General features: G+C 38.7%; 4 protein-coding genes across 11 annotated transcripts; 1 reads left to right on the top strand and 3 right to left on the bottom strand.

Annotated features, from left to right (window-relative positions):
- Positions 1-22,278: 22,278 nt before the first annotated feature.
- On the bottom strand, positions 22,279-44,248 carry LOC148913764 (neurotrimin-like). 8 transcript variants are annotated; one of them, XM_089035448.1, is made up of 10 exons: positions 44,077-44,242; positions 43,589-43,963; positions 43,159-43,172; positions 26,815-27,079; positions 25,184-25,255; positions 24,543-24,620; positions 23,967-24,115; positions 23,720-23,747; positions 23,514-23,628; positions 22,279-23,001 (listed from the first exon to the last, which is right to left on the bottom strand). In XM_089035448.1, the coding sequence occupies exons 2-7, from the start codon at positions 43,638-43,640 to the stop codon at positions 24,036-24,038; spliced, it is 561 nt and encodes a 186-aa protein (XP_088891574.1). In that variant the 5' UTR covers positions 43,641-43,963; positions 44,077-44,242; the 3' UTR covers positions 22,279-23,001; positions 23,514-23,628; positions 23,720-23,747; positions 23,967-24,035. The 8 variants fall into 8 exon arrangements, with proteins under 8 accessions (XP_088891574.1, XP_088891569.1, XP_088891565.1 ...); XM_089035443.1 differs by having other exon boundaries at positions 23,482-23,628; positions 23,720-23,750; positions 44,077-44,240; XM_089035439.1 differs by having other exon boundaries at positions 23,720-23,750; positions 44,077-44,240.
- Positions 44,249-50,836: 6,588 nt separating this feature from the next.
- On the bottom strand, positions 50,837-54,873 carry LOC116292735 (uncharacterized). Its single transcript, XM_089039477.1, has 6 exons — positions 54,863-54,873; positions 53,758-54,122; positions 52,972-53,022; positions 52,014-52,052; positions 51,208-51,305; positions 50,837-51,071 (listed from the first exon to the last, which is right to left on the bottom strand). The coding sequence occupies exons 1-5, from the start codon at positions 54,871-54,873 to the stop codon at positions 51,214-51,216; spliced, it is 558 nt and encodes a 185-aa protein (XP_088895603.1). The 3' UTR covers positions 50,837-51,071; positions 51,208-51,213.
- A 7,921-nt stretch (positions 54,874-62,794) lies between these two features.
- LOC148913763 (uncharacterized) lies at positions 62,795-66,995 on the top strand. Its single transcript, XM_089035426.1, has 6 exons — positions 62,795-63,076; positions 63,655-63,790; positions 64,518-64,708; positions 65,014-65,158; positions 65,553-65,612; positions 65,992-66,995. The coding sequence occupies exons 1-6, from the start codon at positions 62,996-62,998 to the stop codon at positions 66,750-66,752; spliced, it is 1,374 nt and encodes a 457-aa protein (XP_088891552.1). The 5' UTR covers positions 62,795-62,995; the 3' UTR covers positions 66,753-66,995.
- Positions 66,996-68,302: 1,307 nt separating this feature from the next.
- LOC148913762 (uncharacterized) lies at positions 68,303-70,156 on the bottom strand. The gene is made up of 4 exons (XM_089039428.1): positions 69,959-70,156; positions 69,833-69,892; positions 69,104-69,237; positions 68,303-68,444 (listed from the first exon to the last, which is right to left on the bottom strand). The coding sequence occupies exons 1-4, from the start codon at positions 70,154-70,156 to the stop codon at positions 68,303-68,305; spliced, it is 534 nt and encodes a 177-aa protein (XP_088895554.1).
- Positions 70,157-72,089: the final 1,933 nt, after the last annotated feature.

Here is a 72,089-nt window from a genome sequence, read left to right as displayed (position 1 = left end):
CACGCAAAGCCTTTGAGACAAGATCGGTAATAGTATTTACTTTAGCCCTAGATAGAGCTATTGTCGTGTCATGCTTGGATATTTTCGTGGATAGCTTTTTCATAATACCCGTAGCAACAGCAGAAATAATACCACAGGTTGCCCCAACGCCGGCCAAAGGAACTCCAACGATTATTCCCGGCCCAGTAAGCGAAGTAGCAACGCCGGAGCCCGTTAACACAACAGAAATGGATCCTGAAGTTATCGCAATCTTATGTAGCGTACTCCGGGCTCTGACGTATTTCTTCCTAACTTTTTCGTAGTGTTTTGCTTGTCCTTCCAAGTAAGCCAGGATTAAGTTTGCTTTGTTGAGCCTGAAGTTTTCGGCATTCATTTCGTTAGGTCCCTCCCTAGGTAAATCAGGATAAAGTGGAGGTGCTGATGGTATAACATCCATTATATATACTAATGTACGACGCTTTTGGGAATAATATTGAGGAGCAGCCACATCACGACAACAGGGATTATGCCAACTGGAGAGCATTTAGGAAGATGTTTCCGCATGCAGACCCTAGTAAGTTCGAAAGAAGACCCGATGGGATTTACTATGAAGGCTCCAGAATGTACAGCAATGCGGACTTGGAGCCAAAGAACCCAAAACCCGAGCATAAAGAAAGGCAGCCTAATTTTCCAGAGAATTTATTACCGGCAACGGAGGATTACCCATTTTACGATAACAAAGGCGGCGCAAATGACTTTGCTAAGATGGTTACCTTCTTAGAAATCCCCGTGGGTTCTACGACTTTCAAAATAAAAGTCAGAGACATCTTTAGAGAAACTGCCATGAAACATACCTCAGGGAAAGAATCCAGAGAATGGTTATCAGGTCCCAACATGCGGTATTGGCCGCAGCAGTTAAACTTTGCTGTCTGGGCTGCTACTAAAGGATGCGGTATAGCCGCGGACATGTTCCATATTCCTTTCCTGCGATTTCATGTTGCTTTTACTATTCGTAGGATATTGTTTGAGTTAGGAGCACCGCTTCCTAGTGACACTATCTTTAAGCCGAAGGATAACAAATATGACAAAGTTGCATGGGAGCGATTAAGGAATGAGTTTAAGCTTACCAACCCTGATTTTCGCAACAAAGAGGGTGCCGCCCATGGTTTAGGAGAGACTTACACCTATGCTTCGTATGTTGGCGCCAGCATAGAAACTCCGGGTATGGGGTATCCTAGCAGATGGGAATTCTCCGACTTAGGGGGTAAAGCGTCAAAAGGTGACTTGATTTACTTCATAGCAAGCAAAGAGAAATATCCTTGGGCGCCTTTCTTTGCCGCAAAGGGCATTGGACTGAAAAACCTAGCAAGGATTAACCGCAGCATTGAAGCCTTTGTTTACTGCATTCTAGGAGCACAGGTTAGCACTCGCAGCCCCATCGTAGATGCCAGTGGTGCGTCACAGGAAACGCAACAAGTATTCCTTGTCCTCTTCGAAAGCGCTGTTATCGAGAATGAGATTTCTAAGTCAGTTCAAAGATATCAACTTGCGGTGCAGCAATCTAAAGTGCGGCTACATTACGCCTTGTCGCCCGGTTGTTGGCTAATGCCAAGTAATTTGGTCATCAACGCCGATTCCATCGTGGGTTACAACAACAAACTTCGACAAGCTACTAAGGATATGAAGTTTGGGGTGAATGACGTGAACTCTGACACTCTTAGGAGCATCCCCCATTTCGTGGAGAAGCCTAAGAAGGAGAACATAGAAAAGCCCACACCAAAGAACGTAAAGAAGAAGGTCCTGCCTGCGATACGTGAGGAATATGACCATAACTTACTAAAAGCCGGCTTAGTAGCTGCAAGCATTGGTCTGAGCTATTATATATGGCGATGAACAACCCCTACGTAGCTGGAGTAGATTGTGTTTATACGACTTACACAGGCGAGAAAAAATACACCCAGGCATCTTGGGTTGATGTCACGGGCATGTCCGTGAATTTGAACTACTCAGGAAAGAAGTTAATCCTTTGTAGTATTTGCATTGGCACGAGCAGCCATGCCAACGTCGGCTTTAGGTTCCTGGATGAGAATGGCGTACTGCAGCCTATGAGAAATAAGACAAACAACAGGGAGCCTGCGCATTTCTCCGTAGAGCCCAACCCCGGCAGCGCCGAAAATCTATCGGTTTGGACTTTCCACATGGTCGCCGATTGCCATGGGAAGGTAAAGCTGCAGATAAGAGTAGATGACACCGGGGGCGTTTGCATAAATAGTATAGAAAATCAGAGAGATACGGTTTATAATCACGCAACCATTAGCACTTTAACGGTGCTTAGTCTTTAAATATATGAACCCACACGCGAAGGAAGATTGGTCTTCTTATCACTTAGGGGAGGAGTACTACCAGGGGGATAAGTGGTACGATACCCACCTATGGGTAAAGGTTGGGGGCTTGGGATTAGTTATGTGCACCATTAACGTTAACCTATGGAATAGCTGTAATCTTGGACTTAGAATCGTAGATGAGGCCAACACCACATTATTACCATATAGGAAAAAGATAAATAAGAGGCACCCATCACACTTTACGTTTGAAGGTGTGCTTGCTACCAGGGAAAACCAACAGCCGGTAACTTTTCACATGGTAGTTAATTGTCAATATGCAAAGCTTCAAGTTCGCCCCAGCGATAACTTCCCAGGTAATCCCAATAGTAAAGGCTTTGTCGTATTTAATGCCATAACGCAAAATCGTGGCTTGCCGGATGCTGTTTGGAATCATAAGACCATTAGCACCATGACTGCCATACCCCTACTACCAAATTATCAGGGCGGTGCGAATACTATCTTTACTTATCCCCAGTCGAGGACGCCTCGGGCGCCCGACGACGATAAGCCCCCAGTAACGTACCCAGATAAGATTAACCCTGAATCTTCTTCAGGAGTACCACCCCAATAGCGACGACCAAGATCCAAATGTTATTCCCCACAAACTTTAGCAGTTCTCCGCCGGCCCTAAGTGCCAAGGAAACAACCGAACCCAGCAGCCCAGGAAGACCGACTGCCATCTTTTTTCCCACGTCCGTCAGCCCACTGCCTAATTTCTTTACGCCAGCGCCTGTAGCCTTAAGCGTGGATAGGATAACTCCTACTACGGTGCTAATAGCAACCGCAAACGCCAGCGGAATACCATACTTCACCAGAGCTCTTTTTACCTTTTCCTTGGTGGTAAGCCCGAGCTCTTTTTCCAGGTTGTCCTTTTGCACTCGCAATTCCGCAACTCTCTTCTGAAGGGTTTCTGATTCCCTTTGGGAAGCCTCCCTTTCCTCTTCGGTACGAGTTTGGTCCGCAATTACTTCTTGCTGCCGCTCTATTTGCCCCTCCAGGTCTTCGATGGCTTGATCTCTTTGCCGGATTTGTTCTTCCTTAGTATTCATTTCAGCCATTAACCGCCGCCGTTCCACTAAAGAGCCGGCTATGGTGGTTTGCAGGTTATCGGTATCGTCTTTAATTAGATCCAACTCCTGCAGGGCGAGGTTAAGAGCCCTTTGAGTTTGATTTCTTTCGCGTCGAATTTGGGTTCTTTGGTCTACCAGCTCCCTTATTTCTTGATTTTTAAATTCGACCTCCCTCCTATGCGCGTCGGCAAGCCGCTGGTTTTGCTTCGTGTATTCCTCCTCCCTTTCTTCCAACGTTTCCCGCAGTGCTTCTACTGAGGCGCCAGAGCTTTGGGCTTCTCCTAAGTCCTCCCGTGCTTTGTCTAATTCGCGCAGGGCCTGATCCACCTGATTTCCTATTTCTTTTATTCTTTCATCTTGATGGGCGGACTTCTTTTCAGCATCGGCAAGTAGCTGACCTTGCTTTGCATATTCTACATCTTTTTCTCTTAACTCCCTTTGCAGATCCGCGGCACGTTTTTCCGCGTTGGTCCTTTCGGTTAAGTTGTGCAGCCTTTCTAACAGGCTTCTAGTAGCACGCTGAAAGCCTCTTAATCTCAAGACGTCACCCCTAACGTTGCCCTCCTCATCAAAGAGGTTTTGCGGTTTTGTCCAGCGGTCTTTGTCGGGAAATCTTAAGTCTTGGACGCTTATGAGGACTTTGTTTCCCTTTTCCGTGAGCTTTACGTCGTCAGCATCAAAGTTGTCGTAGCGCAGCTCTAGCTCCCGCGCTGCCCACTCTACGGTTTCCCGCGCGGCTGCTTCCGGCTCGCCCATGTTTTGAAGCTCTATGTGCTCACACGGAAACGTGTACTCGCGTGCTTTGGGATGTCTTAGGACCTTTGCAATCCTATCCCTTAGGGAATCGTCGACTTGTTGGGTGGGAAGCAGCGGTTCTTCATCACCGTCGTTAATGTCAGCCTAACCTTCCTCAGTGGTGGGATCAAAGTCGGGGCCTGTTCCTTCTACTTCCATTATATATGATAAGCTCAAAGTTAAATCCCAACGTATTACCTAAGCAGGTTGGCGGACTAAAAGCAGAACGCACCTTTCACCGGGTTACATTCACACCTTCTAGCGCAAAGCCGGGGGAGACGCTGTACGTAGGCGTGCTCCGCCTAACGGATAACCTAGTATTGGTTCCTGGTACCTTGGCTTTAAGGTTTGACCTAGCGGTGCAGTCAAGCCCCACAGACGAAAGGATTATCGTTAACAACGTGGGCCGCAACATTGTTTCTAAGATGCGCGTAAAGTTCGCAGGGGAATCCTTGCTGGACTTAAATAGGTACGATCTGTATACCACGTACAAAGACTTATGGTTGACAGCATTTGACCGCGCGCAAAGGATAGAACAAGGAATTGGTAGTGTCATTCTACGTAAGGTCCGCACACCTACGAAAACACAACCTACTGACGGCAGCGGAGAAACCGCAGTGGCAGACGCAAAGCGAATAAAGACCGCCTATGGTAGCAAGTATGTCATACCACTGGACTTTGAAGTGATTACGAATCACGGTGTGTATTACCCAAGACAGCTTGCCGAACTGCAGTTTGAAGTAACTTTAGCAGATGCTAATAACATCATTGGTGGGCTAAGCACTGCACTTACCACAACAACCCCATACTCTATCACTAATCTAGAATTACAGTACGAAACGGTGTACAGCGAAGAGCTGGCCCTTAGCGCTGGCATGGAATACAGCTCCGGGAAGGCATTCTTATACGACCACGTAGTGATGTATAAGACGTTTAGCTTCTTGGATAAGACGGATGAGGTTATCAACCAAAGCATTAACCTCCCCCGAAGAAGTCTCACGGGGTTGATGTTGGTGTTTGCCAAACCCTACGAAGCCGGTAAGCGCGACTCCGAGGCCTTTCACAACCCTAACATTACTAACGTAGGGGTCAACATAAACGGCGTTCCAAACAAGGTCTACTCGCAGGGAATAAAGCCTGAAGACATTTACAGAGAGGCCGCGCGCAAGTTTGGCGACCAAATTAACCCTGAGGAATTCTTCAATGATAAGTACGCGCTGTGGATCGACATGCGCACAACGAACGACGAAGACCTACATGGTCAGGGTTTACGTCTAGTAAACACCCAGGATGGTATAACATTGGAGATCAAGCGCATCAAGAACGCCAGTGCCGGCGACGGTGATAGGATAAACTGCTACGTCTTCGTCGTGTCTGACGCGCAACTGAGCGTAGAAATGAATCAGCTAAAGAGCGTCGCCTATTGATAAAAAAATATCGTTGTTATATAATGCTTCGCGTATTCGAAAACAACGAAACCAAACTGCAATGCATAGTGCAAGGCGATAAACTATACTTCAAAGCAAAGGAAGTGGCGGCTGCGTTGGGTTACGAACGCCCAAAAGATGCAATTAAGGTGCATGTTCGTGAAAAGTATAAGGTAAAGCTTAGCGAACTTAGAGTGGAGGTGAATCGCCTCCCCTCGTATTCACAGCCTAATTCCCTGTACGTAACCGAATCTGGGTTGTATCAACTAATATTTAGCTCTAAGATGCCAACGGCAGAGACATTCCAGGATGGGGTCCTCGAGGACGTTCTTCCCGCATTGAGAAAGACAGGTAAGTATGAAATAGAAAGGCGGTTCGATAGTCCTAACAAGTTAGTCTTCAAAATGGAAAATGAGTTTGACCTGCATAAGAAAGTCGTGGACTACATACGCCGCTTCTACCCACAGATGCTCATAGCGCCCGGCTTAGGGGAATTGCAGGATTCTGACAGCAAACGCATAAAATGCTGGCAGAAGGGTTATCAAAGGGGTCAACCCGACCTCTTAATACTGAACGCGCATTTAAGGTATGAAGGGCTTTGCATCGAATTGAAGACGCCGAAAGGAAATGGCATACTCTCCGCAGACCAACGCAAGATAATTTCGCAGTATGACGCGAATGGTTACCTGACCATGGTTAGCAACGATTATGACGTCATCTGTCGTGCCCTTAGCAACTACGCGGAAGGCATCCGTATTCCCTGTCGGTGGTGCTGCAAACGCTTCAAGACTACGAAGACAAGGGCAACGCATTTAAGAATATTTCATAGATATAATGATCGTCAACCAAATACACTGGCGTGACCTGATTTGCGGTAAAGCATACGAAATAAAAAAATTACGTCGTCTTCGAAGACATCGACCGTTTACGGTTAGTCCTCAAAGACTTAGAAGGCAAGGAATATTCCCTTTGGGCGCCGGATTGCGTGCGGTACGTAATTCAGGGCGAGGAATTCACCCACTTACGCAGCTATGGTAAGGTAAATGGCCGATGGAAGTTTGACATTGAAAGAATAGTCACTCCATCTCCTCTTTGTAGTTAAGCGCCCGCTGCGCTTTAGGATCCGCGGAGCACCAATGCCCCACAAAGGATCCTTCGGAGAATACCCTGTCGCAATGAAGGCAGGTGTATTTTTTACGCGGTTTGGGGGTCGTAATGCAATCGGCTGGTGGTTCACACGTAATACAGTCCATATATTGAAAGGGTAATTAGAATGCCTCCCAGAAAGGCAGCTGCGTAGGCTAGCATATACCTTTAAAAGGGGTCCTTATCTTTATTTATTATTATTAGATTAAGCAAGCGCCCTTAAAAGGGGTCTTTATTTTTATTTATTATTATTCATTATCCTTAATAATAATAAATAAAAATAAGAATGGGATTTGAGACTCTTTGCACAAACCCTACTTTACTATTTTAAGCCGCCTACTAACCATTACGGGCTTTCCAGGCATCCTTAACAAAGATTTAACCTTACTGTCAACATTCTGAGACACTCTTTGAAATAGTTTCTGGCCGTTAAGGACTTCATGCGGTATCCCTTATAGTGGTTATTAAATCCTTATTATATATGGAGTGCGTGCACTGCAACAAGGAGTTCAGCTCGAAGCAAATGTTAAAATACCACCTGGAAAAGAAGGTGTGCGCTAAGAAGGCACGCGAAAGGCGTTGTAAGGAGTGTAATCGACTCTTTAGCAGCGCGCAGATGTTGGATTACCACGTGGATAACCGCGTTTGCCTAAAGAACGTATGTGAGCTCTGCGAGGAGGACAAGAACGACGAATGGCATCGACATCGGTGCCGCGGCAATTACGACCTGCTAAGCGTGGCTTGCGAGGAGCACGGCGACGTTGCTGCACGATGTTGCTCAAAGGAAACCCAAAGGAAGTTAACGCGCCGGAAGAAGGAAATTGACCAGCGCTTTGCGGAGTTTGACCTCGTAGAAGGCGTAAGGTGGGAGGATAGAGAATATTGGGAGGCAACTTGTGAGCGCTGCGGCTGTCAAAGAAGTGACCAACATATTTGGCAGTGCCTCTACGACGGTCAAGGCGGCTTTAAGGAGTACTTAGATCGCTTCGAAGCTTGGCATGCCGGCAATGAGGCCGCAAGGAAAGCCCGTAAGGATTAGTAGGCGGCTTAAGATAGTAAAGTAGGGTTTGTGCAAAGAGTCTCAAATCCCATTCTTATTTTTATTTATTATTAAGAATAATTAAGGATATTTAATAATAATAAATAAAAATAAGAACCCCTTTGAAGGGCACGTCTTAACAAAGATTTAACCTCATTGTTAACATTCTACAGGGGATATCGCATGAAGTCCTTAACGGACTCCTTAGCCCACGTCGCCATCGTCACCAGCGCGCCAAACCGTTCTGCACGCTTCAGACCGCACATTTCATCGTACAACTCCTGCACGCGCTCTTTTAACCGGTCTATCTCCTCCCTTTGCATTTCTATGGTGTCTCTTTTATCTTTTGCGTCGGTGGCAATCCTTCTTACTGCGTCCACTGGGTCCATCGTATATATAATGGATCCGAACCATATTCCCTGCAATGCTCTGATAGTAGGACCCACCGGCTGCGGAAAGACCCAATTCGTAGTAGAGCAGCTATTAGGACCCTTTAGATACCGCTTCGACTACATCGTGCTATTATGCCCCACCTACGTGAATAACCGCACCTGGACGGGCATAGGAGTGAAAGACGACGACTTCTTTGTGGACATACTGGATCCTAACGAGTTATCCAGCCATCTTAAGTTTTGGCATCGACAATTCCCTAAAGATACGCAGACGCTTCTCATATTGCATGACATTGCCTGTGGGGACGACGTAAAAAGACGCACCTCCGAATTAGTGAAGCTCGCTTTCAGCGGCAGACACGACAATATTAGCGTTTGGTTGTTCTCGCAGCAGCTTACCAGCGTCTCCAAGCCTTTTAGGGAAAACATAGGCTCCCTGGTCGTATTCTATACTCCAAGTAAGTCTGACCTGGAAACCATCTGAAGCGACTACGGCGGTGAGATAAGCAAGGAACAGTTACACGAATACATGCGTCACCTAAAAACGCACCAACATTCCAAGATGATCTTCTCTTTGAGGTTTCCGTATTCCATTAACATATATGGACATTGAGCAGCTCTTAGATGAAGTCCCCACGCAGTTAGATGAAAGTAACCTCAAGGAACAACTTAACATTCTTGTGTCTTCTGGGAAGTGTAAAGAAATGATAGGCAAGGAACTTACCCATGAGCAGGTTAATAAGTTGTCAGAAGAGGAAGTCAAGAAGTTCCATAAAAGGTATGAGGCCGCCCTTGCAAGTAAGACCACGGACGCCGTCGCAGACTCCGCTATCCGACTTGCAACTAAATTGCTTGGACTTGCGCTGCCCATAGACGACGTGGAGCAACTGCGGAAGGACATAAGCGAGGACTATGTCATCGCGCAAGAACTTAAGATAACCTGTGGGTGGTTGTCTTTGAAGTGTGGTAAGTTAATGGCAGTCGCCTCTGCGGCACTTCACGTAGCTCAGCATGTCGACTTGAAGGAACTTACGACGTCTGGGAAGGACTTCAAGAAGGACAGAGAAGTCGAAAAGGTCTTCCAGGCAGCACTTGCTGAGGTACCTGATCAAGTTGCCTCAAGTACTTAGTCAAGTCGTTGTCAAGTCACCTCAAGTACTTAGTCAAGTCGTTGTCAAGTCACCTCAAGTACTTAGTCAAGTCGTTGTTAAGTCATTGCCAAGTCATTGTCAAGTCGTCATCAAGTTACTTGTCAAGTCCTTCAAGTCCCTTAATATAAGATGAGTGGCACCGAAGAACAACCACCCGTAGAAGATACCAAGATTACCAAGGCTAAATCTCCGGGCAGAGTCGCTGCCGGAAAGAAGCTCGCGGAGATGAATAAAAAGAACAAAGCCAAAAAAGAAGAAAAGATGGAGGAAAAAGAAGAGGAATCCTTTATTAATCCGGGATACGTCATTGGCGCGTTAGGAGTTGCTATAGCAGCAGGTAGCCTCTACTTACAATGGCGGGCTACGAAGCCAAAAGTACAGTGGGAGGCCGCAACATATCACGCACCTGTGGAACCGGCTGTTAGAAAAAGTAAGATCCCTGAAATGGAGTAGATTTATCACCCGCGGCGACCTAGATTTTCCTTCTCGCTTTGTAATATAATGTCGACCGCGTTGTTGAAAACTGTTGAAGAAGCAGCTATTATTACTTCCATCGTTGCGGGTATTGGTTGGGTAGGTAAGAAAGTGCTCAAAGAAGACTTTACTGAAGACCCAAGCAAGAGCTTCGCTAATTTTGCTAAGATGACCGCTGCCGTAGGCGGGGCTATCATGGTAAAGGATTACCTACGGAAGGAAAAGTACCTGCCAACGACGTAACTCGTGAAAATCCCTGTGATTTTCTAATATATAATGGCTAGCGTGGTCGCAGGTGGAGTTATTGCAGCCTTAGCATTCACTGGAGCTAATTATGGTGGTCAATATTTGGATAGATTAGTTAGAGGTGATCGCAGCGGAGATTTGGCCGCCGAAAGGAAGAGACACGACTTAGCGCTGGAGAAATATCAGCGAGACGTTGCAGCTTGGAATGAAAAAAGACAAGCTTACAGGGATTGGTTGGACAAGAACTACCAAGACAAAATGCAGGCGGATAAGAACTTCGAAAATACAGACTACGCCTTTAAGCTCTATGCGCAGGCGCACCCCGCGGCATTAACGGGGTTAAGAAAGCCTCAGTTCAAGAATTACCACCAGCCTTCTAAGAAACAAAAAGACAATGAGCTGGTCTTCGTAGGAGTCGCAGGGCTGGCGGGAGGCGTAGCTTTGGCGTATCTGCTCTAACGAAGGGGACTTGTCCCCTGTAATATATGATCGTCTTTTTGGAAAGCGATAAAAATAACTTTACCACTTATCTGAATCCCCCCATCAAAGCCCATAAGGTTCGGCTTGTTAGTTGTTCTTTGTACAATTCTTGGTATAATTTAATTAATGGCATGGTCACCGTGCATAAGGGGTCTAACAATTACCAAGGCGTAATGCTGCCCGATGGACATTACACACCAATCACCCTTGCTAAGGAATTAGCAAAACACGGTTATACTCTCACCACGGGATTGCCGCACGAAATGACCTTCAAACATAATCTTCCTAACAATTTCTCGGTAACCCTAGGAAAAACTGATGCATTAGGATCTTTACTAGGTGTCTCAGGCAAGGAAATTACCAACACAGCCATACCTGTGAAATGGAAAGTCGCATCCTCTTACGAAGTCTATTGCGATTTAGTCCATAGTTACAACAATGGAGAAAAGTCTTCTCTTATGTCCAAGTTTCTGCCCAAAGGTAATCCATTTGACTCAGAAGAATACACTCCCATTTCTTTAAGCTATGATTTGTCTAATTTGGTAGAAAGCATAAACATCACCATTAAAGTGGACGGAAAGACGGTGGATTTCAACGGGCGAAAGATCAATCTTGTTTTGGAATTCATATAATGGGTCGCGTAGAGGACAAACTTAAAAGGATTTACTATGGGCCCGAAGGCTATTGGAAAGGAGCGTCGGCCATCAAGAAACTCGCGACCGCGGCCAGGGTATCAGATGAAACGGCTAAGAACTGGCTAAGAAAACAAACCCTCTGGCAGGTTTATCTTCCCGTGCCTAAGTACATTCCCAGGCCCAGCTTCACCGTAAATGTCCCCAATGAAGTTCATCAGGCGGATTTGCTTTTCTTACCACACGATAAGGTGAGAAAGAAGACCTATAGATACGCTTTGACCGTAGTTGATATCGCAAGCAGATACAAGGACGCCGAACCCATAACCAGCAAGGATTCTGGGGAAGTCGCAGAAGCCCTAGGTAGGACTTATAAGCGCGTCTTGAAATGGCCTAAGCTGCTGCAAGTGGATGCGGGGACAGAGTTCATGGGCGTGGTTACTAAGACCCTGAAAGACCACGACACTAAGATTAGGAGAGCCGAAGCTGAGTACCACAGGGGTCAGAGCATCGTTGAAAGATTCAATAAAACCCTGGCTGAGCGTCTCTTTGGATACCAGTATTGGAAAGAGCTGGAAGATCCCTCCAAACGCAACAGGGAATGGACTCAGAGGCTCCCCCAGGTCATCGTGGCTTTGAACAACGAGGTGGCCAGGGCTACGGGAATGAAACCCAAGGATGCCATAAAAAAGAAACACGTGGAACACAAGTCCTACGTCAGAAGTTCGAGGGCGGTCGGACTGAAGGAAAAAAAGCTCCCCCGCGACATAGTGGTCAGATACCTCTATCAGCAGGGGGAACTCGAAGGTGGCAGTAAGAGAGCCACGGATCCTAACTGGTCTTTGGAAACGTATGAGATTTCGAAGTCCGTCACCAAGGAAGGACAACCCGTGTTGTATTACCTAAATGGCCCAAGTCGCGGATTCGTCATGGAAGAGCTGCTCATAGTCCCCAAAGACTCAGAGTAGTGCTGCTCCACGCGCCCTATTACACTCTAGGCATGTCAGTCTTACGTTGCCTCTACAATGCCCGCATTTGTTGTTGATACGATCCACGGAGAACTGCTGATAATCATTCGGGTCAAACCTCCATAGTAAAGGTATGTTGCATTTGGCACACCGTGCCCCTTTCTTATAGACGTCGTCCACGCATAGGTCAAACTTTATCCCCGCATAGCGGGGATCTTTGCTCTTTTCTTCGTCGTGCCGCTTGTAGCGAAGGAGTTTCTTAGCAATGTTCTCCTTTGCTATGTCTTCTGGGGTGCGGTCGTAACGCATTTGTGGCCCCCAGGCTCTTTTTAACTGTTTGGCATACTCCACACGGCTTACAGCGGTGTAGATAAGGTTGCTCCAACACCGCCGCTGGTCTATGATCCATAAGGTTTCTTTTATGGTAAGCCCCTGCGCGCTGTGGACTGTCATGCAGTAACCTAAGCGCCAATCTGGGTGGGAGGTAATTTTTTCCACCTTTTCTATGGGTACCCAGGCTTTATCATGTGTTACAGCATTTTGTAGTTGGATGTCGGTACCAGGTACCCAGACATCTCTTTTTTGCATTCGGGTATCGTGGGGTTTGTAAGAAACAGGTACGGGATGTGTAGGGAAGCGCTCTCGGTGTATATTTAGCAAGTCTTTCTGTATGCGAGACTGTGATGCGCGTTTGCTGCTTAGCACCAAATCCTTTGGATGCCATGTGTGAAGGAAGTCCTCGTATTTTTTCGCTCGTACCCTCTTGCGTAGTATCTTGTTTTGTTCCGCGTCACTAAGGCCCCTTAATTCCGCTTTCAGGTTTCTTACTTGATCCTTACTGCGGTAGTCGGTGTTAATTTCCTCCGCATGGTCTACGAAATCTTTCAGCCATTCGTGGGGCATCTCTCCGGCTATTGGAGGAGGCTGGCAGGGATCTCCGGCGAATATTACTTGACACTTTCCACGGAGGAATTCTATGAATTCTTTGAGGATTTCAGAAGGTACGGTGCAAATCTCATCCCAAAGTATCACCGGAGGTATGTCGTGGATGGCTTCAGGTACCCACTTTTGGCCATTCCAACGGAAGAAGCTGTGGTACGTTTGAGCGTCGTGGCCCATTTCGCAGAGTTCTCTTTCCAAACGGTGCGTTGGCGTTAGCACCTTTATCTTAGGAAAGAGTTCTAACACACGCGTCGTCTTACCGCTGCCTCCCGTACCGTAAAGGTAAGAGAAGCGTTGGTAGGAAATAGGGTCGGCAACTGAGGGCAGTGGCTCTTCCGTCGGCGTAATGGAACCGCGGGTGTGTTCTCCGTGATATTCTACACGTGCCCTCCAGGCTTTTATTTCTTCATCTTTGACGCGCCATTGGCCACTTTCTGCAAGTTCATCGGCAGTGTAGAATTCCTTCATCTTTTCCAACACGTGCGGCTTCACATATAAGGAATCCGTGGCTACGCGTGGAATGTCTTCTTTGTCAAACCGCAGTAGCATCGCCAATAGGTTAATGTGCGCATATGCTAGCATGCTGGCACGCAGATGGTAATACTGTGGTCGATGGTCTTGGTAATAACACAGCGCATTCCATTTCTGTTCTTTTTGACCTTCTATGAAGTAGTCCCATTTCTCTACGGATACCATTGTTCCTTGGTCATGTGCACGTTTTATGAGGAAGCTTAGCTCACCGGCGTCTGTTATTAAGCGTCGCTGCATGTGTTTTTCGCCTTCTTTTGCGCCCTGTGTGAATTTACCTATGACCACACGCGCTGTGGGGTTGTGCTCTGGAAGCCATTGTGTAAAGGCGCTATGGCAGAGTATGGCTTCATGCGCTGTGTATTTTAAAAGCTTGCGCTCTTCGAGGAACTTCAGTAGGGGTATGGGTATCCATTCTTTCTCCTGCAGGTGCTTCCCATACCACGCGTAAATTATGGGATGTAAGTCTTTTGCTAACTCCCAGGTGGTCAGTCTGATGAACCCCGTTGCTGGGGCGTCGTAGTAACCCGGTAGTGACACCCCAAAGAATTGGGAGTCTGGATGTCCGTAACGGTCATAATACGCCTTACAATCCCCAAGGCCTTTGAAACTGGCGGGGTAACAGTGTTTCATATCCAACGACACGTACTCGTCTTCGTTGTACTCCATATTCCAAAGACCGCCGTGACCGTGTTCTACGCAAGCTTTGGAGATATCTTTGAACTCTTTTGGGGTAGGTTTCCAGCCGTTCCTTTTCTTCGCGGCTAAGAAGTCCAAGCTGCGAGAGCTGAGCACTTCGTCTGAAAAGTCCTCACCAAGGGTTTCGCAGGCGCTTTTAATGCGTTGATGTTCCACTTCTGGTCGGTATAAAGTACCATCTTGCGTCATGAATTGACATCCTTCTGAATCCATTAACCAAATAGAATTCTCATGAACTAATTCTGTCAATGGGGAATTCTTATAGACCTTTGTCTCCTTCTTTCTTGGGAACCTCAACTCCCTCCACGCGTGCGCGTTGTGTTGGTAAATGACTATGGGAGCACCTTTGCCTTCGTATTTATGCGTTCCTGGGTAAATAAAGCCGTCGGTGATATCTTTCACATGGATTCGCCTTCCTAACGTGGTTTCCAACTTCTTGATGTTTTCGATGGTTCCTCCAGTTTTACGAGTAGAATGCTCCCATTTCCTGATGGCTTCTCTTCTTTTTGGCGTAAGCTTACCACCCCGAGAGGAATCCTCGAAAAACTCCCTAACCAGCTTCCCAACGCAGTTACCAGGATGTCGCATTGGTTTAAGCTTCTTAACGTCCGGCTTCTTAATTTCGTATGCACCGTAGATGACCACGGTAACCGGGTAAGCGACCTCGTAGAAGAGCATGTCTATTCCCTCAAGTGCTCCCGGTCGTGTGTGCTTATTCAAAACGAACAGGTTCTGCTTACCAGACGCTCTGATAGGATTACGACCCTTTTCTATTATCCACTCACCGTCTAAGTACTTTACGAATGTCAACTCCAAAGGGTAGTCACCGGCCGGCATTCTGTTGATTATCTTTTCAGCCATTTTGTGATTCATAGTTTTGTCTGTCTTTCCCTCCATAAATGTAGCGAAGACAAAGTCAGCGTCTGAGTTATCCATCACCTGATTTCCGAGCCTGCGCACAGTTTTGTTTTGAATGTCGTTGATGGTGGCCATGTATATCTAAGGAATATTTTAACCTCCGTTTGCGGTAAATCTGCTGTACCCGTCTTCGTAAATCCGCGAGTTAAACCCGTATATCTTTGGCATCGATCGCGAGTCCCCCTACCTGCTGCTACTACTGCTGATTTCGACTGACTCTGTGTAGATTGTGTTCGTATTGCAATTTATATGTTCAGTCAATCGATATACGAGGACACGTAAACCCGTCTTATAAAAGGACATCGACTGTTTTTGATTTATCAGATCAAAAACAGTTTTCCGTGCTTGAAACTCTGATGAAATCACGTTATTACCTCAATACGTCCTATCTTTCTTACCCCCCCCCCCCCCCCCCCCCACTCTACCCCGAGACAACGAGACTACTTTGTATGTTACAATAGAGTAGGCACAGGAGCGCATGTGTGGTATGTGCTTCCATCCAAAGCACCACTCCCCCCTCAGGCGGGATTCTATAAATTTGGCGGGACAATGGTACCCCCCCCCCCCAATAATGGAGACCTCGCTACGCCCCTGCACCCAAACATTCGTAAAAACAAATAAATAAACAAAAACAAAAACACAAAAACAGAAACAAAAACAAAAACAAAATAACAAAATAACAAAATAACAAAATAACAAAATAACAAAATAACAAAATAACAAAATAACAAAATAACAAAATAAACAAAATAACAAATAACAAAATAACAAAATAACAAAATAACAAAATAACAAAATAACAAAATAACAAAATAACAAAATAACAAAATAACAAAATAACAAAATAACAAAATAACAAAATAACAAAATAACAAAATAACAAAATAACAAAATAACAAAATAACAAAATAACAAAATAACAAAATAACAAAATAACAAAATAACAAAATACAAAATAACAAATAACAAAATAACAAAATAACAAAATAACAAAATACAAAAATAACAAAATAACAAAATAACAAAATAAAAAAATAACAAAATAACAAAATAACAAAATAACAAAATAACAAAATAACAAAATAACAAAATAACAAAATAACAAAATAACAAAATAACAAAATAACAAAATAACAAAATAACAAAATAACAAAATAACAAAATACAATAACAAAATAACAAAATAACAAATAACAAAAATAACAAAATACAAAATAACAAAATAACAAAATAACAATAACAAATAACAAAATAACAAATTAACAAAATAACAAAATACAAATACAAAAACAAAATAACAAAATAACAAAATAACAAATAACAAAATAACAAATAACAAAATAACAAAATAACAAAAATAACAAAATAACAAATAACAAAATAACAAAATAACAAAATAACAAAATAACAAAATAACAAAATAACAAAATAACAAAATAACAAAATAACAAAATAACAAAATAACAAAATAACAAAATAACAAAACAAAAATAATAAATAATAAATAAGACGAAAAATAACAACGAGGGAACAGCAAGCAAACAGTAGACATTTTTCAGGTTATGAATTAAAGCCGGAAAAATCAAAATATCAATCAAATAGTCGGTCATCGAGCGAGACAATCAAGTTACTTTTATTTTTATTTATAGTAGGCAATAATGATTTGCATTTGTGTTTAATATTCCATACTCCATTCATTTAGATAAGGAAGGTCACTTCAAGTTGTTGGGTTTTAGCATTCCCAAGAGAGTCACAAAAGACAAAAACATGGCGGTCATTATGGCATGGTGCAGTTAACAATGGATGCTGATGCGAAGACTGATTTTGACTAAAAGCTCAATGAGTGAATGGCTATGCTATAGTATTATTCAACTCTAGCAAACCATCTGATGTCTCCCACCCTATCCAAGAAAGTTTATCGTGTATCTCTGCTTGGTGCAACAAATGGCTTCTGAAAATTAATGCCGAGAAATGCGAATGTATGCGAATCACCAGAGCTAAAACACCAACATCTTGCCCCTACATAAACTCGACATCAGTTCATACCCATAAACACCTTGGAGTCACATTATCCTCTGATTTATCTTGGAAAACACGTGTACTAACAGTTGCTGCTAAAGCGAGCAAAATAATAACTGGTTATAAATCTATGGTTTGTCCAATCATTGAGTATGCGTGCCCTGTATGGAATCCACACCATCAATACCTATCTGATAAACTTGAAAAAATTACAAGGAATGTCTCAAGATGGATTTTAGGCAGTTCCATTGAGTACAATTAACGTTTGAAATACCTAGGATGGCCAAGTCATCACTCTCGTCGTGACTTTCTTAGCTTAGTTCAATTATTTAAGTTTAAAAATGGCTTTTCTAAAGTCAAATTACAAGATTACTTAGTATTTTCTAAAGGTCGTACTAGGTGTACTCATGACCACAAAATTTGGACACCATATGCTCGAACTAACATTTATAAATACTCCTTTTGGATTAGGTATATTAACATATGGAACAATCTGACAGAACATTTAGTTCATTGTAATTCTCTTATTAAATTCAAGAAAGGTCTTAGAGATTATTTATTCAAAGAGAACTAGTAAATTTTTATCCTGTTCATTTTCTTTCTTCGTAACTAGTACTAGGTCTACTCATGACCACAAAATTTGGACACCATATGCTCGAACTAACATTTATAAATACTCCTTTTGGATTAGGTATATTAATATATGGAACGATCTGCCAGAACATTTAGTTCATTGTAATTCTCTTATTAAATTCAAGAAAGGTCTTAGAGACTATTTATTCAAAGAGAACTAGTAAATTTTTATCCTATTCATTTTCTTTCTTCGTAACTAGTATTACATTATATTTTTAGTGATAATAACTTTAAACGATTTTATAATATATTTATATTTTATAGTTTTTTAATCCTTTTTATAATTTGTATTTTTTTTTTTTTTTTTTTTTTTCCTTTTTTACAAGTGATTTCATTGTTATTAGTTTGTAGGGGCTGCCGTATATGAGGATTCAGTTCTTCCCTGGCAGCACCCTTTTTGCAACTTTATATATATATATATATATATATATATATATATATATATATATATATATTTGTTTGAGAAGAAAAAGTCAAGACAACATTTTTCCCGACAAGCCTGTTTCGTGAATTGCTTCACTCTTCAGGGGATTTAATGATAAGAATATTCGTTACTATCATTTATATAGAAAAAGTATACATAATTTATTAGTGGATGTAGTTTAGCTGTTGCGTAATAATGCTTTGTTTCTGTGGCGGCATGAAGATACAAGTTCGTTGCGCTTATTTAATGATGAGAGTTCCGGTCGATAAATTATTAGAAACTTTTCTTTAAGACAAAGGTTACATCTTTTGCTGGAGCTGTTATAGGTGGAGCTTGAAGATAGGACGCGCCATAAAATGGAGTAGCTGATATTACCGTTCTTGAGAGTCCAGATGTATTTGCTGAGTTCAGTCGAGTTTTTATGTTGTTCGTGGCGGAATGAGGCGGTGTGGTTTCTGTATCTTGTTTTGAAGTCGTTTTCTGTGAGTCCTATGTATGTTGCGGTAGTGTTGTTGTCCTTTCTTGTGACGGTGGCTTGGTATACAACTGATGATTGGAGGCAGTTGCCATTAAGCGGGCAATTGTTCTTTTGTCGGCAGTTGCATGTTTTCTTGTCCTTTGTGTTGTTTGCGGTGTCGTTGTCGTCTCTCGGTGGATGTAAAATGCGCTTGATTCACAGATTTCTTATATATATATATATATATATATATATATAATAATTTGTTTGCAAATAAAGTTATTATAAATAAATAAATAAATAAATAAACAGACAGACAGACAGACAGACAGTCAGACAGACAGACAGACAGACAGACAGACAGATAGATAGATAGATAGATAGATAGATAGATAGATAGATAGATAGATAGATAGATAGATAGATAGATAGATAGATAGATAAATAAATAAATCATCCACTCACCGTCTAAATACTTTATAAATGTTAACTCTAAACGGTATTCACCTTCAGGCATCAAATTGATTATCCTTTCTGCTCTTTCATATGTCATTGTCTCGTCCGTATCGCCCTCCATAAACGTTGTAAAGGCAAAGTCAGCATCCAGGCGATCCAACACCTGAGTTCTCAGTTTGCGCACAGTTTTATTTCTAATGCTCGTGATGGCGTCCATCTATATGTAAAGGACATCTTAACCTCCATTTACGGTACCCATCGTTTCGACAACTAGCAGCAGTAAGGGAATCAGCGCGCGGGTAATACCCGACTCGGACGCCGTTACGTGAGCACGGGGAATATCCGTGTAATTCCGAGGGGTGACCGCGAGTCCCCCTTACTGCTGCTTCCGTCGTATTCCACATAAACAAGGCATCTTCTCCAATAGAACCTTTGATATCTATTGGACCCTTTATGGCGTTTACTTTGTCAAACAAGAATAAAATTCATTTACATAGTATAAAGCTTGTAATGACAGGCACAAAACTAACATGTTTGTATTTAAAGCACAGCTACATAGCTTGTAGCCGAACTAATATAAATATTTAACACTTTTCTATTCTAGAACTGTGGTCTATGTACCTCAAAGGATGTTTTAATAATATAATCTATTCTCGCATTTTGATATCCTCAAAAACAAAAATATTTTCAGGAAGGAAAAGGATTGCCGAAGAGATCGATGAGAAAGAAAAATCAAAATTATAAAACCAATCCCTTTTTTTCAAATTTGAAAGTGAAAGTAAGCATTTTTCTGTTCCTCATATCATCTTGATTAAAAAACGCAAATAAGAAAACCATCTGGGAAGATGCATACATATGCTGGAAACTAAAACTTATACCCTTTCCTATGATTAAATAGAAGGAGTCGATTTCAAAAACTAAAAAAGCCGTTTCCAAATCCACAATGGCGGATAATTATAACATGCAACTGCTGCTGAATTCGACTGACTCTGTGCAGATTGTCGGCATGCATATGCATAACAAGTCAATCGATTTAAAAGCACATGTAATTTGTATGAAGAGAATATTTGAGGTATGACTAAGTTTGTACGATGAATGGCGCGAAACTAAACGTGTTCTTGCTACAGGGCTTTTAAGCGATGATGGACATTGATGCCAGTCAAAATTGCATTTACGATTACGGGCAATTTTCTTGCAAGAATGTCTAATTACTGATTAAATGGTTTCATACAAGAAATAAAAGAGGACTGAATTTGCTTTTTGGAGCGTTGCTTTTTGCTTTTTTTCAGGAACGGTTAAATTCCTTGGCACTCAATCGTTTGTAAATGTATCAATCAGTCAACCAAAGCTACTGTCGTTAGAGCATTCGTTTTGCAGATCATTGGGACAACAAATATCAAAAATCAAAGACAAACTTTACCTTGCTTAAAGATTTGGAAGAAAGTTAAAAGCAGCAAGATGAAAAGATGCTGAGGTACCAAAGAAATCATCGCTTTCAATGGCTAGCCTGCGTCATATCCGAAATTGTCTGCGTCTTCAATTAAACGATATGAATAATTTGTGGTTAGGCATACAACATAAATATTTAATTATTGTTGAAATTTTAAAAGTCTTAAAAATTCGGAATCCTAATCTTAGTCAAAGTTGTTATTCGAGACTTTGATGCAAAATTCTTAGTCAATAAATGACAAACAATTAATGTGTTTGTTTAATGTTTGTAGAAAGAGTCAACAATGAAACAGACACGTTTTTGACCCAGTAACTGAACCTGAAACAGAAACTTGCTTTTTGACAGGTTTCTTTTTTATCATAAAACCCCCTAGCTATATGTCTAAGTTTAATCAATTACATATCAGCATTTAACTGGAACAGAAAGGAAACCAGGAAAAAATTGCACATGGTGAGGCTAGGGTTTAGAAATCAATCAAGGTAGAAAAAAACAATTGAAAAGCAGAGATTTGACCCATTTGTGCAAGTAGTTACTTGTGTTTGAAAACAGTTCACAGACAGCTTAAACTTCATTTCTTCAGAATATGGAGTGATTACTGAAAAATTTTTATCATTGCATATTAATTATATAATGCTTCTAAATTTGGAAGTATTCGTTTTTCGAAAGTTGGACATTTTTGTTTTTACGTTATTCATGGGCTGTAGAAAAATATTTGGTTTGTGACGGGGAAAATGCTTTTTAGTAGACCACATAAGTGACTAATTACTCACTTGGATTATTCTATCCATATTTTATTGAATGTTAGATGAATAAACATGAATTCAATAGTCTTTTTACCTACTTTTTCTTCGATGAAACTCGCCATCTTCGTTATTGATGAGCCTGCAATATCTTTTTAGGAAAGACAGCAGATACGTCATTCTGCTTTACTAAATATTAAGAGGCCCAAACTACAATTTTATCGTACTAACACCTTGATGCCAGATGATGACGCGACATCTCCAAAAAAGGAAACTAAACCCTGTCCCCTTCATCTTAATAAGGAAAAAATTGTTCGATTGTTCTACGGATTATTTTCGAGGGATTTTTTAAATTAATTAATTGTAAATGTACTAATCTCACTACCTAAAGAACATGAAGAATTGATTCTCCAGTCATGAGTCATTTCTATGGATAAAATGCAGGCGTTTAGCGTCTAGGTTTAAGTATTTTATATCAACACGTATCGCTGTTTCAAAAATATTTTTATTTCAAATGGTTAGAGTTTATACTATCCCAAAACGTCTTATTTTGGATGTTTCTTACAGCCATGAGGAGCTCACAAGGATTCAATGCTTAGTAAAATGCAAAGCAGTATTTGTGATTTCCAATTTATTTAAAGCTGAGCTGAGCCGTCTATATTTTTAAAACAGTAAACAAATGATGTTAGCGCCGAAGTTAGCTCGCCATATTTTTATTCATGCACTAAAACATTCTTTTAAAGTGCTCAACAGTAAACATATCATGTTTCATTCTTTCTAAAAAGAACGTTTTATTGACAGCAATGGCAGATAGATTCGAAGAAAACTATTAAAAGAGGTCACACGACCATTAATTCATGTTTATTCATCAAATACTAACATAAAAATAAATAAAACACGGATCGACAGATCCAAGTGAGTAATTAGTGATTTATTCGGTCTACTAACAAGCATTTTCCCCGTCACAAAGCAAATATTCTCCTACAGCCCATGCGTTATTACTACTATTGTCCTCATGATAACTGTTTGTATTTGATATTAATTCTATTTATGAAGATGACGTCAGTCACTTCGGGTTCTGTACTGATACGGCTAACGTCATGAACATTCTTAATTGTTTACATTTAAATTACATTGGCTGCAATTGGTGATGAACAAAACAAGCGTTCATGAATTCGGATGTACATTGACTTTTTCTCTAAAATCGTTTATAGCATGATCACCTTTTGATAAAATGAAAAGTAAAAATACTAACTCATCGCTTCAGTGTATACACTCTTGAGAATGATGAGAATGATAGACGAAATTATCGAAAAGTCGAGAAATCTAATTTGAATAATTTTTTTAAAGCTAAATGGTAAGGAAATATTGTTTAACATATTGTTTATCATTCCAGAATAACCGATTCATATATAGGCTCTACAATGTCACCATGACTTGAATTTTGGCTGCAATCAATCTCACTATACGCGTCACGATCTGGTAATGGTGGAGGGATGACTTCGGTTGAATGCAGAAGATCTAATTCCGCATAGATGATCTGGCCTGGGCACTAAATGACAAAAAATATATATTGGTCAACTAATTCATTCATCAGGGACGGCGGAAGAGTTTTTAAAATGTGGGCTAGATTCCTCCCTCCCCTAGCTGTTTTGAGAAAAAGTGGAGGCTAAATCCCCCCAGTTTCCCCGTCTCCACCGTCCCTGGTTATTTGCTTTAAAATCTACCTTATAGCAAAAAAAAGATGTGTTGCCAGCTAAATCGTCTATTCATGCATGATATTCTGTGCGGCTTGCAATAGAAAATCAAAACAAATCGTTATTTTGTCGGGATTTCAAAATGTATGATTCTCACGTGTAATTGAGAGCAAATATAAAACGAAGCATGATCACTAAATGTACAAATGTTACTTGTGCAGCGCACAAATCAAACCCTTGATTTTTTAATATAGCTTTAATCGTTGTCATTTCAATGATCTATTTTTCAAATCAATAAAAAAAATTAATATGCCGATAATATAATAATCTAGCACCTCTTTCAGACCTGTTTCTTGCTATTGTCTACCTGGGCATGCATTGGTATATCCTCCTGTTGTCTTGCTCTCCTTTTTTTTGACAAATCAACACTTGCATACATGGGTATGTCATCTTCTATAGGCTCCAGAGGCAAAGAAGGCATCCTTAGGACAACAGAATTGGTCTTAGTTCTTTAGAATATACGTCTTCCGAATATAATCAGATCAGTTTACAAATCAAAACATAAATACTCACTCATTTCCCCTTAGTTGTTCTTTTGTATCTGCTGATATAATGATATATGCAGTTGGTGAAATGGTTATATTAAACCTATGACTTGCATGATTAGGTTATTAATCATGACTGATAAATTGTTAATCACTGAGGATGTTGGAATTAAAGATTGGATTGTTTTGAGCAGGAGCAGGAGCAGGAGCAGGAGTAGAAGGGCAACATCAATAAGGAATGGTAACAATAATAATTTTTAAAAAATGTAATATACCTTTGCTATTACTGTACTTTTTATAGATCACTACAGCAAAGATAATAATTATCGTTATCAAGACAAACATTACTGCTCTGCGGCCTCTTGCCAATAAAAGGATATTTTGCCGATCTTATTGTCTCCTCCAAGAGGACTGCTAGTCTTGTCTACAACACAAATAAAATATGATGAAGAAATTGAATATAAAAAATATAACAAAATTTAAAATTTAAGTGATAGAAAAAATATATATAAGAAAATAGTACATATAAACAAAATAAGATAAAAATAGAAGAAGTTCTCATTCAAATATAAAAAAAGAAAGAAAGAATTAAAGAAAGAAAGAAGGAAGGAAGGAAAGAAGGAAAGAAAACAAACAAACAAACAAACAAACAAACAAACAAACAAACAAACAAAGAAAGAAGAGCAGGAAATGTCAATAAAGAAAAAGAAAAAGAAAAAAAAAAGTACGATATCAATTGACTCTGATAATTTCGCTCTTAGATATACAAGAAAAGAAAAGAAAAAAAGCTGTATCAAAGGTCAATTATTAATTTACGCCAGAAAGCAATTTATATTTAATTAGACTTTTACCTTGTTGTACCTTTGGTGTTGAAACTACTACATTGGTTGAACTTATTGAACTTATGTCTAGCGACTTAGACGTAGAAACTGACAAAAAATTATAGATGCATAAGTCGGCATAATTGAATTTACAGCTCAGTTTTTGTGTATGTTTGGGATTGTATTTTGCAATTGATGCAGGTTTGTTTCTTTGTTTGATTGAATGATTGATTGATTGACTCCATTAATTAACTATACATATTATACAAACAAACAAAAAAATATAAACAATTAAAAACTAGAGAAAGATATTGTAGTAACGACGTTTCGAAGTCATGCACACGTCGGTTTCTTTCGTTAGTTGTTACTTGTTTATGCATTTCAAAGTCGCTATTGATTAAAAACAAAATCACTTAAGGAATAAACAATCAAATTAAACAATTTAAGCAATCAAAATATAACTAACACCCAAATAAAACGAAAAACAACAACTAACTAAAGTAACAACGAAATAAAAACAAAAAAACAAACAAACAAACAAACAAAAAAATACACGTTTAATACCCGTTTATGAATTGATTTGTTAAGTTTTCATTTCATTTTCTGTTCTTCAGATTTTGCTTGACTGTCCGTTTTTCTAGGTTGGTTGTTTGTTACATTTGCTTACATACCTCGGTTAACTATTAGTATCGAGGTTTGTAAAAGGCGTGTACTTTCCGATGATACCGTAGAAGTAGGAAGAGCTGGAATATACCAAATCACGATTTATTCCTTTTCCCATGTGCATAGTTACAGACGGACTATATAGTTGCACAATTTTTAAAAGAGCCCTTATCACGTTTTGTAGCTGTTAGTTGACACTGATGAATATATGATACCATAAATAAAATGATAAACCATAAAAATGATGAATTAAAATTCATAGTTCCACGGGCGAGGCTTACAATGAGCGCGTCCTCAATCATCATGCATTTCTACGATTATAAAGATATAGAAACATTTTTGTGTAATTTTTGACATACTTGGTTTTCGAAACAACTTTTCGAAGATTGTGATTTCGCATAGAAAAGAACCATAAAAACCATTAAAAGGAATAAATGTTTCAAACCTGTTTGGGTGACATAGTGATAAAGTGTTCATCATAACCAAGTAAATTTTCTGCTTTACACCTGTACAACCCATAGCTGCCTGCATCAATGGTTACTAGTTTCAAGAGACTACCACCAGTAACAGTATGATATCCTGTAGCTATTTATCGATTACGGGGATCATACCACGTGAATATAGGAGAGGGAACGCCATGGGCCAAACAGTATATCCTGATTGCACTACCATTATTTCTCATACTCATGAATAATTAATGAGGAGAAAACAAAGCAAATCACTACTGTGACGGTGGTTTGGAAATGTGTTCTTAATTTGCATTAAATTTTGTAAACGTTTTCTTTGATTTTCTCCAAGAAACATTCATGAGTTTGAGAAGTAATTTCAAACACTTGAGAGAGTCCTTCCTCCAATTTCCAAACACCTCAAAGTCAGTTAAAAAAACTCGGCTGCGCCTCGTTTTTTCAACTCACTTTTCGGTGTTTGGAAATCGGAGGAAGGACTCTCTCGCGTGTTTGAAATATTACATGAAAAAACTGTGTCATTTGACCGGACTACATCTATTTCTGGTTTGTCTGTGAAGAGAACGAATTGAATTTTCCAATATATACCTTCTCATATACGTTCAGAAGGTATTGGTTCAATTTGTGAGTCACATTTTGTTCTTTGTAAATGGCGGTCATAAGAAAACGTTTAGAATAAAATAATAATAGGTATTCGTTTAGATTGATAGATGGCCAGCTTTTTATCGTTTGAGTGGTAATTGAATGCTTGACGTTTGTATTACCATTAAACTGAAAATGTGTCAACTGCACCTATTTCTGGTTTGACTGTAAAAAGAAGGAATTGATTCTTCCAATACCTTGCATACGTTACCTCGATTTGTGAGTCCATTTTATTGTTGTTGTTGTTGTTGTTTTGTTGTTGTTGTTATTGTTGTTTTGTTGTTTTTGCATATGTTTGAAGTCTGTCTTTTTTCTGTCTCTCTCTATATTTTTTTGTCTGTCTGATCAACTGCATTTTCTTCTTGCTTGCTGTCACCAAATTGGTATTCCGCTAAAGTGTTTTAGGTAATAGGGTTTGCTTAATAATTTCATGATCTACTAGGAAAACCCAAACATCGACATTTCGTATTAGAAAATAACAAAAGAACCGACTATATTTAGATTCAAAGGCTGACAAAATAATCAAAACTCACACTGGACATATATGGTTGTTTTCCGACAGGTTTGAGCCACGTTCAGGTTGTTACTGGCGCAGCAATTATATATCCCACTATCATTTCTTGTAATATTTGATATATTAACTGTTACATTTCCCACGCCTTGGTTCCTTTGGAACTTGCCACCATCCCTCAATCTCAGCCATGTGACGTTTGGTGCAGGAATTCCAAACGCAGAACAGCTGATAAGTAATCCTTCGGATTCATTTACGCGTATGTTTGAAGACGAAGGATTTAACGTTAGTAGTATAGGGGATGGGGGTTCCAGCGCAACGACCACCAGAGGATTGCCCGTCTAAAGTGAATTCCTCGATTCGTACCGCGATTACCCGCATCCCGTGTTTACGTAGTTAAATATGTTAGTCTATATATGGAGTGCGAAGATTGTAAGAGAACTTTTAAGAAAGAAGTGGACTTAAAGAAGCATTTGAAGATGAAGACGAAATGTATGAGCAGCTATAATTGTGGATGTGGTAAGAAGTTTGAGACTAAGGTTAAATTGTTTTGGCATTGTCAGGATTGTGAGTATGACTACGACGATCTGAAAAGGGTCTGGAATTAGGTATAAGATATTTCCTATTATATAGATGGAATCCCAAAGCAATTTCGAAACGGTGTTAATACCCGGTAACGGTGAGATTTACGTTAGACAGTTTTGGCGTCAGTCAGAAAGGAAGGTCAAGAGAACGCTTCGAAAAGGCATAGAAGAATTAGGAGCCCTGAAAGCGAGTATAATGGTAGAAGTAAGTTTATCAAAAGATGAGGCAACGACGACAGCAATGCTGCGATCAAAGTCGTTAGTGATATTAGAGTCCACGAATCTGGATAGGTCACTCAGCGAAGCCTTAGAAGCAATAATGGAGTCGCTGTCTAACTACACGAAAGAAGGATCAGGTTGGACAGTGGAGGAGGTAGAAGGTATGGAGGTTAGCATGGCAAGGTACGTGCCAATACGAGGAGGAAGTTACGTGCCCCTGCCGGTGTGGGTAGAAAGGAAGAAGGCAATCGTTAACGTAAAGAATGACGACAACCGCTGCTTTATGTGGGCAATACGATCCGCACTGTATCCAGTAGATAAGGATCCATGTAGACCAAGCAAGTACCCAACAGATGATTTGGAGTGGGATGGCGTAGAGTTCCCAATGCAGCTGACAGACATACCGATATTCGAGCAGGAAAATGACCTAGCCATTAACGTTTACGGAGTCAGAGACCAAACGATAGTACCACTAGTGTTGTCAAAGAGTAAAGGAGAACGAATACACCTTTTCTACCACGGCGGACATTATTCATGGGTTAAACATGTTAGCAGACTGTTTTACAGACACACCAAGCACAAAGGTAAGAAATACTTCTGCGACTGTTGTTTGTTATCCTTTACCAGCGTTAAAGCTCTAAAGGATCACGACGAAATATGTCGCGGAGTCGAAGAAGTGGCGCAACGGATCCAGATGCCCACAGATAAGAACCTATTGTACTCAGACCATCAAAAGCAGATGCAGGTGCCTTACGTGATATATGCAGACTTTGAAGCGTTGATAACTAAGGAAGAGCAGAAAAGTGGTGCCACGAATAAGGTGGGATTACACGAGATCTGCTCCTTTTGTTACATAGTAGTCAGATCAGACGGTAAGGCCGACCCTCCTGTAATTTACCGAGGTAAGAACGCAGCTAATGAGTTTCTAGAAGCATTGCGAGAAGAGGAGGAAGAGATAAGAGAACAATTAAGACGCCCAAAGAAGATGGTATTTACCAAAGAGAACCAGGAGGCTTTTACCAAGGCAAAGAAATGCCACATTTGTCAACATACGCTTCTCCAGTTTGGAAGACGAGCCAAGAAAGCGTGGGATGAAGATGGAAAGTATTTAGGAGAAGCTCATTTCAAATGTGGCAGGTATGCAAGGAAGGGGGAAAAGCCCAACAAGCCTTCCACGCATTGCATTCACTGCCACAAAGCATTCGTTGAGGATTTCTATGTGGATAAGGTTAGAGATCACTGCCACATCACGGGTAAATACAGAGGTGCGGCTCATTGGAAATGTAATATAAACTTCAAAGTAGATCCAGAAATGGAAATACCCGTATTCTTTCATAATTTAAGGGGTTACGACAGTCACTTACTCTTACAAGGAACGGACGGCTCCGAAGTAAAGTGCATACCCAACAACAAAGAAAGGTACATGTCCGTAACCGTAGGCAAGCTGAAGTTCTTAGACTCGCAGCAGTTCAAGGCGGACTCCTTAGCAAACTTGGTTAAATACAACACGGAGTTCCCCATTTCCAGTCAATACGGCGCGGAAAGGAAAGGAGTCTACCCATACGAATACATGGACTCCTGGGAGCGATTCGAAGAGCCCCTACCGCCCAAAGAGAGATTCTACAGCACCCTAAACGAGTCCGGTATAAAGGACGAGGAGTACCAGCATGCGTTAGATGTGTGGGAAAAGTACTCCTGTGAGAATATGGGAGAATACCACGACATCTACCTACGTTCAGACGTAGTGCTGCTCGCAGATGTTTTCCAAAGCTTTCGAAAGATGGCAATGGAATACTACGGGTTGGATCCAGCGAACTTCTACACGTCTCCTGGGCTTAGTTGGAGTGCGCTTCTAAAGAAGACAAACGCGCAACTGGATCTCCTAACGGAATACGACATGTACCGCTTTATGGAAGACGGCATCCGCGGCGGTGTTTGCGGACCCAGCAGACGATACGCAAAAGCGAACAATCCCACGGTGGAGTACGACCCGGAGAAGCCAACCACATACATCTTCTACTTAGACGCAAACAACCTCTACGGTTGGGCAATGTCGCAGTACTTACCTGTACGCGACTTCGAATGGGATAACATAAAGCCCATAGAGTTTTACCTAAACGTAGGTAAAGAAGACGACAAAGGTTACGTGCTGGAGGTTGATTTGGAATACCCAGAGCACTTGCACGACGCACACGATGAGTTCCCGTTAGCACCAGAAGCGATAGAGATACCATTTAAGCAGCTGTCTCAACTGCAGAGGGAAATGTGTCCTGGCTACAAACCCTACAGGAAGCTAACGATGAACCTGATGGACAAGAAGAAGTACGTGGTGCATTACCGCAACCTACAGTTCTATGTGCGCCACGGCTTACGCGTGAAGAAGATCCACCGCGTTTTGAAGTTCACGCAGGAACCATGGATGCGCTCCTACATTGACTTTAACACACAAAAGCGTACGCAGGCAAAGAATGACTTCGAAAAGAACCTGTTTAAACTAATGAACAATAGCGTATTTGGTAAGACAATGGAGAACATCCGCAAGCGCGTAAGCATAAAGATAGCCAGCACCAGAGAGGAAGCAGAAGCATACGTGTCACAGCCTGGATTCGTTAGATACGTAGAAATGTTAAACTTCTACGTGATTCACATGAAGAAAGCGAATCTATTCCAGAATAAACCCGTATACACGGGGTTTACAGTGTTAGACCTATTAAAGCTGCTCATGTATGAGTTTTACTACGACAAGCTAAAACCGAAATACGGTGATAAGTGCCGCCTCTTATACACCGACACCGATTCCTTGATACTAGAGGTGCAGACGGAAGACATTTACGAAGACTGTGTTCCCGACATCGATGAATACGACACCAGCGATTACCCACGCGACCACTTTCTTTACTCCCCTAAAAACAAGAAAGTAATCGGGAAAATGAAGGATGAGATGAAAGGAAAACCCATCATGGAATACGTGGGCCTGAAACCCAAGATGTACAGCGTGCTAAAGCTGGACGGTGTAGAAAAGAAAGCTAAAGGCGTAAAAAAATACGTGGTTAAGAAGGACATAACCCACGATTCCTACTTAAAGGTCCTGCGTACGCGTAAGGAACAGCGACATAAAATGAACAGCCTGCGCAGCTACGGACATCAAATACACAACGTTACACAGGAGAAGGTGTCACTGTCTGCATTTGACGGTAAGAGGTGGATGTGTAATGATGGTATCCATACGATAGCATTCGGACATCAAACGATAAGCAGTTCTTCTTTGACGAACCCACGCGTGGGACCACCATGAAGATAATACAAGATGGGCTGACCCTTCTTAGCTATCGCACTTCGGATCTGGTAAGTTTCCAAAGACCAATTAGGATCCGTAGCTCTTTTGGATCCTCCTTCTAATTCACCCGACTCATAGAGATATCGAACCGTGACATTACCTAATTTCTTTTCATGGGGGAAGACCGCCCTTGAACTTCTGACGTAGGACTTGTGTTCCACGTGTTTCTTTTTTATGGCATCCCTGGGTTTTATTCCCGTAGCCCTGTCCGCCTCGTTGTTCAAAGCCGCGACGACCTGGGGAAGCCTCTGAGTCCATTCCCTGTTACGTTTGGAGGGATCTTCCAGCTCTTTCCAATACTGGTATCCAAAGAGGCGCTCGGCCAGGGTCTTATTGAATCTTTCGACAATGCTCTGACCCCTGTGGTACTCAGCTTCAGCTCTCCTAATCTTGGTGTCGTGGTCTTTCAGGGTCTTAGTAACCACGCCCATGAACTCTGCTCCCGCATCCACTTGCAGCAGCTTAGGCCATTTCAAGACGCGCTTATAAATCCTACCTAGGGCTTCTGCGACTTCCCCAGAATCCTTGCTGGTTATGGGTTCGGCGTCCTTGTATCTGCTTGCGATATCAACTACGGTCAAAGCGTATCTATAGGTCTTCTTTCTCACCTTATCGTGTGGTAAGAAAAGCAAATCCGCCTGATGAACTTCATTGGGGACATTTACGGTGAAGCTGGGCCTGGGAATGTACTTAGGCACGGGAAGATAAACCTGCCAGAGGGTTTGTTTTCTTAGCCAGTTCTTAGCCGTTTCATCTGATACCCTGGCCGCGGTCGCGAGTTTCTTGATGGCCGACGCTCCTTTCCAATAGCCTTCGGGCCCATAGTAAATCCTTTTAAGTTTGTCCTCTACGCGACCCATTATATGAATTCCAAAACAAGATTGATCTTTCGCCCGTTGAAATCCACCGTCTTTCCGTCCACTTTAATGGTGATGTTTATGCTTTCTACCAAATTAGACAAGTCATAGATTAAAGAAATGGGAGTGTATTCTTCTGAGTCAAATGGATTACCTTTGGGTAGAAACTTGGACATAAGAGAAGACTTTTCTCCATTGTTGTAACTATGGACTAAATCGCAATGGGCTTCGTAAGAGGATGCAACTTTCCATTTCACAGGTATGGCTGTGTCGGTAATTGTCTTGCCTGAGGCACATAATAATGACCCCAATGGATCAGACTTTCCAAAAGTCATTGAATAGTTTGGCATATTGTGTTTGAGGGTCATTTAGTGCGGCAACCCCGTGGTGAGAGTATAACCGTGTTTTGCTAATTCCTTGGCCAGTGTGATTGGTGTGTAATGTCCATCGGGTAGCAATACGGCTTGATAGTTAGATCCTCCTGTATGCTCAGTGACTATGTCCTTAATTAGGTTATACCAAGAATTGTACAAAGAGCAACTAACCAGCCGGACCTTATGGGCTTTGATGGGGGGATTCAAGTAAGTGGTAAAGTCATTCTTGTCGCTTTCCAAAAAGACGATCATATATTTCAGGAAACACAGTTCCCTTCGTTAGAGCAGATACGCCAAAGCTACGCCCCCTGCCAGTCCTGCGACTCCTACAAAGACCAATTCATTGTCTTTTTGTTTCTTAGAAGGCTGGTAGTAATTCTTGAACTGAGGCTTTCTTAACTCCGTTAATGCCGCGGAGTGTGCTTGCGCATAAAGTTTGAAGGCGTAGTCTGTATTTTCGAAGTTCTTGTCTGCCTGCATTTTGTCTTGGTAGTTCTTGTCCAACCAATCCCTGTAAGCTTGTCTTTTTTCATTCCAACCCACCACGTCTCGCTGATATTTCTCCAGCGCTATATCATGCCTTTTCCTTTCGGCGGCCAAATCTCCGCTTTTGTCGCCTCTGACTAATCTATCCAAATATTGACCACCATAATTAGCTCCAGTGAATGCTAAAGCTGCAATAACTCCACCTGCGACTAAACTAGCCATTATATATTAGAAAATCACAGGGATTTTCACGAGTTACGTCGTAGGTAGGTACTTTTCCTTCCGTAGGTAATCCTTTACCATGATAGCCCCGCCTACGGCAGCGGTCATTTTAGCAAAATTAGCGAAGCTCTTGCTTGGGTTTTCAGTAAAGTCTCCTTTGAGCACTTTCTTACCTACCCAACCAATACCCGCAACGATGGAAGTAATAATAGCGGCTTCTTCAACAGTTTTCAACAACGCGGTTGACATTATATTACAAAGCGAGAAGGTTATTACTCCATTTCAGGGATCTTACTTTTTCTAACAGCCGGTTCCACAGGTGCGTGATATGTTGGTGGTTCTACCTTTTTCGTAGCCCACCATTGTAAGTAGAGGCTGCCTGCTGCTATAGCAACTCCCAAAGCGCCAATGACGTACCCAGGATTAATAAAGGATTCCTCTTCCTCCACCTTTTCTTCTTTTTTAGCTTTGTTCTTTTTATTCATCTCTGCGAGCTTCTTACCGGCAGCAACTCTGCCTGGAGATTTAGCCTTGGTGATTCGTCGCTCCTCTACTTGAGGGGTTTCCTCCGCCTTCGATTCAGCTTCACTCATTTATATCTAAGGACTTGAAGGACTTGATAAGTAACTTAATAGGACTTGACTAAGTACTTGAGGTGACCTGGGTAATTCCCGCGAATGACTTGACTAAGTACTTGATAAGTCACTTGCAGGTACTTGACTAGGTACCTCAGCAAGTGCCGCCTTGAATACCCTTTCGACTTCTCTGTCCTTCTTGAAGTCCTTCCAAGAGGCCGTAAGTTCCTTCAAGTCGACGTGCTGAGCTACGTGAAGTGCCGCAGAGGCGACTGCCATTAACTTACCGCACTTCAAAGACAACCACCCACAGGTTATCTTAAGTTCTTGGGTGATGACATAGTCCTCGCTTATGTCCTTCCGCAGTTGCTCTACGTCGTCTATGGGCAGTGCAAGTCCGAGGAGCTTGGTGGCCAGATTAATGGCGGAGTCTGCGACGGCGTCGGTGGTCGTACTTGCAAGGGCGGCCTCGTACCTCTTATGGAACTTCTTAACCTCCTCTTCCGACAGCTTATTAACCTGCTCATGTGTAAGTTCCTTGCCTATCATTTCTTTACACTTTCCCGAAGACACAAGGATGTTAAGTTGTTCCTTGAGGTTACTTTCATCTAACTGTGTGGGGACTTCATCTAAGAGCTGCTCAATGTCCATATATATTAAAGATCGCAGATCTTTATGGAATACGGAAACCTCAAAGAGAAGATCATCTTGGAATGTTGGTGCGTTTTTAAATGCCGCATGTATTCATGCAACTGTTCCTTGCTTATCTCACCGCCGTAGTCGCTTAAGATGGTTTCCAGGTCTGACTTACTTGGAGTATAAATTACGACCAGGGAGCCTATGTTTTCCCTAAAGGGCTTGGAGACGCTGGTAAGCTGCTGCGAGAGCAACCAAACGCTAATGTTGTCGTGTCTACCGCTGAAAGCGAGCTTCACTAATTCGGAAGTGCGCCTTTTTACATCATCCCCGCAGGCGATGTCATCCAATATGAGGAGTGTCTGCGTATCCTTAGGGAATTGTTTGTGCCAGAACTTAAGATGGCTGGATAACTCGTTAGGATCCAGTATGTCCACGAAGAAGTCGTCGTCTTTCACTCCTATGCCCGTCCAGGTGCGGTTATTCACGTAGGTGGGGCATAATAGCACGATGTAGTCGAAGCGGTATCTAAAGGGTCCTAATAGCTGCTACACGATGAACTGGGTCTTTCCGCAGCCGGTGGGTCCTACTATCAGAGCGTTACAAGGCATGTGATCTGGGTTCATATATAGATGGAGCCAGTGGAAGCAGTGCAAAGAATTGTCGCCGACGCAAAAGATAAAAGAGATACCATAGAAATGCAAAGGGAGGAGATAGACCGGTTAAAAGAGCGCGTGCAGGAGTTGTACGATGAAATGTGCGGTCTGAAGCGTGCAGAACGGTTTGGCGCGCTGATAACGATGGCAACGTGGGCTAAGGAGTCCGTTAAGGACTTCATGCGATATCCACTGTAGAATGTTAACAATAAAGATAAGAACCCCTTTTAAAAGTATATGCTAGCCTACGCAGCTGCCTTTCTGGGAGGCATTCTAATTACCCTTTCAATATATGGACTGTATTACTTGCGAACTACCTGCCGACTGCATTACGACTCCCAAAACACGTAAAAAATACACCTGCCTTCATTGCGACAGGGTATTCTCCGAAGGATCCTTTGTGGTGCATTGGTGCTCCGCGGATCCTAAAGCGCAGCGGACTTTAGCAGACGCGCTCAACTACAAAGAGGAGATGGAGTGACTCTTCTTTCAATGTCAAACTTCCATCGGCCATTTGCCTTACCATAGCTGCGTAAGTGGGTGAATTCCTCGCCCTGAATTACGTACCGCACGCAATCCGGCGCCCAAAGGGAATATTCCTTACCTTCTAAGTCTTTGAGGACTAACCGTAAGCGGTCGATGTCTTCGAAGACGACGTAATTTTTTTATTTCGTATGCTTTACCGCAAATCAGGTCACGCCAGTGTATTTGGTTGACGATCATTATATCTATGAAATATTCTTAAATGCGTTGCCCTTGTCTTCGTAGTCTTGAAGCGTTTGCAGCACCACCGACAGGGAATACGGATGCCTTCCGCGTAGTTGCTAAGGGCACGACAGATGACGTCATAATCGTTGCTAACCATGGTCAGGTAACCATTCGCGTCATACTGCGAAATTATCTTGCGTTGGTCTGCGGAGAGTATGCCATTTCCTTTCGGCGTCTTCAATTCGATGCAAAGCCCTTCATACCTTAAATGCGCGTTCAGTATTAAGAGGTCGGGTTGACCCCTTTAACCCTTCTGCCAGCATTTTATGCGTTTGCTGTCAGAATCCTGCAATTCCCCTAAGCCGGGTGCTATGAGCATCTGTGGGTAGAAGCGGCGTATGTAGTCCACGACTTTCTTATGCAGGTCAAACTCATTTTCCATTTTGAAGACTAACTTGTTAGGACTATCGAACCGCCTTTCTATCTCATACTTACCCGTTTTCCTTAGCGTAGGCAGCACCTCTTCAAACACCCAATCACGAAACTCCACGGCTTTGGGTAGCTTAGAGCTAAATATCAGTTCGTACAAACCAGGTTCGGAGATAAACACAGCATTTGGTTGTGAGGAACGATTCGTTCCCCCTTTTAGATCTTCCCACCTTTTCTGGTACTTTTCGGAAACGTGATCCCTAATTGCCTTCCTGGTGTTTTCATAATTTAACGCCAGCGCAACCTCCTTTGATTTGAAATATAGTTTATCGCCTTGCACTAGGCATTGCAGTTTGGTTTCGTTGTTTTCGAATACGCGCAACTTATTATACGTAAGGGATTTATTGATAGGCGATCCCCCTTAACTTATTCCCTTCTACGCTCAGTTGCGCATCGGCTACAAGGAAGATGTAGCAGTTTATTTTGTCGCTGTCACCTGCACTGGTGTTCTTGGTGCGCTTGATTTCCAACGTTATGCCGTCTTGAGTGTTTACCAACCGCAAACCCTGATCATGTAGGTCTTCATCGTTCGTTGTGCGCATGTCGATCCACAGCGCATACTTATCATTAAAGAATTCCTCAGGGCTAATTTGATCACCAAACTTACGCATTGCCTCTCTGTAAACGTCTGTAGGCTTTATTCCCTGGGAGTAGACCTTGTTTGGGACTCCGTTAATACTTACGCCGACGTTGGTAATGTTAGGGTTATGAAAGGCCTCGGAGTCGCGCTTGCCAGCCTCATAGGGCTTGGCAAACACCAACATCAACCCTGTAAGACTTTTTCGGGGTATGTTAACACTTTGGTTAATAACCTCATCCGTTTTGTCCAGGAAGCTAAACGTCCTACACATCACTACGTGGTCGTAAAGGAATGCCTTTCCGGCGCTATATTCCATGCCTGCGCTACGGGCTAGCTCTTCGCTGCGTATTGTTTCGTACTGCAGCTCTAAGTTGGTGATGGAATAGGGGGTTGTCGTGGTAAGTGCAGTGGTCAGCCCACCAATGATGTTATTAGCACTTGCTAAAGTTACTTCAAACTGTAGCTCGGATAGCTGTCTCGTGTAATACACACCGTGATTCGTGATTACCTCGAAATCCAGTGGAATGACATACTTACTACCATAAGCGGTTTTTATTCGATTTGCGTCTGCCACTGCGGTTTCGGCTCCGCTGTCGGTAGGCTGCGTTTTCGTAGGTGTGCGAACCTTACGAAGAACGACGCTACCAATTCCTTGTTCTATCCTTTGCGCGCGGTCAAAGGCTGTCAACCATAGGTCCTTGTACGTGGTATACAGATCATACCTATTTAAGTCCAGCAAGGCTTGCCCCTCGAATAGTATGCGCATCTTAGAAACAATGTTGCGACCCAGGTTGTTAACAACGATCCTTTCATCTGTGGGGCTTGACTGCACCGCTAGGTCAAACCTCAAAGCCAAGGTACCAGGAACTAAGACTAGGTTATCCGTTAGACGGGGCACGCCTACATACAGCGTCTCACCTGGCTTTGCGCTGCTGGGGGTAAAGGTGACCCGGTGAAAGGTGCGTTCTGCTTTCAGTCCACCAACCTGCTTAGGTAATACGTTGGGGTTTAACTTTGAGCTTATCATATATAATGGAAGTAGAAGGAACGGATTTTGATTCCCTTACCGAAGAAGGCCAAGTAGACATTAACGATGACCAATATGATTACCTAACCGCCGACAGGGAAAGAGACGGTCTAACCACCAGCGAAAGGGTCAAAAGGAATTACGGCGTTAGCAGAGCAAGTAGCGTTATGAGGACCCTCAGGGGCATGTTTAAGACCAAAAATCCAGGCAAACCCATTCCGCAGCGCTTTGAAATGACAAATCTGGGGCCCGTCCCCGAAGCCCCCAGCGCTGCATGGCTTAATAAGGTTCAGGAACAAATGGACGAATCCATGGAAGAAACCCCGGACGACTTTGATAGGATCAAGGAAGAATTCCCAAACTGGGACCCAAACAAAGTCCAAGTAATGTTCGACGCGGATAACGAATGGGGTAGGGAAGTCATAGTAGCAAGGTTAAATAGGTCTAATGCTCATCCATATGTCATCAGGGACATAAATGGTAAATACTACGCAGATAAAAATATTCCTCCAACCCTTAGAAAGGCATTAGGAGAACCCAACTTACCCGAAAGAATGAGAGAAAATAGTGAGAATATTGACGAAGCCGTCGAAAGAGTTAAGACCATAATGCAGCGGCAACAAAAAGGTATCGAAGCGATAAGGGAAGTCGAGGGACTAAAGGAGGCAATGGAGGAAAGGGAAGCAGATTACATAAGGCAAAACCGACTACTCCTCGATGCTCAAAAGAGAGAACTTGACGACAAGAATCAACGCATATTAGAACTTAGAAAACAAAGAGACATTTCTCTTCGCGAAAAAGACAGCGCCCAAAGGGCATTCAATCTCGCCCTGCAAGATCTAGATATAAGCAAGGAAGAAGCCAAGGACTTACATACCACCATAGCTGGCTCTTTAGAGGAACGGCGGCAGTTGGTTGCCGAAATCAACACTAAGGAAGAGCAAATCAGGCAAAGAGATCAGGCCATTGAGGACCTGGAGGGGCAAATAGAGCGGCAGCAGGAAATAATCAATGACCAGGCTCGTCCCGAAGAGAAAGGGAAGCGGCTCAAAAGGAAGTAGAAACCCTTCAGGAAAGAGTCGCGGAATTACAAGCGCAAAAGGACAACCTGGAAAGGGAGTTGGGACTTACCACCAAGGAAAAGGTAAAAAGAGCCCTTTTGAAGTATGGTCTTCCACTGGCATTTGCGGTCGCTATTAGCACCGTAGTAGGAGTTATCCTATCCGCGCTTAAGGCTACAGGCGCGGGCGTAAAGAAATTAGGCAATGGACTAACGGACTTGGGAAAAAAGATGGCAGCCGGTCTTCCTGGGCTTCTGGGTTCGGTTGTTTCCTTGGCACTTAGGGCCGGCGGAGAACTGCTAAAGTTTGTGGGTAACAACATTTGGATCTTGGTAGTCGCTATTGGAGTGGTACTCCTGAAGAAGATGAAGGGTTAATCTTATCCTTGTGTATTACTGGTGGCTTATCGTCGTCGGGTGCCCGAGGCGTCCTCGACTGGGGATAAGTAAAGATAGTATTCGCGCCGCCTTGATAATGCGGAACTAGCGGCAGCACGCTCATGGTGCTAATGGGCTTATGATTCCAGGTCGAATCTATAGCAGGAGTGCCCACAGCATTTATTCGAACGTTACCATCAACAGGAAGGAGTTGCAGCCGAGCATACTTACAATTGACTAACATATGAAAAGTAATTGGTGTTAAGTCTTCGCCTGATGCCGTGCAGGGCTCCATTGAAAAATGGGTAACTTTCCTAGCGTTCGTTGAAGTTCGATAAGGAAGCAAGGGCTCGTCGTTCTCATCAATAAGTCTAAACCCTGCATTCGCACCATACCCGTATTAACGCTAATGATACAAATGATCAATGCAGTGCCCCCAACTTCAACCCACATGCCGGCGTTTTTCCAATCAGCAGATTCATCATGGTTCTTTTCCTCTAAATAGTAAACGTAATGAGTTTCCTTCTGATGTGGGTTCATATATTTCAGCAAACATAGTTTGCTTCTAGAGACTAATCACCGTAAGGGTGCTAATGGTCATATGGTTATAAGCTGTATCTCTTTGATCCTCTATGCTATTTACCGTGACCTTTCCCGTATCGTCTACTCTTATCTGTAGTTTTACCTTCCCATGGCAATCAGCAACCATGTGGAAAGTCCAAACCGATAAATTCTCGGCGCTATTCATTGGCGGCTCTACGGAGAAATGCGCAGGTTCCCTGTTATTATCTTTTACGCGCATTGGCCGTAGTATGCCGTTGTCATCGCAGAAACGAAATCCTACGTTTGCATGGCTACTCGTGCCAATGCAAATACTACAAAGGATTAACTTCTTCCCTGAATAATTCAAATTTACGGACATGCCCGTGACATCAACCCAAGATGCCTGGGCGTATTTTTTCTCGCCTGTGTAAGTCGTATAAACACAATCTACTCCAGCTACGTAAGGGTTGTTCATCGCCATATATAATAGCTCAGACCAACGCCTGCAGCTGCTAAGCCGGCCTTTAGTAAGTTATGGTCATATTCCTCAGGTATCGCAGGTAGGACCTTCTTTGATGGTTTCTTAACTGTGGGTAGCTTCGTTTCGTGCGACTTTTTTGACTTATCTACGAAGTGAGGAATGTTCCTAAGAGTGTCAGAGTTCACGTCATTCACCCCAAACTTCATGTCCTTAGTAGCTCGTTGAAGTTTGTTGTTATATCCTACTACAGAACCAGTATTTATAGATAAATTACTAGGCATTAACCAACAACCCGGGGCTACTGCATAGTCCAACCTCGCCTTAGAATTTTGTATAGCTAGTTGGTAACGCTGTACGCCCTTGCTAATGTCGCCCTCCAAGATCGAACTTTCGAATAAGATCAAGGCTTCGGCTCGCGTCTCTTCTGCGGCGCCGGTATTTCCAATTATACTTGATCGGGTATTTACTTGGGCTCCAAGGATAGAATACACGTAAGCTTCTATGCTGCGGTTCAAACGGGCAAGGCCGGCTTTGGTTAACCCTTTACCTTCTGGGGGTATGAAATTAAGATATTGCTTTGTTTGCTCGTCGTTGGTAATCTTGATAATCAGCGGGTTAGCTCCACCATACTTACTGCCCTCATCTTTGAACAGAGGTCCGTCTCTGACTTCCTTAGTGGTTTTGGCATTTGGCTCGAAGAAGGTGCTACTGTCGTGAGTTTCTTTGTGATACCCAGTATTCCATCGCAACTGCAGCGCATGAACTTCCTTATCACTTAGCTCGTGCCCACCAATCCCCCAATAAGCCCAAATATGTCCTAGACCATTGTTAGCGCCCGTAGTGCATCGGAAATCCTTCCCTACAACACCAAACTCCTTACAAAGTCTATCATAAGCCGGTACGCTGTATTTATTATCTCTTGGATAAAACGCAGCATCTCCCGGCAGCGCAATAACACCCATTTCATGCAGTATTCTTCTAACCGTGAAGTGGAAGTGAAACATGAATATCGAATTCTTCATCAAGTTCGCGCTTACCCCACAGCCACTGGTGGCGCACCAAACTGCAAAGTTCAGCTGCTGCGGCCAATAACGCATGTTAGGACCACTTAACCATTCATGAGATTCCTTAGCGGTGGTATGAACAATGGGTACGTCTTTGAAGATATCCCGCACCTTTAACGGAAAGGAATGCTTGTTAGAAATCCGCATGTTCAACGTTAAATCCAAGCTTGGTTGTTCATCAAATGGAACCGCGGGTATCGGATAAGTACTGGTACCAAGCAATAATTCCTTTGACCAACCTTGCACGGGCTTATGTTCAACATATGTTGGCTTAGGCTTATGTTCAACATAACCAGAATTCTTCAGTTGATCGTCTATCTGATTAACCAGCGTAGGTTTCAAATCCTCATTACTGTACATCCTAGAGTCGTTATAGTAAATACCATCGGGCCTTCTTTCGAACTTACTAGGGTCTGCATGCGGAAACATCTTCCTAAATGCTCTCCAATTCCAGTAATCTCAATTATCGTGATGTGGCTGCTCCTCTACGTTATTTCCAAAAGCGTCGTACATTAGTATATATAATGGATGTTATACCATCAGCACCTAAGTTGTACCCAGATATTCCCTATACTACACCTAACGAACTAAACGCCGAAAACTTTCGTCTGAATAAAGCGAACTTAATCTTGGCTTACTTGGAAGGGCAGGCAAAACACTACGAAAAAGTCCGAAAAAAGTACGTCAGAGCCCGAAGTACTCTACATAAGATTTCGATAACTTTGGGGTCCATATCCGTTGTGTTAACGGGCTCCGGCGTTGCTACTTCGCTTACTGGACCTGGAGTAATTGTTGGAGTTCCTTTGGCCGGCGTTGGGGCAGCCTGTGGTATTATTTCTGCTGTTGCTACGGGCATTATGAAACAGTTGTCAAGCAAAATATCCAAGCATGACACTACAATAGCTCTGTCAAGGGCTAAAGTAAATACGATCATTGACCTTGTCTCAAAGGCTTTGCGTGACAGAAAGATAGACGACGTAGAATTCTCGCTTATCTTAGCCGAAGAGGAAAAGTACGAGAAATTAAAGTCGGACATGAGGAACAAAAAAACAGTCGTAAAAGATCTTTCCGAGGAATCTCGCAAAAAGATCTACCAGGAGGCAAAAGAAGAGCTTCAAAGAAAGCTTGCTCAGTAAATATTTACTTTGAAAAGAGCGTGACGGGATTTCGTTTACATATCGAACGACAGTCTGGAAATTACGCGTAATCTTATGCCATAAGATTTATACCATAATACACGGCATGACCTTATTTAGTAAATTATTACGCGTAATATAAATTATTTAGCGAATTATTACGCGTAATATAAATTATTTGCATGACCTTATTTGGCGAATTATTACGCGTAATTTCTCATCTTATGCCATAAGATTCACTATCTTCTTGGAATCCATCCCAAGAGGGGGTGGTTGGGGTCGATTTCGTGAAATATTTCGTAGATTACGTCAGGGTAATAAGGAATATCCTTATCCAACCGACAAAACATCCACTCGGCTCTTGTCATATCAGAAACCTTGGGAATAGACTTACCGGTAATTTCAGACAAAAGATAGGGAATACCTTTGTAATATTTCCCTAGTTTTAATTTTTTCAATGTCTTCCGTAGACTTTGTGGGGTTGGCTCTTCTAAATGGTCTATGATTTTCTTCTTTACTTCGTTGTCTAAATATACCGGTCGATAACCTTGGATATGACTCATCCAGTCTCGGAAATATTTTATTCTCTTATAAGGTGTTTTCTTACGACCTCCGTTGGCGTAATATTGCTCTTTGGTAGCATTTGGTACGGCATTACGAATATTCTTACCACACTCGTAACACTGTGCTGACGTGTCATCTTCTATTTGCATTTTCTTACCACAACAAATATACTTATTTGGCTTAGTAGGTACAAACTTGGGTTTCAAGCACTTTACACAGAAATCATAAACAAACTCTTTACAATCTTCGCACTCCATATATAGACTAACATATTTAACTACGTAAACACGGGATGCGGGTAATCGCGGTACGAATCGAGGAATTCACTTTAGACGGGCAATCCTCTGGTGGTCGTTGCGCTGGAACCCCCATCCCCTATACTACTAACGTGATATTAGGAAGAGCTGTTATAAGAAGAACGAAACTTCATTCAATAAACTGCAAGAATCATGACCATTGGTCATGCTAAAAGAAGTACAAAAATGCATCCAGATTATTGATCGTGCTAAAAAAAAATACAACAAAATATCACATTATCTATCATTACAAAAAACAACACACAATTCATAAAGTAAAAAAAAAAAAAAAGAAGCAAGAACAACAAACCAAACTAACTAAAAGACTTTCCGTTTGAAGATCAAATTTGAATACGAGAAATAGATATAAACAAATAAAAAAGCAAAGATAAACGAAAGCTAGATGTAATTGATATATGGATGATAAAAATAGTCGAATCTCAATAAAAACACAATAAATATGTACCATTTTCCTAATCTTATTAATAATGGGATGTGTAGCATCTAAACTAATTTCAACTTACATGTTACGACCAGCTTAACTTTACTCGTTATGGGGCTTCTTGTTGCCAGCATTAGGACACATCCATACGTACCACTATCAGCCAGAGTAACATTATGGATTATCAGTGTAGCGTTAGATTCTTTACTCACTCGAACAGGGTTCAGTAGTCTAGCATGACAGGTATTGATGCTTATATACCATTACCATTTGCTGACTTTATTTTCCTGTGCGATTAGAAATGCACTACCATTGTCAGCATAGAACATCCACACTGGCGAATAAATATCGAACTCTTCCATCTTGTTATCTACACTGTAATCCCACACGAGCTTAGCTGTTTTTCCTACAGACACATACAACACGCTTGGTGGAACTATTGTGAAACGAGCTGCACCTAAAATATTCAACCAGGAAATATTAAAAACATAAAAATATAGTGTAATTGCAAAATGGATATTCCTGTAGGATAAAGCGATGTTTCTGAGAAAGTAGACAACAAATTCTTACCCTGCGTTCTGCTCACAAGTAACACCTTGATGATCAGTGAAATCCATAGGACTAGAGATGCCTCCATTGTCTCAAAAGATTAAAGCATTAGTGGATCATAATGATATAACATTTGAATAGGTAATGCATTTCACTTTCATGATTCGTTGTTTTATGCATGTGGAATTTCTTTCTCGAAACTAAATATGAATGAAAAGTGTTTTCTTCTATTCCAACGCATTATAGCAACAATCAAATGATGCTAAAATGAAATTCATGTTTATTTTGTTGTAATCATTGGACCACTTGATTTAATATCGAGTCAAAACGATTAAGGATAACTGTTTTCCTGATTTGTTTTTTTCTTGTTTCTATTATTTCTTCCGTTTACTAAAACAACCCAACGAAGCGTAAGGGCGTAAACGTGATTCTTGTTCCAGAAGATTTTCTTCTGATGCTTAATATAATTACATTATACTGGAGGCAGGGCATCCATGAGAAAAATCACTGAACACTTTAAAAAGTGTTAACCCCAGTCATTGCAATTAAACTCAGCTTTGTACTCAAAATAATGTAGCAATGGAAATAGTAATGGATTCAAACATGACGATTGATTTCGAAAGCATCTAAACCTTCATGATATTGATGGAAGCCCCTTGTGGTTAAGTATTGTGCTCGAGAGAGGTTTCGTACCCATGGAAGACGCCTTCTTGTTTACTGTTATTCAATAAAGGGAAACATACCTCATGGCGCGCAATATTACAATGCTACAAATTGTATACACCAGGCCGAGTCTTTAAATAAAAGTCTAAAAATAGCATATTTGGGTTTGAGTTGCAAGAAATCACTTTTGGAATTGGAATTATCTGATAATATATTGTATTGAATATTCGTTTCTTTTCCTATTTTTCTTTCTTTTCTTTTGCACTTTTGCTTTCTTATAATAGTGGTTATTTCATTGGTATTTAGTCCTCCTTTTTATTTTACCTTTAGTAGAAACGCCTTCTTTTTCTTTCTTTCTTTCTTTCTTTTTTTTTTTTTTTTTTTTTTTAATAAACAACCTCTAGGTACTTTTATCACGATATCCAACATTACTTTAAAACAACTACTTTTCTTCAATGCTTAAAGTGCAAATGAACCCTTCGACAATACTTTCAGTACTGATCATACATGAAGTAAATAGTTGAATGGTAAAATATTTCTTGATTTGAGTGATGCGTTTCTAAATTATGAAGGTTTATACTTTCAATATGCTAATAAGTGTGACGTCTATTAAGGCTTAATTAGATATACAAAATCGAACTGGTTCATAGATACAGTATTTAAAAAGCATCATTATTTTACTCATGGTTTACATGAAAGCTATTTAAATTTTTTATTTTCAAAATGACCAGCATTAAGTATTACTAGTTACAACAAAAACACTCAAATACCTTACCTGACGTCATCATCATTAACATATTGGAAGTATAAACCTTCCTAACATAGAGACGCGTCACTCAAATCAAGAAATATTTTACCAATCAACTATTTACTTTATGCAGAACCGGTACTGAATGTATTGTCAAAGGGTTCATGTGCACTTTAAATACAGATGTAATGGTTGGTATTCTGATCCTTGCTGCTCGTGTTTAACGTTCGATGTAGCATGTTTTTGCGCTGTTTCACAGGGATCATTTGTTGGTAGCCTTATTTTATCATTTTTGTCTTAGTATCGACTGATACTCGTGCTCTCTTGACAATGACTCTCCATTATTTATCGGTTGAAAAAGATGCTGAGTTCCTGACAGAAAGTGCTGTTCTGCAGGGTACTCTTTTGGTTTCCTTTCGTCCAATAAGGTTGGAGTGCATTCTCTCGATACTGCTCCAACATCAATATTCGGTGGTTTCAGGTTTGGTGATTCGTGGGGTGTTTTTAATGCTGCTGGTTCGTGTGTTTTCATTTCTATTCTATACTGTATACAAGAATATAGTAAAACAGATTGTGTTTGTTTATCTGTTTGTTACATGAACCCAAAACATCTACTTTTTCCCTATTACTGCTTAGGTTAAGTTGGCAATCAATAAGTCAAGGGGTCAAGGGTGAGTGAGTAAGTAGTCTATATTCAGATACATAGAACGACTTCAATTTTTTCCACATTTTTTTCAAATAATAATTGATTAAAGGTAACGCACAGTATGTACCTGCAGACTTGGGGTAGCGGTAAAACAAAATAAAAAACATGTAAATATATAGAAATGAATTAATTAAAATATATGTAACCTTTATTTATACGTATATATGTAACATTGACATAACCTTGAACCTTATTTATTAATAAATAGTGTCGAGCAAGACCTCTCCCCAGGTTTGGATCTTGTGTGGACCTTTGAATGATGGTTATAGGAAGTCAGGTCAAGTGTTAATAATTCCCTAATGAAACACTCTGATCTCACTCGTTTTTTAAAATATTACTATATAACTATCTTCCCGTATTCAATGCTTGTTTTCGCAGTGTTCCCTGAATATTACGGAAATATAAAATAAAAAATAAATTTCTTTAACAATAAATATTAATGACTATTAGAAGTTCACTGAAAAGGTTAAAAGAATAAAAGAAAAAAAGAAAAACATAAATGTGTGATAATAATAATAATAATAATAATAATAATAATAATAACAATAATAATAATGGAAACTTTATTCTTTTTCTTGAATACAGTTTTAAATCTTTTTACGTATAGGCAATTAACAACTGATTGAGATATAAATGATATATATATATATATATATATATATATGTACTGTTTAATAAACGAGCAGGAGTGTTTTATCGGGTATAAAACACGAGGCGTAGCCGAGTGGTTTTAGACCCCATAAAACACGATCTGCGAGTTTATTAAACGGCTTAAAAAACTCCTGATGTATGTTCTCATATTGTACAGAATTCTTTACGAAATGAACCAAGTTTGATAGAGAAAATCCAAGTTAAAGTTTATGCAAATGAAGACGAATCTATAGCAGATATAAAACCTCCTTCATGGTCATGATTTCTATCGTGTTTCCTTCATGAATTATTAATGAGTTTTTTAAATTTATATATAGTAAAAAAAGAAAAAGACAATGTATATATATATATATATATATAATTATTAAAATTTCATTGAGTCTGGGCTTTCTCAATTAAAATAATAATAATAATAATAATAATAATAATAATGAGCTTTAAATGAACATACATCTGATCTGACATTGACTTGATATAACTGGGGAATTGCTAAGATATTTAATATTTCCGTAATTTCATTAAAAGCAAAACTTGTAAAACGAGTCAGTAAAGTTGAAATAAACAAAATAATAATAATGGAAACTTTATTTCAATTATTTTTTATTTACATATGTAAATCTTACTACAGATAGGTAATTTTGAGTACTTGAAGACACACGCAAATACGCAAAATTTACAAACAAAAACAAACAAACGAAGGAAAAAGAAGATTAAAAATTAGATCATTAGATTAAAGTTAAGATTAAAATTCAATTAAGCTAAATATAAATAAAAATAATATAAGTATAAGATTATTAAATTAAGAATAAGAATAAGATTATTATTGTTATTATTATTATTATTATTTTCATTATCAATATTATGGGGAACTTTATTGATAAAATCTCACTAAATGTATCAACATCATTACGGGCGTAGCCTAAGCAATGTGGACTAAGTATAATATATAGTATTTACATTATTATAAAAATAAAATGAATATTTTTCAATAATCTATAACATGGGTATGATACAAAACAGAAAAAAAATTAAAGCTAAATAATACTAAAAGTTATCAATTGAGCATAAAGTACATGAAACTAAGATCAACTTTGAGTTCTTCAAAACTAAAATGAGTCTCTTAGAACTACAAACACATAAAACGTTTAACAATTTCACAATTCTGTGAAATAATCCATCCAATTTCTGAGAGGATTCTATGGTTAGGCCAGCTACTTGCTGTTCAAATAACATGTTCAGTTCTTTGCTTAGAATTTCGTAGCGAGCGCCTAAGAAATCAAAAACTACAGTTGCTTGTCTAACTTTATATCCTGGATATAAGTTCTTTATTCCTGCTTATTTTGCTTGTATTGGGTCTTTTCTGTGATTGTTCCTGGAGTGCATACGGTTCCTTCTACCAAAATCCATTCCTTGTTTTTCTTGTCATGCACACTAATGTCAGGTCTGTTTGCTCCGTCTTTTGGGGCTTTCTCTATGTGCCATGGGATGTCCCATAGAATCTTGACATCGTCATTTATTATGCGCGTTATCCATGCTATGCCGCTATTTACTTTACAATGATGCACTAAATATTTTTTTAATATGATCATCGTTGTAATCTTATAATTATACGCTGTCCTGTCATTAAACCACAGTTGATAGCCGGGGTTAATAGTAAATTACTGAAATAAAGCTGTACCTTTTAGGGTTTGAAATCAGGTTGGTTTTAAGAGCCTTTTTAATTTATGCGTAACTTTTAGGGCCGATTTTAAAAATCGACCGCCGATCACCCTTACATTACAATACAATACAATTTTATTTGGCACCTTATACCTAATAGTACATGGGTGTTTGATTCCAAATATATCATAGCTATATATATATGCTATGTATTAGGTAATTTTCTTATTTTGTTTTCACGCATCAGCATACATTGATGAATGTATGCTGATATAGCTTTTTGTAGAGACGCTAATTTTGAATTGATTAAGAACATAAAACGACTGTCAGCGCTCATATTGTTGAAATTAATGCTGGTGTTTTTTTCTATGAACTCTCTTAAATCGTTTCTATGAGAGTCATATAATGGACACCAAACTAGAACGTGTTTTTCGTTTTCTACTCCCGACTTACACACTGGGCAAATCCTTTCATCGTAATGAGATAAGACCTCTTATACCTCCCCGTTTCTACTTCAAGCTTATGGTTGCTAATTCTTAATTTCGTAAGCGCCACTCTGTGCTTAATATTGGTGACTTGACTTAAATATTCTTCAAAGTTATAATCCGTTTAGAACTGACGAAAGACTCTGAGTTTATTTTTATGTGTGTCGTCTTTCCTTTCATCATTGTGGAGGTTACTCCATAAAATGTGCCTCTCAATGTCATATATTCTTTGGGTTATTATTTTTCCATATTCATACCATCTTGGAGAAAGTTCATTTTGTTTAATCCAAATTATCCCCAATCCGAGTTGTTCTAAAGTAGTTTTAATTTTCATGCTCCAAAAGGCTTTTTTAGTTCATTTTTAATATCTTGGTAGACTTCAGCTGAAAGTTTTTTGGGTGTAGTTCCGACTTTATAATTTTATGCCATAATTTAAAGCTTCTACTGCATGCTTTGCATTTTAGCGGAAACCTTCCTAAATCAGCTCTGCATGCAAGGTTACTAGCATTCCTTGTCACCTTGAGGAGCATTTTGCAAAATTTCAAATGAACGAGTTTCATGGGCTCTTGGTATTTGGTGCTTAATGTTTCGATACCCCATATCTCACTTGCGTATAGAAGTATTGGTGTAACAAGCGAGTCAAACAGTTTTATATTTAATTTGATATTGGAAGTGAAAATTCACCCATTTGTTTTTTCATCTGAAATAGTGCCTTTATAATGCAGCTTTTTTTAATTCTTGCTTTGCAAACGTAAAGTTTCCAAAGGTTGTAAAATTTAATCCTAAATATTTATATGATTTAACGTTTTCTAGTTTAAATTTGTTCAAATAGAATTGGAAGTTATTCATTGTCTTTCCTGTATTATTAAAAACCATCACTTTTGTCTTTGTTATTAACTGTTAAGCCTGATTGTTCACAAAATGTCTCTAGCTTGTCGAGATATTTCTGAAGCCCCTTAGCAGATTTAGAGAACAGGACCAGGTCATCTGCATATAAAAGAGTACTAATCGGTTTGCCATTCAACATTACATCATTGTTGTTACGCGAATTTAATGAGTCAGGCAGACCGTGAAGATATAAATTAAATAATGTAGGGCTCAGCATACAGCCTTGTTTAACACCCATATAACTGGAAAATGTCGGAGAAATGCGTCCATTTACTTTGATTGCTGCTATTAGAAAATTTCCATTTATACCAACATTTTCAAGTTTTGCCATTAATTTGTTCCTTGGGATGCAGTCAAACGCTTTTTGAAAATCTACAAAGCAGGAAAAAAGGAAATTATTTTTCTTCCGTGGCTTACTTTTAACATATTTATCGATTACCGATTTCAGAATAGAAATACTATCTGTTGTTCCGTACTTTTTTCTAAACCCACCCTGTTCCTGTTTAAATATATTATTCGTAGTTAGGTAATCATAAAGCCGTTTGTTAAGTATTGCCGCAAAAACGTTGCCAATTGCACAAAGGAGTGTTATTCCACGATAATTTTCAGCTTTCGTTGGATCGTCCTTTTTATGCAATGGAACAATATATCCTAGATTCCATGAAGAGGGAAACTTTCCGTTGTCTAGGATTTATTAAAAGTTACTGTTAGATTACTGTTAGGTAGTAAAATTACACATCGAGGTAGTTTAAGATTACCTACCGCGGTAATAAAGTTACCAATCACAGTAGAGTTACGCATGGAGGTATTGTAAAATTACACATCGCGGTAGAAGAGATACAGATACAGGCGACAGAAAGGTACAGATCGAGGTAATGAAATGTTGCACATCGCTGTAGAGTTATCCTATAGCACGATAGGGAAACTGTAGGTTTAAAGAGACAGTTAGAATTTAATGTGTGACAAATAAATGATGTGACAGTGTAACAAGACGAAAATTGTAATCAAGGCATTCTATTTTCTTGTAAATATTTTTTTTTATTTTAAAACAAACGCCGCGCCATATCCGTTACCGCCAAGCACGCATAGCAAAGTTTTACTTAATGCGAAAGCCCGCCATCGCAAAGCAATTCTATTCAACTCCTTACAAGCTAAGATCTGCAGCTATCCTTCAATAATTTTGACTCCTTTCATCTCTTAATTGGGAACAAAAATCCTGAAAAACAAAATAAAAGAAAACAATTAAAAAAAAACAACTTGCAATTCAAGCAAATGAAATTAGCCAAATTCAAGTTGTAATAAACATCGACGCTATATAATATTTCTATTATAAAGTGTGACCTTTAATTTACCTAAATTTAAAAGTGCCACATCACCAGTGCAATATCCATTAATATTAGGTAACCCTTGATGTGCCTTAGTATGTTCGACGAGTTCGTTTTGGGTGGTGCTTAAAAGACAAATAGTTAGGTTAATCAAAAGTTAATAGATTACAAAAATAAAATAAATTTGAGTTCCCTTATGAAGAAAAACAAAATTTATTTTTAAAATAAAAGAGCTCTTCAGCTCCCCCCTCCCCTTCTATTTCTCTTTATTTACTACGGTGTATCAGGTTCATGAACATGCTGTTAAATATGTGTGACGGGAATGTCAGACAATGAAGGCTAAAATCAAGATGAGCCGCATTCGAGTGTTTCAGCAAAACGCAAAAGCAAAACAAATCGAACGTAAAAAGAAACAATAAACAAACAAACAAGCCAGCCAGTCAGCCAGCAAATAAACAAAACAAAAAAACAAATTCATACAAATATCTAATGAGATGAATAATGCAAAATAACCATTTTCAACGCTTACAACTAACTGATTTATAATCTGTACGATCTAATAGACGAGAAAAAATATTTTGACAATCATTGAATGAAACAAACAATAAATAAGTCGATTTTTCTGTTTTGCATATCATTAAATATACTGAATAAATTAGATATTTGTATAAATGTATACTAGTATATAACAACGTTATGTATACAACGTTTCTGCAATCGAGTATATATATATATATAGGTATATATATAAATATATATATATTCATTTAAACGTTATAAATTCAAATGCTGCTGTATATTAATACAACATGATTACTTATTAGAGAACTTACTTGTAATGTTCGAACTTGTAGTTGTTTTAGTCGGTGCTCCTAAAGCAATAATAAAAGAAATAAAATAAGGTACACAATAATAATATGCGTTTATTCAGACTGTGGATTCCTTATACACAGGCGAGTGATATCATTGACATGCGAGTTACTTTGGTGATAATTAGCTCTTTTCTACCGAATTGCCGCGACTGACTCAAGCCTGCCAAACATTTTTAACAAGATATTATTGAATTATTCATGCAATACCTACAAAATTAAGGAACTGATGCGAAAACACTATTTTTTCACTATTCTCGACTTTCACATCCCCATAATCCTTTGCGTCTTTGGGGGGTAACCAGAGGGTAAAAACCCACTTATTTTGCTGAACACTGATCAGACAATGTTGAAAATACCTTGTTTGGTATCCAAATATAAAATAAAAAAGTAAAAAACAGAAAAAAGATTGAAGCTTGAAGACATTTAAGGTAAATTTTAAACATTTTTTTCGTAAGTCAATACATTTTATGTAATACCTCTTCATGATCTGTACACGCAAAAATTACTTGGAATAAACTGATAAACAGTATATAGTACAGATTAAAGCAGGTATATTATAAATTCAATTAAGAAACCTTTTAATTTGGGACAGTTTTTTGATTGGTTACTCCCCAAAAACGCAAGGCATTGTGGGGATGTGAAAGTCGAGAATTTATCTGGAATAAAGAAGAGTAAAATATTATGAAGGTGCAGAGTAAAGACTAAGATAAAGAAGAGAAACTTACGTCCATTAAAATGATATAAAATGACAATATTAAGATTTAATTTTGTAGAAGAAGAACATTCTAAATACGACAACTATAGTTTTTAAATACGCTTGCATATAGTACTGAAATGAATATTATGAATATATGCATATCAAAACCGTATATCAGTATTCCAGTTTTTTTTATTTATGCTGAAGCTATCAAAGACTTACTTGCAATATTCGGAGCAGCAGCTGTAGTGTATGGGGTTGGAGAAGATCCTTCTGTAGGTGTTAATGAAAACGTAATAAATAAAAATATATCGCGCGGGATCCATGTGGTTTTACCAGGTGTCTGGGCTAAACTCAAGATGGTTCACCTTCTAACTCCAACGTTAAGTCGATTCAATTTAGTGTGTGTAAAAGCTGTCTTCGTCTATATTATATACCTAAACCTGATTTCTTATTAACATTTTGTGGTTAGATAAGTTCATGCATCACCGCATGGGCCGTTTTGATTAAAACAAATAGTGTTGGTTGATATCGATGGCCCATAAACATCTGTAGTATAATAAACTATCTGTCTTTTCTTCTTTTTTTTTTTTTTTTTTTTTCTTCTTGAAAACAAAGTTATGAATTTGTCTAACTTGTCATTGTTGTCGAAATACTACAAAGAGTTTTGCTTCGTAATATTGAACCCAGGCGTTGATGTTTGCTGTGAAGTTAGTGATCATCCAGATGCGTGTATAGTCTTAAAGAAGACTTGAACTAGAGGAAATCTTTGAAACGACTAAGTCCAGCTCAGGTTGTCCAAAGGTCAGCCACCACCAACAATATTCTTTCTCAACGCAACACTCACCCCGGCGATAACACTTCACAACAAATGTGCATAATATGTATATTGTATTATTTTCCTAAAGGAAAATACGGTCTATGTGGATTAGGGAATTAGAAGTTAAGGAATCAGAAGTTTATATGAAATAAATAAGCTATGTACTCCCAAAAGAGTGCATGGCTTACCTTTTCTCTTCTCTGCAACCATTAGGTGCACATAATATGGTAGAACTCTAGATACATTGTCACTGATGCTTGCAATGTATTCATTAGTGTCATTGACAGTAAGGTTTTTCAACACAAACCAAGCACGACCTATTGTCAAGTCTCCAAGGAATTCTACTCTTCTTTTCAACGTGTCGCCAATATCTTTGTTTATGTACACCTTTCCATTATATGAATTAACGCTGATAAACTGAGGATCAGGGATGTTGCCCTTTCTTATTCCCCAGCTGACACCAAGGATTTCTTTTTGTGCCGTAGCATCCACATAAACAAGGCATCTCCTCCAATGGAACCCTCGATATCTGATGGACCATCTATGGAGTTTTCTTTGTCAAAAATACAGAAAAGTTTAAGACATTGATATATGTTTGCTATTATATGGCAACAATGAGCTACTTTCTGCATAAATAACTTTATAACCTGAAGAAAATGTGTAGATTTTATAAAATAAACAAAGTAGCAAATTTAAGAACATGATAAATCTTTTCTATACATGATAACACTTTTCTATTTTAGAACTCTGATCTAAATACTTCCAAGGATGTTTGAAGAACACGAGATGAGCCAGGGAAACCTATAATATTTCTTCTAGCTTTTCAACATCCTGGACATAAAACTGAATATTTCAAAAACGGAAAAGGAACAAAAAAGAGAAGAAATGAAGGCTTAACAGGGAGGATTTGTGACGTTGTTGTAACCCTGTCACGCTCAGTACACAGTCAGTCGTTCTTGAGTAAAGGTTATTTTCAACCTCACGTGTGTCTCTAAACTGTCTTTCTAAAGACATCCACAACATTACAGGATTGACGTAGAAAGAGAGACCGAGAACAGAAAATCAAATATTAGGATTAATTTCACATATTTTTCAAATTTGTATCATTCCAGCTTCAAGGTGTGACTGAAAGTAAAAAGTGAAAATCCAAAATGGCGTATACATCTACTGCTGAATTCAACTGAGTCTGTGTACATTAACTTACTACCGCAATTTTTTATATTTAGTCATCGGACATAATTGCAGGACTTGTAAACCCGTCTTATGAAACTAAATAGACTGTATTTGATTTACCTTTTACACATGGAAGGCAAAAATTCAAAGGCTACATCCTAAGTGAAGCTAATATTTAAAACAAAGTAGAGAAGATCCGTCTCGCACCATTTATAGACCTTCCGTGTTTCCATAAGCATTTTTATATATTTCTATCCATTTTGAACGATCTAGTGCGAAGAGAATATGTAAGGTGTGAAGAACTTTTGGACGATGAAAGATGAATCCAAAAAATAGGCATGATTTAAACTGCTTTGGCGCAAAGCTAAACGTATATATTCTTGGTAAGATTTTTTGTAACCGATTAAGGATATTGATGCCACCCAAACTGTATTGTGTACTACTTACGATTACGGGCAATTTTCTTGTCATAATATCCAGTTACAGATTATATGTTTTTATACAAGAAATCAAAGAGGGCTGCACTCGATCGGTTATAAATGTGGCAATCAGTCAACTACTCATATCAGAGCATTCGTTTTGCAGATAATTTGGATAACAAATATTGAAAATCAAAGACATTCTTTACCTTGCTTAACGATTTCGAAGAATCTTAAAAGCAACAAGATGAAAAGATGCTGAGATATCAAAAACACCATCGCTTTCAATGTTTTGCTTAACGATATAAATAATCAATTTGACGGAGCCAGTGAAGGATCTTGGTGGAAGGGTTATGGAGACTTTCAACTTTCGAAACTAATTTATAAAATAGAAGGGATGCATAATGGGATATATGAATTATGATATATGACCAAGAGAATTTGGTGATCATAGTTATGTTAGCAAAAATAATAATAATACTGATGTATTTTTATGAACCACTTGCCCAACTGCACTCCTCCTGCTCTTAATATATACTTTTGTTATGACTGGTCCTTATAGTACTGGGCTTTTTTTTTTTTACTTGTGAAAAATATGCAAGAGTTTTTTGAAATACTTACCAATTGTGCATCGAATTCTCCGTGATTCCCTTGAAATGAATCAAAGAAAACACTCAAAAAACATCCATTTATATATATTCTGCTGTATTCAAACTTATAATTCACAGATATAGCTTCACATATTGATAACTCTTTTCTGTGTACAGTATAGTAACATGTTTTCAGTTGAAATGGGAAAGGGAACTTCTTTGAGACGAGAGAACTGCAAATACAGGGTCGTTGTATGGCGGTTTCGCTAATCACACACACACAACATAAATATTTATTTATTGTTGAAATTTCTTATAAATTCGGATCCTAATCTTAGTCGAAGTTGTTATTCGAGACTTTGAGACAAGTTTCTTAGTCTATAAATAACAAACAATTAATGTCTTTGTCTATTTGTTTGAACTAACAGGTTTTTGACCCAGTAACTGAACCTGAAATACGTGGTGGTCTCTTTGTGGTAAACTGAAACAGAAACCTTGCTTTTTGACAGGTTTGTTTTTATCATAAAACCCCCTAGATATATGTCTAATTTTAATCAATTACATATCAGTATTTAATTGGAGCAGAAAGGAAACGAGGAAAACATTGCAAGTGGTGAGGCTAGGGTTTAGGCTTCAATCTCGGTGGAAAAAAAAAATGCAAATCAGAGATTTGATCGATTTGTGCAAGTAGTTACTCGTGTTTGAAAAAAGATTACAGACAGCTTAAACTTCGTTTCTTCCGAATGTGGAGTAATTACTTAATTACGTTTGTCATTGCATATTAATTATAGTGCTTCTGAGTTTGGAATTATTCGTGTTTTGAAAGTTAAGTTGTTCCGTTGAGCGAACCAAGTTCGAGCCCGAGTCAAGTACGAGTCACGAGTGAACCACGAGTCATATACAATTTTCCCTAATTTTTTAAATTCTTTTAAAAGCAAAAATTGAATAGAGCAAGACTTTATAGGAAGGCGTTCAAGGCTTAAACTTACCTACCGTATTAATATGAAGGTTATCTTAATAGCCAAGTTTTTACAAAAAAAAATCCGCATTCTTACTGGTCTTAAGAAGGTTTAAAGAATTTCTCAGGATCATTTCGCAGCTTAAAGATGTAAAATTTTGTCTTTAAATGAACAGAAAGTCGATCCAAACATCAGTTCGCCATTTTTAATTGTCAACACAGGAAATCCAAACACCATCCAAATCAAACCGTTCTCCCCCCCAGACACCAGTTTATAGTATCCAGTCCCAACGTCCCAACCGGATTCAATATGGCTACCCAGGATTGCTCTTTTTTAGGTAGAAAAAGTAATCACAAGTTGGATTTGACTATGAGGACTAGTGGAAACAAATAAGGGTGGAAGACTGTATTGTAATTTTATTAACAAACATAACTCATAAACCCAACTGTGCTTTTGTCGAAGAATGAAGTTATTACTGAGTTATTTTTATCATTGCATACTAATTATATAATGCTTCTGAATTTGGAAGTATAAATTTGCCTGCGGGATTTCTGTGGGTTAGTGGCCGAAAATTGTACAACCCCCCCCCCCCCCCCCCCCCTCTGTAATCGAGACCCCAGTACTCCAATGTCAATATTATACACATACACAAAAATACATATATACTCTTAACTTATTTGAAACTAAGTTGATGTTAAACTATGTGCAAAACGCCAAATAAATATATGTCTATGTCTACTCCCCTGCTATGCAAATACCATTAGGTATCGAGAATGCTATGAAATTAAACACAAATGAATGAATGCATATATAGACATTTTTATTCCTTCTTATTAATTGGAAAAATGAAATAATCAAACAAACAAACAAACAGTCATTCTTAGTAGGTCTCTTTTATTTATTATTTATAGTAGACGATAATTATTTGCATTTAAAAATAGACGATAGACGACAACTGTTTGTATTTAATATTTCATACTATAATTATCAAGATAAGGTAGGTCACACTTCGGATTCTGTACTGAAGCGGCTAACGTCATGAACATTCTTAAAAGTTTCATTTAAATTATATTGACAGCAATTGGAGACGAACGAAACAAACGTTCATTAATTCGGATGTACATTGACTTTTTCTCTAAAAACGTTTACAGCATGATCTTTTGATAAAATGAAAAGTAAAAATTATAATTCGTCGCTTCAGTGTATACACTATTGAGAATAATGCAAGAAATTATCGAAACGCCGAGAAATCTAATTGGTATGATTTTTATAGCTAAATGTATTAGTAAGGATATATTGTTTATCATTCCAGAAAAACCAATTCATATATAGGCTCTACATTGTCACCACGACGTGCATTTTGGCTGCAATCAATCTCACTATATGCGTCACGTTCTGATAATGGTGGTGGGATGACTTCGGTTGAATGCAGAAGATCTAATTCGGCATAGATGATCTGGCCTGGGCGCTGAAATAACAAAATAAGTTATAGGTCAACTAATACAGTCATCGGGGACGGCATCACTTTCATACCTTTTTCTTGCTCCCGTCTACCTGGGCATAGATCGGTATGTCCCCCTGTTGTCTTGTTCTTTTCTTTTTTGACAAATCAACACTTGCATATATGGATATGTCATCTTCTATAGCCTCCAGAGGCAAATAAGGCATTCTAAAGTCAACGGAATTGGTTTTAGTTCTTTAAAATATACGTCTTCGGAATATAATCAGATTTTGTAATCGAAACATAAATACGTACTCATTTTCTGGTTGTTCTTTTCTATCTGCTGATATAAATATCCTGCACTATAATAGTCGTTCTTGCAGTTGGTGAAATGGTTATATTTTTAAACCTATGGCTTGCATGATTAGGTTATGAATCATGACTGATAAATTGTTATAATCACTGAAGATGTTTGATTTGGATGTTGAAAAGGGTTAAGAAGCAAAATTCAAGAGGGAAAAAATAAATAAAAGAAGGAAGGACATCAAGAAAGCGTTGGGGATGCGGATGTGATAAGAATTAAGGTGGCTGTGATGTACTGAGGAGCAGGAGCAGGAGCAGGAGCGGGAGCAGGAGCGGGAGCAGGAGCGGGAGCAGGAGCAGGAGAAGAAGGACAACATCAATAAGCCTTTTCATAGTTTAAGAAACAATTCCACTGCGCATGCGATTTTATCCCGAATTTCTCACCTTTAGTCTAAACCTTCTTTTGTTCTTAATTAAACAAAAGGTGAGAAATTCGGGATAAAATCGCATGCGCAGTGGAATCGATTCTTAAACTATGAAAAGGCTTATAAGGAATGGTAATAATAATAATAGTATTAATAATATTTTTAAAATGTAATTTACTTTTGTTGTTACTGTACTTTTTATAGATTATTACAGTAAAGATAATAATTATCGTTATCAAGACAAACATTACTGCTCCACCTGCTGCCACTATATAATAAAATGATATCCTTCTTGTCGATCTTATTGTCTCCTCCAAGAGAACCGCTAGTCTTGTCTACAACACAAATAAAATATGAATAAGGAAATGAATATAAAATATATAAGAAATTTTAAAATTTAAGAGAAAGAAAAAAATAATGAATACGAAAAAAATGAGATAAAGATAGAAAAAGTTCGCATTAAATTAAAGAAAGAAAAAAAAAAAAAAAAAAAAAAAAAAAAAAAAGAAAGAAAAGAAAAGAAAAGAAAAAGAAATAAGAAAGAGAACAGTAAACTCATACGAAATGAAGAATATGAAAAGTAGAATGAGAACAAACGAAAAATTTTTTTTATTTGCGCCTGAAAGGGAAATTATTTTTGATTAACCTTTTACTTTGTTGTTCCCTTGGTGTTGAAACTACTACATTGGTTAAATTTATTGAACTTATGTCTATCGACTTCGACGTAGACATAGAAACTAAAAAGAAATAGATGCATAAGTCTGTAGTAATTCAATTTACAGCTCAGTTTTGTGTGTGTGCGTGTGTGTATGTTTGGAATTATGTTTTTCAATTGATGTTTGTTTCTTTGTTTTACGGATTGATTGATTGATTGACTCCATTAATTAACTATAAATATACAAACAAACAAAAAAGTATAAACAATTAAAAATAAGCAAAAGATAACGTAACGACGTTTCGCAGTCATACTGACGTCGCTTTCTTTTGTTAAAAACAAAATCACTTAAGGAATATATAAAAAAAACAAAAATATCTAACAACCAAATAAAACGAAAAACAAAAAATACTCATTCAATACCCGTTTATGAATTGATTTTCTAAGTTTTCATTTAATTTTCTATTCTTCAGATTTTGTTTGATTGTTCGTTTTCCTAGGTTGGCGGTTGTTTGTTACGTTGCTTAGTTTACCTCGGTTAACTGTTGATATCAAGCTTTGTATATGGCGTGGTTTTTCCGATGGTAATTTAGAAGTTGGAAAAGCTAGAAAAGACCAAATCACAATTTATTTCATTTCTCATGTGCACTGTTACAAAGGGAATATATAATTGCATATTTTTTAAAAGAACCCTTCTCGCGTTCCGTTGCTATTAGTTGACACTGATATCATGAGGAGCTTTGGTCAAAAAAGTTTACTTTGCATGAGGTCTTTTTAGGTGTGAAGTAATGTCCATCGTTCCTTAAGTGTAAGTGTGTAGGTGTCAATCCTTCGTACTGCCTTATCCACGCAAAATATCACAAATAGCACTTTCGACGACTTCATAACCCTAAACCGGTGAAATAGCGAGCTTGTTTCATAGAAATAAATGCCGTGCTTTATGTGTCGCGCGCCTGTATATCTTGATCAAGTCTGCCTCTCGGCTACAGTAATCGTTTTTTTTTTCTAGAACATATATTCAAAAGTCGACGTGCTTAGTTCACGTTATTTTTATTTTTATTTTTATTTATTTTTTCTTCTTAATACGATAAAGAAATAATTTCCGTTGTACGCTTTCTAATCGTTAACAAAATATGCCAAATCCGACTATTGATTAGAATTTTCTGCTTTGATATGATTTCATTCAGGACTGATTCATCGTAGAGTCGTTTTACTCTTCTTTATTAGTCACAGAGTCGAATGCTTGATAAAACAAAAACAACATGAAATATGAAACTACTGTAGTTTCATAGTAAAAAAAAAAAAACAACTGCTCTAATGCAATTTTTGACTGCGATACCTTGAAGGTGTCGCTAAACGTAACATGAAACTACTTTATGTCAATCAAAGTTTAAACTTTTTTGATCAAAGCTCTTCATGATAATACCATAAATAAAATGATAAACCATTAACACTATGAATTAAAATTCCACCGGCGAGGCTCATCCACAATTTTAGCTTACGATTAGTGCGTCCTCAATCATCATGTATTTCCACGATAAAAAAAATCTAGAAACCTTTTTTTGTAATTTTTGACGTACTTGGTTTTCGAAACAACTTTTTGAAGATTGTTTTCGCATAAAAAGAACCATAAGAACCATTAAAAGGATTAAATGTTTCAAACCTGTTTGGGTGACATTGATGATGTGTTCATCATAACCAAGTAAATTTTCTGCTTTACATTTGTACAACCCATAGCTGCCTGCGTCTATGGTTACTAGTTCCAAGACACCAACACCCGTAACAGTATGAGATCCTGTCAATATTGATCGATTACGGGGATCATACCACGTGAACAGAGGAGAGGGCACGCCATTGGCCAAACAGTATATCGTGACTGTACCATTATTATATGAAGAAACTGTGTCATTTGACTGGACTACATCTATTTCTGGTTTGTCTGTGAAGAGAACGAATTGATTCTTCCAATATATACCTTCTGATATACGTTCAGAAGTTATTGGCTCAATTTACACCCTATTCACACGATCTAAATGGCTAATACCCGGCTAAACTAAATTTAGATCAATGGGTCGAAGCCGTCTTAAATGATCATCTAAGTCATCTGAGCAACTAATTACATATTCATATATAATTCGACCAATCAAATCTCCGCGTTGTCTGTGGACTAGAAGAGACAAAGTCCAGGTTTGATTCTCGCTACTACACTGTATTATAAATCGATGTATCATGGCCGAAAGCAATACAATCAGGATGCTTTGCAGCCAACCTGATTATTGGAATCAGAAAGCAGGAATTGTACAAGAGTTATTTTAGATTCCTGTTTCAGAAATCAGAAAACTTACTTTTCGGCACTGCCTAGATATATTGTATAGGCGAAAATACAAGTTTGAAGGAGGGAATGCAGGATTTTGGATTTCCGTTTCCCGAATCAGAAATCGCATTTCTGTTTTCTGAATCACGAATCAGAAATCACAATCTTGCTGACATACGACAAAACACCACGTGTAGGGGAGGGGTGACCACTCGAAAATGCTCTTACTTCCGGTATCAATATCTGCGCTCTATCACCCCACCCCTAGTCCAATAGTTGTAGCTGTCGTTGATCTTCCGTTAAGATTACCAACCACGTGAAAAAGTTATACTTTTTGTTAGGATAACTCTCTTTAAAATACCTTTCCACGTCCCGTAAGAATTATTGATAATAATAATAATTTTATTCTAGCGCATTACATAATATCTCAATGCTCTTACAATATAGAATAAATCAATAAATAGTGAATAAATGAATAAATATGTATATATACACTGCAATAATAAGAAGAAGAAGAAGAAGAAGAAGAAGAAGAAGAAGAAGAAGAAGAAGAAGAAGATAAAATAAGAAGCTATCAAAATATAATTTTTAATTAACTATTAATATAGTTATTTATGCGTCAAATAGGAATGTCTTAAGTTTAGTGGATGGAGTGTTCGTTATGGATAGCGGCAGATCGTTCAATGTTTGTCTAAGCGGAAGATCAACGACAGCTACAACTATTGGACTAGGGGTGGGGTGATAGAGCGCAGATATTGATACCGGAAGTAAGAGCATTTTCGAGTGGTCACCCCTCCCCTACACGTGGTGTTTTGTCGTATGTCAGCAAGATTGTGATTTCTGATTCGTGATTCAGAAAACAGAAATGCGATTTCTGATTCGGGAAACGGAAATCCAAAATCCTGCATTCTCTCCTTCAAACTTGTATTTTCGCCTATACAATATACCTAGGCAGTGCCGAAAAGTAAGTTTTCTGATTTCTGAAACAGGAATCTAAAATAACACTTGTACGATTCCTGCTTTCTGATTCCAATAATCGGGTTGGCCGCAAAGCATCCTGATTAATACAAGTAGAAATCGCAAAAGAACATACAACAAAATTAACGATGTTCAGAGATCAAAGCTACAGGAGTTTTATGATGACGGCATGAAAACATGCGCTTCCGTCAATCGCGACAAAATCGATAAGGCAGCCGAAGAAACAGGACTTAGTATTGAGCAAGTCAAGGTGAGTTATATTACTTTGTTCGAGTCTTAAATTAGGCATTTAAACTGATTTTATTCCCAACATCTCATAGCTATATCATTGTATTTGTAATCGATTCCATCCCTTACTTAGTTTACTGTATGAAACAAAGTCATTTTTCCTGAAGGTACGGGTCAATTGTTAAGCTGAATAATAATGGCATGTGGGGATATACGCCAAACTGACCTCAACACAAAGCGTATTTTGATACACTAGCAAATTTTCCTTTAACAATTGTTGTTCCTATAAAAGAGTACCATGTTGATAAAAATCTGGCAAAGAGTAAAAAAAGTTGTCGAGTTTGGAATCTTCAACGATCTTCAACGATCATCTGGCACGTACTGAAGCAGTCGAAAGCCAATAAAACAAAAAACTTCTTTTCTTAAAAATAACAAGACAGCTAAATGCGAGGGAGGAATTTCTCAATACGAGCATGTAAAAGAAGAAATTTCGTTTAATTTAACTTATTACCTGGAGAAAATGGTGGGAGAAGGGGGAGGGGAAAGGTATATTTGCCATCTGAGTAGTTTTTAATGAATTTAAATATATCATACTTGTAGAAGTGGATTGGAAATGCCAGACAAAAGGAAAAGATTAGTACTGGGAGCCAGCCAGCTCCAAAGCCAATCAAGATACCCACTGGATCACGTGGCTCACATTCCTATAACATGTTTTGTGCAGAATATTTCAAGTCAGGTCAGTACTCAACAGCTTACTAGCCTATGATACTTGTGAATAATATCAATGAAACATTTGTGACAAGCAGTAGTGTGTCATGTCATTGAAAACAAGAAGCATGAAAAAGTGCATGCATGATTCTTAACATGCATTTTGAACTAGCAGCCAAAAGAAAGATTTTGGTCTCAGCCATCATTGCCAACAATGCATAGTAAAACAGTGGTAAAACGAAGGATTGTGCACAGTCACGCTTGAAAAAAAAGTGAACAAAGACCTATAACAAAAGGGTTTCCTAACCATTCCCTTCTATTAACTATGCCCCGGAATTTAAAAGCTAGACAAAAGAAATAATTGGGTTTTATCTGCACAAAACGATTGCCAATTTTATTGCCCACATATTGCCATATTGTCCTATTGTTTCAAGGTGAATAATTGACAATTATACCAAAAGTCCACATGCATGGTGTAGTAGTCAATAGCACCTGAGGCCAATGGCTGAATGGGCTTTTGTATCACACATGTAGACCATGTGAGTGTATTTTTGTTGAGATCTAATAGTTTTAGTACAAATCTACTAATCTGTCCTGACTACAATGCTGCAAGCAATATTGAATTTAGCTAGTTTTAAAGAGAAGATGCAAGTAAATAATAGTAAGATAAGTAGTATAGCTAAACATTCCAGGTGTGTATTTCAATAATACATATAAACCTTAATTAATTATAAATATTATTAACTTTTCTTTAGATGAATGCAGGAAAATGTCTTTGCCTGAAAAGAATAAAGAAGCATCCAAAAAGTGGAAGGAAATGACTTCTGCAGAGAAAGAGAAATATAAACTCAATGCAGACAGTTTAAAGTCTCCAGATGTTTCAGAGCTAAACGAGGCTCAAAAATCAAAGCTAATATCTGTTCACAGAAAAAATCTCCTCAGAGAGGTATGTAATAAGGTTTCAGAAATTACATAATGAATTTCAGACCACAAAGTCCTGTAAACAATATTATAAGTCACCTCTTGACTGATAATCAAAGTTACATGAACGTCAGAAAAATTAATAACTTACATGTACAGATGTTTGGCTGAATATAAATAGAAGTAGATTTCTTATTTTAGTCTTTTGGATGAAGTAACATTCAAGATTGCATTACAATCATTTACAATCAAAATTCTTCAGCTGCCTAAGTCCTTTTTTTGGTAACCTCAGCATACTGTAGAAACACTTTTTTGTGTGTAATATTTCAGATAATGTTTCTCGAAGACATGGGATGTGAGTCTTCCATTGTTTTTAAAGACACTTCTGGCCAGGTTTACAACTTTGGATCAAGTGCAGGATTGTCTTTTCTGTCCTTAAATCCTGAGATTAACATCAAATTCAGAGATCACTTTGGTAGGTATAAATTTAAAACGACTGTATCCATACTTCCTTCAAATCTTAACAAAATTACCCTCAATTTGGGTACTTCCTCAAAAACATCACACCCTTATTCATTAGTTGTCATAGTAACCATAAAAACAATGTAGCAAGAGCTGTGTAGGTATATATTAAAGTTTACCAACAGTTTATTTCCAAAATTTATAGCTTGGTCATTTAAAGCTCGGTCAATAACATCATTGGATATCCAAAAGTGTTTGAAATATATATGTTTTCCTATACATTTTGATAGTTACATGGTTTCCATTAAGGATGTTTGTTTTAGTCATAGACCACACAATCCTGTGTTATATATCTATCTAGGTATAGTAAACCTATACTTATTTAATACATTTTATTTGTCCTTTAGTATGTAGTGATGAGAGATACACATACAAAAATGTTCAGGAGCTATTTAATTCTAAATACAGTAAGTGAAAAAGTATTGATAATTCATGGTATTACTGTTTAATCATATTACAATTTCCTTAAGATACTGTATTGAAGAATGGGGTGAAACCTTACTATCAATATGCGAAAGTTGAAAACAAAACATTGGCTTAATAGCCCACTTCCGAGATATGCTTCCCTTATCGCGCACAAAGGTTTCAGTATGAGGCTACATGGGAAATGCTCAGTTATTCGTGACAGGTGGTAAGGATTAATTTAATTTAGCACGTAGCCTCATACTGAAACCTTTGTGCGTGACAAGCAAAGCATATCTCATATCATAAATTGTGAATAGGGACAAACGGGTGTGTGTAGGGATCATCATGCCCTTGGAGTAATCTCATTATTTTCCTTTACAGGTGAAGCAATACAGAAGCCAGGCAGCAGAGTTCCATATCTGCATGGGGGATTTACTGTCGAAAACTTACCAGATGGCCTCCAATTTAAAAGGCCTTTCCATTATGGCACGAATCAGTTGAAAGCTATAATGGAAAACAAAGAAAAAATAAAGTTCGTGATTCAAGCAAAGGACAATCCTGAAAGAAGTAATAGCAGGACTGTTAATTCAACTGCAACTCATCATGATACGTCAGCAATGGTTGCCCTCCTATCCAAGGTGGTAGAGAGACAAAGTGCTGATAGAGTGGTGAGAATGTCCAGCAAAATATCAGAAGAGGAAGTAGAAGTAGCAGAATTATTTCTTGACCAAGATGAAAGACTTCTGCTGAGTGAATGCTCCAATTTCTTTGATGATGATGCCTGGCTTGCTGTTGGTGCCAATATTCAGCACTCCTTTGAAACTCAAGGGATCTATTTACCAGTTTGTACTGAGTCAGAGGATGAGTATTTTTGGCTCTTTTACACTGTGCAGAATCCATCTAAACTAGTGAAAGCTTCTAATAATCATAAGCTGAAAGGCTACTGGCTTGATATTCAAGACAAATCTCAGTACAAGCTCCTTCACAATCACCAGGACTCTCTTATCATTGCCAATTTAATTAGGAATGGAGCACTTGGGCCATTGTATTTTTTACACAAGATGGAAATTGCTGATAACCAGTATTTTAATGTTCCCGAGATATTCAACAATGCAATTATTGCTGCATTAAAGCAAGCATAAATCAATACTTTTTTAATACCAGAAAACACAACAAAAACATAATGAGGTACTAAGTCATTTTGCAAAATCGAACCAAATCTAGCTGTTTTTTTATCATTATCAATCATTTTAGCATCCAATTATACAGCCTTGTGTGCTTGAGTCAAGGGAATTGTTTTAAGTATCATTTAACTGCATCTGATCACCAGCAAAATAATTAAGCTGTTCTTTATATTACACTCAATGTTCATTACTCCATTCTGATTGGACATGAGCAGTACACTTAAATCATTTATTGTACTCTGTATTGTTCCAATTTATTATAAACAACAAATCTTCTCTTACAATTTAGAATTTATAGATACCTTTGACGTTTTGAAAGTTCTCAAATTGGATTCCCACTTGTTCCTATTGTTCAAATTGCACCTGAGATCGTACAAATTTGATCTACACAAATACACCTTAGTTACTCTTATGTGTTACGGTATGGTATGGTTGAGCCACTTGTAACAGTGGTTTTTAACAATAACAAAATTACAGTTGCTTTTCCTTATTATATAATAAGGCTATGCTTTCTTGATGCAGCAATGATTGCATTGTTAATTATCTTGAGGTGTAATATTCAAACACAGGGGTGCTTACCATTTACCTGGAAAAAACGGAAATTTTGGTTGGAAAACAATTGGTGCACCATTCCAATCAGAAAGTTCCTGAAAAAGCAGTCTCCTGATTAAGGTAGTCCACTTTTCCCATTTTCCCCCGGTTCTTCTGGTAAATGCCTGTACCATTTTTCGAAAGTCAAAGGTTCCTCCTCTTTTCTTACAATCAGTAAATAGATTTCAACCAGATGTATTGGTTGAAATGGTAAGCACCCCATTTTATCTGAAATTGGATTGTTTTTACAAGACACTTTTTTGTAATATTCAAAATGATTATCTACAAGTTATAAGTAGCACTCTAAGAATGATTTTTTTAATTTATTTGGAATGAATTGATTGGCCCAACATTTTAATTTAAAAATTAGATGCTTGTGTTGTGTAATTTTTCCTCAGGTTGGCCCTCAAAACTGCATACACTTTGCAGTGTAACTCAGCTAACTGTGGCCACCCAACTTATTTTTTACCAATGCGGTTGAATCCTTTACCGCCAAGTTTTTCCATCAATTAAGAATTATCTTTAAGAAAGTGTCCAAAAGGGAACATTGCTGTTGGTGAAAATGGTGTTGCATGTTGCTTAGTAAGCTGGAAATGTCTGGTATTTATAGGTAAATTGTGCCAGCAAAGAAGGAAATATACTGGAAAAATTAATTAGGAAAATGTTATGGTTATGACCTTTTGCTGATTGTATTCACAACACCCATGCATAGTACATTTTGGGCCAGGAATGCAACATGTAACAAAACCTTCAATAACCTTATCGATGTATAAACAAAAATTTTTTCAATAAATTTAACTATATTTTCAATTTTAATAATTATGTAGAGGATATTACATGAGATATCAAGTTTTCCACAAAAGAGAAAACCTGGTATTTCATCGATATCTATATAATAAATTGTAATATACTCTAATTCAAGATTTTTTGTTAATCAGTGATAGGTACTTTTTAGAACCCTTCTTAATTGCATGGACGTTTGGCAAGTGGTAATCATAACATCGTCCAACCCATGTACATCCCTTCAGTGGGCAACATATCATAGACCTCTTTTTACTGCTGCAAAAGATATACAAAAAATGCAATCAATGTCATGAATGCTATCCTTAAATTATTACATTGCACAAATGATCATGTAACAGAGACATAAACCATAGACAGAAAAAAAAACCTAGAAAATCCTGGAAAAAAAATTAGATAGTACAACTCTATACAACTAGCAAATAGAATAGCTACATGTATATTAATGACCTTTAAACAGCTTCTCTTTGAAATTTCAAATGTTTCTTGGTGTCCCCAAATGTTCCCCCAGGAGATAAATTACTGTGAGGTGTCATATTGGGGGTTATTTTTAGATAGTCTTTACTTACAAATATCAAAATGTGATTGTGAACGGGTTGGAAATAGAGTTGCACGTAGGAAGTATAGGTAATGAAATACAAAGTCATGTCACATCACTCATCATTTGTTGAGTAATTGAAAACAATGTTTTAATTCATTTTTATCTTTCTTCTATATTTAAGTTTTATATCAATTCTAGAAGAGTATGATGCATGAATGTAGAGATTTCAGACTCAAAGGGCATGGTTAAGGAACTAAAAAATTGATGCAAGTGATGTCATTCAATCTGTAATTTATCTCTTCACTTATTCATATATTTTGGTGTCATAAAGTTTTAACTTTTTGTGATGCTTAAGCTTATATTATAAAGGACTTACTTCTTTTCCTTTTCCTGATTGCCTTGTGCCCTTTTCTGATTCTTTTCTTTCTTAAGTTCCTCTATTTGACTTTTACTGAGTTTATGTGCATGCCTCATGTGGTTTGAAATATTATTATATTCCTTTTTGCAAATCTAGAAATAAAGTGAATAAATAATCCAAGGTCAAAAACGTTTAAGACCCCTAAAATGTGAAGGCACGAGAATGACAGCTGTATATTTCTGACCTATTCCCCAGTTAACACCTATTAAGATGGATCTGCTATAATTATAATTTAAAGAAATGACTATTTATCGCCAAACTGATATAGACTTATATAAGCATTAATAATCATAAGAGCTTTAAATTACAGTATTACTTTATAATTGTTGTATATAAAGTAATCTTAAACTCTTATTAGCTTTATTTTTACCACAATTGTAAATTTTCTCGCGCGCTGATTGGTTAAAAAACGTCGTAAATAAGAGGCCATACCAACAAATGGCGTCATGCAAGATTTCGTGCAGTCTATTTCCTAGAGTTTTGTAGTAAAAAACAAATTTACGATGGTTTAGCGTGGTATGTCCTCTTATTTACCACGATATGACGCCAAACGTTGGTCAAAATTAGTTATGGACCCACTCGGCTTACGCCTCGTGAGTCCATAACATTTTGACCAACTTTTGACGTCATATCGTGGTAAATAAGAGGACATACCACGCTAAACCATCGTAAATTTGTTAAACTTACACTGCATGGATATTTATAAACCTTTCGATGTATTTCTTCTCCATTCTTCGTCTCAGCCTTCTGTGCAGGATCATTTAAATAGTCCATAATCTTATGAGACTCATTGTACATTTTCATTTTTATTACCTCCGATGACATTCGAGCTCGAGGTGCAGGTATTGAGCCCACTTCTCTGATTCCGTGGAAATGGCACACTAGATTTTCCATGAGACTAAGGAAATTGCTCCTATACGACAAACCAATCTCCTTTGCCACTTTTTTTTCTTGGCGAAGTTGACCGATAAGGTCAATAGCATCGTATCCAGATTCATAATGGAAATACATTTCTTATCTATAAAAGCGATATAAGAAAGTTAATTAAAATGATTTGGTTGTGGCTGAATATCACTGACAATTTTAAAAAACACAAGTATTTTAAAGGCCGCAATGCATTAGTGTCCATAGACTAGTACCCAGTCACTGGTTTCATTTACTAGTGAGGAAATGGGGTTCCGCTTGCAGTATCGGATATATATAGAGGAGTAAAGGATAGGATACTTTTTACATGTTTAACCGGTAGAGTGTAAAAGGTAACTTTATGGGGGTACAGTATATGGGGTTAAGCATGGAATCCTACACATGTGTTTTATTTGTTGTATAGTTATTCTTTCGTCTTATGTTTACTATCAACCTAGAATTAATAACATCAGATTTCACAGGACAAAAATTACATTTCACATTGAACATTGAAGAACCAATCATACGATATACGACATGCAACTTGTATTGGCTTTTGACTTTATTAAAAAATGATAAGACAATAACACAAACCAGGGGCGGAGAAGACGATAGGGAATTAAGGGGGGCTGGGGTGGGGCTGGGGCTGGGGGTCCGGGGCTGGAGCCCCCCCCGGTTTTTCAAAAAGATAGGTGGTTTTGGTAGATATATATTAATAGACCTACAAATGTAAGCCCACTCCCCCCCCATAAAAAAACGCTGCGCCGCACCAGCAATCCATAACTCCCCCCTCCTCCAACAAAGTACGTTGTGTACATTTTGAACATATTTAAGCTCTATCAAAGAGCCAAATTTAAACTCATTCAAGTAGCTCGCCGACCTACGGCTACGAACATCAGTTTTCAGTTTAGTTGGCCGTGGTGCTAATTTCGTTATGTTTTCGTTATAGGTCTCGTTACACAGAACCATGATCCTATATAATAAGAGTTGACATATTTTTTAAGCAAGTACATATATTTATCTGCCACCTTAATCTTTAACAACTGCATGTCCGTATTAACCAGTGTCGGTATGTTCATCCAATCAAAAAGGTAACGAGTTGCGATAACGAAATCATGTGCTAATCGCGACTCATCCGTAGAAAAGTTAAAGTATTTTAAACACACTTTGCTCAATATCTAGGGCTATAAGAACATTAAACATTACTGTTGTCCATAAACGACAATTTTATGAAGTATATTTAATAATCTAAACCAGAAAACTGCAAAATTACAACGGCGGTGTATGTACGCGATGAGGCTGCTCTGCCACATAGTGAAGTGATATGATACTGACCCATATATGTATAAGTTGAATAAATTCAACTATTCAGCTCGCATCATAACGTTCCCTCGCATTCCGAATTATTCAACTAGACTGTTCCAATTAGTAGTACTAAATGCCTATGTATTAGATCTGCAAAGAAATCCATTATTTAGGGCATTAAAACATTTCTTTTGATTTTTTCGCGGTAATTTCGACACGTGTGACAATTTCGTTATAATGTGCTAATTTCGTTATGGCCGCAAGAAGGTTCATACAGTTACGTTATAGCGACTTGTGCATCTTGGTATAATATACAAAACAGGAAATCGAAATATAGATGTATATTTCTTTATTTACCGAGATCTACTGGCCCTGGTTGTACACTGAAGCCTGGATAGCGCTGTCCGGCGGATAAATCCTTATCCAATAATAGGTAAGTCTATGCTGTTTTCCAATAAATTTATCGACTGGATAAGATTTATCGGTCGGATAGCGCTATCCAGGCTTCGTACAACCGGACCCTGGTGTGTAAAATTGTGTGTCCAAACGATGGTAGAACTGTAAGGTGCGTCCCGACGTGTTCCATCAGCAGGCAGTAGATAGGCGCATAATGTACAGACTGACGTTTGCAGCCAGGTATTACGTACGTAGATTGCGACATGATATACAAGATTCAGTTTATCCATTGAATACATTTTCATGGTAACCCATCATATACCCAACGGAAAGATAGAGC

Source organism: Actinia tenebrosa, unplaced genomic scaffold (genome assembly GCF_029948245.1).
Source record: "Actinia tenebrosa isolate PJP-AT-01 unplaced genomic scaffold, QUT_ActTen_1.0 PGA_scaffold0__85_contigs__length_37466705, whole genome shotgun sequence".
Classification (NCBI taxonomy): Eukaryota; Metazoa; Cnidaria; class Anthozoa; order Actiniaria; family Actiniidae; genus Actinia; species Actinia tenebrosa.
This window is presented reverse-complemented; position numbering and strand designations above follow the sequence as displayed.

What these genes read in the sequence shown, in the direction of transcription:
- LOC148913764 (XM_089035448.1), bottom strand. Translation starts at nt 43,640, where the DNA reads ATGCTGGCAACAAGAAGCCCCATAACGAGTAAAGTTAAGCTGGTCGTA. An exon ending in AACAACCATATATGTCCAGT is followed by an intron (nt 25,256 to 26,814) that starts GTGAGTTTTGAT and finishes GGTATATTCCAG; the next exon opens with CTCTTCCTACTTCTACGGTA. An exon ending in GATACTAATAGTTAACCGAG is followed by an intron (nt 24,621 to 25,183) that starts GTATGTAAGCAA and finishes ATTTTTTGTCAG; the next exon opens with TTTCTACGTCTAAGTCGCTA.
- LOC148913763 (XM_089035426.1), top strand. Translation starts at nt 62,996, where the DNA reads ATGAAAACATGCGCTTCCGTCAATCGCGACAAAATCGATAAGGCAGCC. An exon ending in TTAGTATTGAGCAAGTCAAG is followed by an intron (nt 63,077 to 63,654) that starts GTGAGTTATATT and finishes TCATACTTGTAG; the next exon opens with AAGTGGATTGGAAATGCCAG. An exon ending in GCTATTTAATTCTAAATACA is followed by an intron (nt 65,613 to 65,991) that starts GTAAGTGAAAAA and finishes TTTCCTTTACAG; the next exon opens with GTGAAGCAATACAGAAGCCA.
- LOC148913762 (XM_089039428.1), bottom strand. Translation starts at nt 70,156, where the DNA reads ATGTATTTCCATTATGAATCTGGATACGATGCTATTGACCTTATCGGT. An exon ending in GAGCTCGAATGTCATCGGAG is followed by an intron (nt 69,893 to 69,958) that starts GTAATAAAAATG and finishes GATCCTGCACAG; the next exon opens with AAGGCTGAGACGAAGAATGG. An exon ending in AATCAGGAAAAGGAAAAGAA is followed by an intron (nt 68,445 to 69,103) that starts GTAAGTCCTTTA and finishes TATCTTTTGCAG; the next exon opens with CAGTAAAAAGAGGTCTATGA.
- LOC116292735 (XM_089039477.1), bottom strand. An exon ending in GGTTGCAGAGAAGAGAAAAG is followed by an intron (nt 53,023 to 53,757) that starts GTAAGCCATGCA and finishes TAACACCTACAG; the next exon opens with AAGGATCTTCTCCAACCCCA. An exon ending in TGCTGCTCCGAATATTGCAA is followed by an intron (nt 52,053 to 52,971) that starts GTAAGTCTTTGA and finishes TTATTGCTTTAG; the next exon opens with GAGCACCGACTAAAACAACT.